The sequence below is a fragment of the Ranitomeya imitator genome, chromosome 2 (assembly GCF_032444005.1).
Source record: "Ranitomeya imitator isolate aRanImi1 chromosome 2, aRanImi1.pri, whole genome shotgun sequence".
NCBI classification, from domain to species: Eukaryota; Metazoa; Chordata; class Amphibia; order Anura; family Dendrobatidae; genus Ranitomeya; species Ranitomeya imitator.
The window spans coordinates 329,584,518-329,656,606 of record NC_091283.1 but is presented as its reverse complement, the minus strand read 5'-3'; the positions used below and the strand labels follow the sequence as shown (position 1 = coordinate 329,656,606).

The window sequence follows — 72,089 nt, the reverse complement described above, 5'->3', positions numbered from 1 at the left end:
AGGATCTTCAAGAAATTCTGGATAGGATATTCAAGATGCCGACAAATCCGCGCTCCTCCAAAATTAGGCAAGGAAATCAGAGTTCAGAAGAGTTGCATACTTTATTCAGGGCTATAAAACTACGTATTGCGTGGACATCCTGTCCACTTCTTCAGGTACATAGCCAATAATAACCACATGGTATATAAAGGGTAGGCTAGACATAGAAAAAATGGGCGTCAAACAAACCTGGCGCCCTGAACGCTACAGTTATATTTAAAATACAAACATAAATTTGTTGCATAACTATACAACAGTGATTAAAAATGCAATCTGTTAGCATAAAAATTATATATGACATTAAAATATAAGATTTTGCTGAGAATAAAATTGAAAAGAAAGGAAATAAGTCTGCCAAGATTGAAAAACATTTTTAAACTTCAAGAGTCAATTAACATAATAGCTCAGAGGTCTGTGCCCCGGGGTCCTATCACTTCCACGATGTTTCCAAGGTTGGTAGGTTCTAATCCTGGTCTGCATTTAAGACAAGAAAACATTCCGAGAAAAGTTTTTTCAAACTTAGCAGACTTTATATTTCCTTTCTTTTCAATTTAATACGCAGAAAAATATTAGATTTTAATGTCATATATAATTTTTATGCTTCAGTAAGGCTGGAATTGGGCAGGTTAATCTTTGCGAAGGATGTATGAATCAAGCCGCATACAAGGTTGTCCTAAAAAAAACAATTGATTTTTCCTGCTCAGGCAATGTTCCCCAACTCTGAGGACTGTTTTTTTTTCCAGCAGGACAATGCGCCATGCCACACAGCTAGGTCAATCAAGGTGTGGATGTAGGACCACCACATCAAATACCTGTCATGGCCAGCCCAATCTCCACATCTGAACCCCATTGAAAACCTCTGGAATGTAATCAAGAGGAAGATGGATAGTCACAAGCTATCATACAAAGAACTGCTTATATTTTTGTACCAGGAGTGGCATAAGGTCACCCAAAGCAGTGTGAAAGACTGGTGGAAAGCATGAAAGCTGTGATTAAAAATCATAGTTATTCCACAAAATATTGATTTCTGAGCTCTTCCCGAGTTAAAACATTAGTATTGTTGTTTGTAAATGATTATCAACTTGTTTTTTTTTACATTATTTGAGGTCTGCAAGCAATGCTTTTTTTTGTTATTTTGACCATTTCTCATATTCAGAAAATAAATACAAAATGTATTGCTTGGAACTTCAGAGATATGTTGCCAGTAGTTCATCTGTATATATATATATTATATATATATGTATATATATATATATATATATATATATATATATACACACATATATATATATATATATATATATATATATAATCATCTAAGGTCCATTTCCCTGTTTGTCTGTAATGGAAATCCCACGTCGCTGATTGATTGGGGCGGGATTTAAACACCCGTGATATTCTCACCTCCCGGCATCTACGGCAGCTTTTCCCGCTCCTCGTGATGCTCCGGTCCCAGTAATGCTTTGCGGTAATGACCCCAGATGACTTTGCGGTCTCGCAAGACCGCTACATCATCACGGGTTATTGCCGCAAAGCATCACTGGGAACGGACTTGGTGGGAGCATCGCTAAAGGCCTGGGCTGGATCCGGGGGCCGCCAAAAGGTGAGTATATAACTATTTTTTATTTTAATTCTTTTTTTTAAAGGGATATGGTGCCCACACAGCTATATACTACCTGGGCTGTGCTATATACTATATGGGCTGTTATATACTATGTAGCTGTGCTATATACTATGTGGGCTGTGTTATTTGCTTTATGGGCTGTGCAATAATAATAATCTTTATTTTTATATAGCGCTAACATATTACGCAGCGCTTTACAGTTTTGCAAACATTATCATTGCTGTCGCCGTTGGGGCTAACAATCTAAATTCCCTATCAGTATGTCTTTGAAATGTGGGAGGAGTACCCGGAGGAAACCCACACAAACAACATACAAACTCTTTGCAGATGCTGTCCTTGGTGGGGTTTGAACCCAGGACTCCAGCGCTGCAAGGCTGCTGTGCTAACCACTGCGCCACCATGCTGCCAATATACTAAGTGGCTGTTATATCATACTAGATGGTGGCCGGATTCTAACGCATCGGGTATTCTAGAATATGCATGTCCACGTAGTATATTGAACAGACACGTAGTATTTTTCCCAGTCACGTAGCAAAATGCTCCATGCAGTTATGGCCCCATAGAAGCTCCATATAATGCTCCATGCAGTTATGGCCCCATAGATGCCCCATGCAGTTATGGCCCCATAGATGCCCCATATAATGCTCCATGCAGTTATGGCACCATCGATGTCCCATTTAATGATCCATGCAGTTATGGCCCCATAGATGCCCCATTTAATGCTCCATGCAGTTCTTTATGGTCCCATAGACGCTACATACAGCATTGTGCCACATGTAATGCTGCTGCTGCAATAAAAAATAAATAATCACATACTCACCTCTCGTCGCTGCTCCTCAGCGTCCCATCTCTCTGCACTGACTGTTCAGGCAGAGGGCGACGCGCACACTAATACATCATCGCGCCCTCTGACCTGCACAGTCACTGCAAGAGGATGGGAAGACAGAGTAGCGCCCGGCGGATGGAACGCGGACAGGTGAATATGAAATACCTGCTCCTGATGCGGTCCCTGCCTGTCCCATGGTACCGCAGCTTCTTCGCGCCTGCTCCCCTGCAGTCAGTGCCCGCTCCATACTCCCTGCAGTCACCGCTCACACAGGGTTAATGCGCAGGGCCGCCCTTAGTAACCCGATGTTTACCCTGGTTACCAGCATAAACGTAAAAAAAAGCTAAGCACCTTTTATATTTTACATACTGACGTTATTTGGGATACATGGCCAGGGCCAGCCACCACCTTCTTTGACCACTTCACCACCTGGCTACTTCATTTCCTTTCTGCGGACATCCCCACTATCATCATGGGCGACTTCAACATACCCATTGACACTTCCCTCTCAGCTGCCACTAAACTTCTAACTCTCACTTCCTCCTTCGGCCTCACTCAATGGTCTTCTGCAGCCACTCACAAAGACGGTCACACACTGGACCTCATCTTCACCCGCCTCTGCTCTCTATCTAACCTCTCTAACTCACCTCTTCCACTCTCTGACCACAACCTTCTCACATTCTCTTCCCTCTCCACTCCTTGTCTACAATCCCCACCCCACAAACTTTCACACCCTCGCAGAAATCTTAAACATCTTGACCTACATTCATTCTCTGAATCCCTCCTCCCTCTCACAGACATAAGTTCCATACACAATGCGGATGACGCTGCCGCTCTATATAACACCACAATAGCTGTAGTTTTGGAATCTGCTGCCCCACTTACACATACCAAAGCTCGCAAAATCAACAGACAGCCCTGGCACACCAGCCTGACCAAAGAACTGAGGCGAGCTTCCAGGGCTGCTGAGCGCAGATGGAAAAGATCCCACTCTAACGAGCACTTCATCGCATTCAAACAGTCCCTCACTACTTTCAATACCACAATCGCCACAGCAAAACAAACCTACTTCTCATCTCTCATATCCTCTCTGTCTCACAACCCTAAACAGTTATTCAACACCTTCAACTCTCTCCTCCGTCTCCCAGCACCTCCTCCCTCCCCACTTATCTCCGCTGAAGACTTTGCCTCATTTTTCAAGCAGAAGATTGATAGCATCAGAGACAGTTTTGGTCAACAACCCCCTGAGCCCTTCCTCCCGATTTCCCAGCCCTCCACCTCCAAAACCAACTTCTCCACCATTACAGAACATCAACTCTCCACTCTACTCTCAAGATCGCATCTCACCACCTGTGCACTTGACCCGCTCCCATCCCACCTCATCCCAAACCTCACCACAGTCTTCATCCCAACCCTAACCCATCTCTTCAACCTATCACTAACAACTGGTGTTTTCCCCTCAAGCTTTAAACATGCCTCCATCACACCTATCCTCAAAAAGCCTTCTCTTGACCCATCCTCTGTATCTAGCTATCGCCCTATATCACTTCTCCCCTATGCCTCCAAACTACTGGAACAACACGTTTACCTTGAACTGTCCTCCCATCTCTCTTCTTGCTCCCTCTTTGACCGCCTACAATCTGGCTTCCGGTCACACCATTCCACTGAAACTGCCCTAACTAAAGTCACCAATGACCTCTTAACCGCCAAGAGCAAGTGACACTACTCTGTCCTCCTCCTCCTAGACCTGTCGGCTGCCTTTGACACAGTGGACCATTCCCTATTATTACAGACCCTCTCATCCCTTGGCATCGCAGACTTGGCCCTATCCTGGATCTCATCATACCTAACAGACCGGACATTCAGCGTCTCCCACTCACACACCACCTCCTCACCTCGCCCTCTATCCGTCGGAGTCCCACAAGGTTCAGTCCTCGGGCCCCTGCTCTTCTCCATTTAAACCTTTGGCCTGGGACAGCTCATACAATCTCATGGCTTTCAGTATCACCTCTATGCTGACGACACACAGATCTACATCTCTGGACCAGATATCACCTCCCTTCTAACCAGAATCCCTCAATGTCTGTCCACTATTTCATCCTTCTTCTCCGCTAGATTTCTGAAACTTAACATGGACAAAACAGAATTCATCATCTTTCCCCCATCTCACGCGACCCCCCCAACGAACCTATCCATTACAGTAAATGGCTGCCCACTCTCCCCAGTCCCACAAGCTCGCTGCCTCGGGGTAATCTTTGACGCTGATCTCTCCTTCAAACCACATATCCAAGCCCTTTCCACTTCCTGCCGACTTCAACTCAAAAATATTTCACAAATCCGTTCATTCCTCAACCATGAATCTGCAAAAACCCTAGTCCATGCCCTCATCATCTCTCGCCTTGACTACTGCAACCTCCTGCTCTGTGGCCTCCCCTCTAACACTCTCGCACCCCTCCAATCTATTCTAAACTAAACTCTGCTGCCCGACTAATCCACCTGTCCCCTCGCTATTCCCCGGCCTCTCCCCTCTGTCAATCCCTTCACTGGCTCCCCATTGCCCAGAGACTCCACTACAAAAGCCTAACCATGACGTACAAAGCCATCCACAACCTGTCTCCTCCATACATCTGTGACCTCGTCTCCCGGTACTTACCTACACGCAACCTCCGATCCTCACAAGATCTCCTACTCTACTCCCCTCTTATCTCCTCTTCCCACAATCGTATACAAGATTTCTCTCGCGTATCACCCTTACTCTGGAACCCTGTACCACAACACATCAGACTCTCGCCTACCATCGAAACCTTCAAAAAGAACCTGAAGACCCACCTCTTCCGACAAGCCTACAACCTGCAGTAACCACCGATCGACCAAACCGCTGCATGACCAGCTCTGTTATGTAGGCAATCCAGTGACACAGTGTGCCAGCAATCAGAGCACACACAGTGATCTGACAATAACCCAAAAACAATAGAACGAGCTCTGAGACGTGGAATCTCTGTAGACCGCAATACCTGAACCTATCCTAAACACAACTAAAGGCAGCTGTGGATTGCGCCTGTCACTACCTATGCAACTCGGCACAGCCTGAGGAGCTGACTAGCCTGAAGATAGAAAAACAAGCCTGACTTGCCTCAGAGAAATACCCCAAAGGAAAAGGCAGCCCCCCACATACAATGACTGCTAGCAAGATGAAAAGACAAACGTAGGGATGAAATAGACCCAGCAAAGTGAGGCCCGACATTCTAGACAGAGCGAGGACAGCAAAGAGAACTTTGCAGTCTACAAAAAACCCTAAAGCAAAAAACCACGCAAAGGGGGCAAAAAGACCCACCGTGCCGAACTAACGGCACGGCGGTACACCCTTTGCGTCTCAGAGCTTCCAGCAAAACGAATTGACAAGCTGGACAGAAAAAGTAGCAACAAAAGCAAAGAAGCACTTATCTAAGCAGAGCAGCAGGCCACAGGAAAGATCCAGAAGCTCAGATCCAACACTGGAACAATGACAAGGAGCCAGGAAGACAGAATCAGGCGGAGTTAAATAACAAAGCAGCCAACGAGCTCACCAGAACACCTGAGGGAGGAAGCTCAGAAGCTGCAGTACCACTTGTGACCACAGGAGTGAATTCAGCCACAGAATTCACAACAGTACCCCCCCCCTTGAGGAGGGGTCACCGAACCCTCACCAGAGCCCCCAGGCCGACCAGGATGAGCCACATGAAAGGCACGAACAAGATCTGGAGCATGGACATCAGAGGCAAAAACCCAGGAATTATCTTCCTGAGCATAACCCTTCCATTTAACCAGATACTGGAGTTTCCGTCTAGAAACACGAGAATCCAAAATTTTCTCTACAATATACTCCAATTCCCCCTCCACCAAAACCGGGGCAGGAGGCTCAACAGATGGAACCATAGGTGCCACGTATCTCCGCAACAACGACCTATGGAATACATTATGTATGGAAAAGGAGTCTGGGAGGGTCAGACGAAAAGACACAGGATTGAGAATCTCAGAAATCCTATACGGACCAATAAAACGAGGTTTAAATTTAGGAGAGGAAACCTTCATAGGAATATGACGAGAAGATAACCAAACCAGATCCCCAACACGAAGTCGGGGACCCACACGGCGTCTGCGATTAGCGAAAAGTTGAGCCTTCTCCTGGCACAAGGTCAAATTGTCCACTACCTGAGTCCAGATCTGCTGCAACCTGTCCACCACAGAATCCACACCAGGACAGTCCGAAGACTCAACCTGTCCTGAAGAGAAACGAGGATGGAACCCAGAATTGCAGAAAAATGGAGAGACCAAGGTAGCCGAGCTGGCCCGATTATTAAGGGCGAACTCAGCCAACGGCAAAAAGGACACCCAATCATCCTGGTCTGCAGAAACAAAACATCTCAGATGTTTCCAAGGTCTGATTGGTTCGTTCGGTCTGGCCATTAGTCTGAGGATGGAAAGCCGAGGAAAAAGATAGGTCAATAAATAAATAAAATAAATAATCTTTATTTTTATATAGCGCTAACATATTCCGCAGCGCTTTACAGTTTTTTTGCACACATTATCATTACTGTCCCCGATGGGGCTCACAATCTAAATTCCCTATCAGTATGTCTTTGGAATGTGGGAGGAAACCGGAGTACCCGGAGGAAACCCACGCAAACACGGAGAGAACACTCTTTGCAGATGTTGTCCTGAGTGGGATTAGAACCCAGGACTCCAGCGCTGCAAGGCTAGAGTGCTAACCACTGCGCCACCGTGCTGCCCGTCAATGGTCAATGGTCAATGCCCATCCTACCACAAAAGGCTCGCCAAAATCTTGAAACAAACTGGGAACCTCTGTCAGAAACAATATTCTCAGGAATGCCATGCAAACGAACCACATGCTGGAAGAACAAAGGCACCAAATCAGAGGAGGAAGGCAATTTAACCAAGGGCACCAGATGGACCATTTTAGAAAAGCGATCACAGACCACCCAAATGACTGACATCTTTTGAGAAACGGGAAGGTCAGAAATGAAATCCATCGAAATATGTGTCCAAGGCCTCTTTGGGACCGGCAAGGGCAAAAGCAACCCACTGGCACGTGAACAGCAGGGCTTAGCCCTAGCACAAATCCCACAGGACTGCACAAAAGCACGTACATCCCGTGACAGAGATGGCCACCAGAAGGATCTAGCCACTAACTCTCTGGTACCAAAGATTCCAGGATGACCAGCCAACACCGAACAATGAAGTTCAGAGATAACTTTACTAGTCCACCTATCAGGGACGAACAGTTTCTCCGCCGGACAACGATCAGGTTTATTTGCCTGAAATTTTTGCAACACTCACCGCAAATCAGGGGAGATGGCAGACACAATGACTCCTTCCTTGAGGATACTCGCCGGCTCAGATGAACCCGGAGAGTCGGCCACAAAACTCCTAGACAGAGCATCCGCCTTCACATTTTTAGAGCCCGGAAGGTACGAAATCACAAAATCGAAGCGGGCAAAAAATAACGACCAACGGGCCTGTCTAGGATTCAAGCGCTTGGCAGACTCGAGATAAGTAAGGTTCTTATGATCAGTCAATACCACCACGCGATGCTTAGCTCCTTCAAGCCAATGACGCCATTCCTCGAATGCCCACTTCATGGCCAGCAACTCTCGGTTGCCCACATCATAATTACGCTCAGCAGCCGAAAACTTCCTGGAAAAGAAAGCACATGGTTTCAACACTGAGCAACCAGAACCTCTCTGTGACAAAACCGCCCCTGCTCCAATCTCAGAAGCATCAACCTCGACCTGGAACGGAAGAGAAACATCTGGTTGACACAACACAGGGGCAGAACAAAAACGATGCTTCAACTCCTGAAAAGCTTCCACAGCAGCAGAAGACCAATTAACCAAATCAGCACCCTTCTTGGTCAAATCGGTCAATGGTTTGGCAATGCTAGAAAAATTACAGATGAAGCGACGATAAAAATTAGCAAAGCCCAGGAATTTTTGCAGACTTTTCAGAGATGTCGGCTGAGTCCAATCCTGGATGGCTTGGACCTTAACCGGATCCATCTCGATAGTAGAAGGGGAAAAGATGAACCCCAAAAATGAAACTTTCTGCACACCGAAGAGACACTTTGATCCCTTCACAAACAAAGAATTAGCACGCAGGACCTGGAAAACCATTCTGACCTGCTTCACATGAGAGTCCCAATCATTAGAGAAGATCAAAATGTCATCCAAGTAAACAATCAGGAATTTATCCAGATACTCACGGAAGATGTCATGCATAAAAGACTGAAACACAGATGGAGCATTGGCAAGTCCGAACGGCATTACTAGATACTCTAAATGACCCTCGGGCGTATTAAATGCAGTTTTCCATTCATCTCCTTGCCTGATTCTCACCAGATTATACGCACCACGAAGATCTATCTTAGTGAACCAACTAGCCCCCTTAATCCGAGCAAACAAGTCAGATAACAATGGCAAGGGATACTGAAATTTCACAGTGATCTTATTTAGAAGGCGGTAATCAATACACGGTCTCAGCGAACCATCCTTCTTGGCTACAAAAAAGAACCCTGCTCCCAGTGGTGATGACGATGGGCGAATATGTCCCTTCTCCAGGGATTCCTTCACATAACTGCGCATAGCGGCGGGTTCAGGCACGGATAAATTAAATAATCGACCTTTAGGGAATTTACTACCAGGAATCAAATTGATAGCACAATCACAATCCCTATGCGGAGGTAGGGCATCGGACTTGGGCTCCCCAAATACATCCTGATAATCAGACAAGAACTCTGGGACCTCAGAAGGAGTGGATGACGAAATAGACAAAAATGGAACATCACCATGTACCCTCTGACAACCCCAGCTGGATACCGACATAGAGTTCCAATCCAATACTGGATTATGGGTTTGCAGCCATGGCAACCCCAACACGACCACATCATGCAGATTATGTAGCACCAGAAAGCAAATAACTTCCTGATGTGCAGGAGCCATGCACATGGTCAGCTGGGTCCAGTACTGAGGTTTATTCTTGGCCAAAGGTGTAGCATCAATTCCTCTCAACGGAATAGGACACCGCAAAGGCTCCAAGAAAAACCCACAACGTTTAGCATAATCCAAATCCATCAGATTCAGGGCAGCGCCTGAATCCACAAACGCCATGACAGAATACGATGACAAAGAGCATATCAAGGTAATGGACAGAAGGAATTTGGATTGTACAGTACCAATGACGGCAGACCTAGCGAACCGCTTAGTGCGCTTAGGACAATCAGAAACAGCATGAGTGGAATCACCACAGTAGAAACACAGACCATTCAGACGTCTGTGTTCTTGCCGTTCAACTCTGGTCATAGTCCTATCGCACTGCATAGGCTCAGGTTTAATCTTAGACAATACCGCCAAATGGTGCACAGATTTACGCTCGCGCAAGCGTCGACCGATCTGAATAGCCAAAGACAGACTCATTCAAACCAGCAGGCATAGGAAAACCCACCATGACATCCTTAAGAGCCTCAGAGAGACCCTTTCTGAACAAAGCTGCCAGCGCATATTCATTCCACAGAGTGAGTACTGACCACTTCCTAAATTTCTGACAATATACTTCTATATCATCCTGACCCTGGCACAAAGCCAGCAAATTTTTCTCAGCCTGATCCACTGAATTAGGCTCATCGTAAAGCAATCCGAGCGCCAGGAAAAACGCATTTACATTACTCAATGCAGGGTCTCCTGGCGCAAGAGAAAATGCCCAGTCCTGAGGGTCGCCGCGCAAAAAAGAAATAATAATCAAAACCTGTTGAATAGGATTACCAGAAGAATGAGGTTTCAAGGCCAGAAATAGCTTACAATTATTTTTGAAATTAAGAAACTTAGTTCTATCACCAAAAAACAAATCAGGAATAGGAATTCTTGGTTCTAACATAGATTTCTGATCAATAGTATCTTGAATCCTTTGTACATTTGTAACGAGATTATCCATTGAAGAGCACAGACCCTGAATATCCATGTCCACACCTGTGTCCTGAAACACCCAAATGTCTAGGGGAAAAAAAAGACTGAACACAGAGCTGAGAAAAAAAAAATGATGTCAGAACTTCTTTTTTCCCTCTATTGAGAATCATTAGGTTGGCTCCTTGTACTGTTTGTACAGTTATGTAGGCAATCCAGTGACACAGTGTGCCAGCAATCAGAGCACACACAGTGATCTGACAATAACCCAAAAACAATAGAACGAGCTCTGAGACGTGGAATCTCTGTAGACCGCAATACCTGAACCTATCCTAAACACAACTAAAGGCAGCTGTGGATTGCGCCTGTCACTACCTATGCAACTCGGCACAGCCTGAGGAGCTGACTAGCCTGAAGATAGAAAAACAAGCCTGACTTGCCTCAGAGAAATACCCCAAAGGAAAAGGCAGCCCCCCACATACAATGACTGCTAGCAAGATGAAAAGACAAACGTAGGGATGAAATAGACCCAGCAAAGTGAGGCCCGACATTCTAGACAGAGCGAGGACAGCAAAGAGAACTTTGCAGTCTACAAAAAACCCTAAAGCAAAAAACCACGCAAAGGGGGCAAAAAGACCCACCGTGCCGAACTAACGGCACGGCGGTACACCCTTTGCGTCTCAGAGCTTCCAGCAAAACGAATTGACAAGCTGGACAGAAAAAGTAGCAACAAAAGCAAAGAAGCACTTATCTAAGCAGAGCAGCAGGCCACAGGAAAGATCCAGAAGCTCAGATCCAACACCGGAACAATGACAAGGAGCCAGGAAGACAGAATCAGGCGGAGTTAAATAACAAAGCAGCCAACGAGCTCACCAGAACACCTGAGGGAGGAAGCTCAGAAGCTGCAGTACCACTTGTGACCACAGGAGTGAATTCAGCCACAGAATTCACAACACAGCTCTATCCTCACCTACTGTATTCTCACCCATCCCTTGTAGATTGTGAGCCTTCGCGGGCAGGGTCCTCACTCCTCCTGTACCAGTTATGACTTGTATTGTTTAAGATTATTGTACTTGCTTTTATTATGTATACCCCTCCTTACATGTAAAGCGCCATGGAATAAATGGCGCTATAACAATAAATAATAATAATAATAATACATGCTTAACACTGCAGGCAGTTGTGCTCTGGCACTTTCTTTCTTTCTTCACTGTGTGAAGAGACAATTATCAAGTCCCATTATGTATTTGATATAAATAATGCCATTTTGACGCCATACCCGCCGATCTTTTCCTGTACTTGATTCTTTTTAATTTGTCTGTGTTTTTATTATACGGTCATCTAAATTAGAAATTATTAACAAATCCCTTCCCGTGTGGTACAGTGATAGCCGACATCGGATATTACGAGATAGTTGTTTGTTCTTGGCCACAAACCCCCGACCTTTCCACAACTCCTGTCTCCTAGTTTAGTTTTGGTATGCTTTATGGCCAATGTGAACATGCGTTTATGTGCTGCATGCATACCAAGTTCAATTTTTGTATTTCTTCTTTGTATTTTTTGCATTCTGTGCAAGCCGGGGTGTGGCTTCACTCTCCTTGAAAATTACATATAAAGACTTCCCCAGACTGGTGTCCAAAGGTCGGGAACCAGTCCTTTTGTCTGCTCTTATTCACGCACTGAAGTCCACTTTGACACATGGTAAGGTTTTTAATATTAGACAGCGCAGGACCGTCCCGATCAGGGTCACCTTGTTGACGTTGGGATGGCTTTTATGCTATTTTTGATCGAAAACAGTATTACTAGGAACTCTGTGTTATTTAAATGCACACTTGCTTTTTACTTATTTAGTTACAGCAGGGTTTTTGCTCATTTTGTTTCTTGTAGGTTTTATATCTCCTAGTTTACTAGTAAGAGAAACACATAAAAGAAACCGGCTCACCCCTATGGGTTCTCACAAATGCGGCAGTGATAAATGTTCACCTTGGAAATATGAGAAACAAAAAAAAATATTTAATCACATTAATAAAAACATTTCATTACACAATTTATCACCTGTAGTAAATTTGTAGTATATTGTATTCAGTGTGTGGGAGATTGTTTTGTAATGGATTCACAGATTGTGATGAATAAATAAATGTTCACACGAGAATTGAGTAAACAAAATTTTAATTTACTTAATAATAGGATTAAACAATAAAGTACATTATTCATACATTACATTATTATGGTAGAAGTCATCAGGCTCTCTCTCTGTCTCTAGATGTCACATATCTCCGCTGTATCAGTGTGTCCCCTCTAAAAAGTTCAGTTCTCTTTTATATCCTAATGCATCCAATGTATTTCAGTTACAAGGGTTGATCTTCATTGGAGTGCCAGGGAGAAACCTCCTTAAGGGTATGTACACATGTTGCAGATTTGGCTGTGGATTTTTCCACACAGAATCCGCATCTCTTGGCAGAAAACACAGGCCAAAATGGTTGCGGATTTAATGCGGATTTGTTGCGGATTGTCTTGCATTTTTTGATGTGCGGATTTGCCTTACTCATTGTATAGTCAATGGGTTCAGAAACGCTGCTTTTCCGCTCAAAGAATTGATATGCTGTGAAAAATAAACCGCTGCGTTTCTGCACGGAATTTTCCGTAGCATGTACACAGTGGTTTGTTTTCTATAGATTTACATGGTACTATACACCGAATGGAAAACTGCTACGGATCCACAGGGTCAAATCCACTGCGGATCCGCAGCCAAATCCGCAACGTGTGCACATATCCTAAAGAACAAATACAGGTCAGTTACTGCCAACAAATACAAAATTTACTAATGACTAAATGACCGGTTATTTGCATTCCTTGTTCAGTTGACCATCTGGTTGAACATTTAACCTTCAATGACCTTTTGCTAACCTCTCTGAAAGTATAATATATATATTATAACTGATTGAAACCATATCATTATATCAGTAGCTAGTATTAATTAATTGGAGTGTTTAAACCATTTAAAAATAACTTACTACACAGAGATAATGTCAGATCTGTTGGCTGCACCCCCGGTAAATTACAGCAGAGAATTGATGAGCACATAGGAGACCCCACTAATCCCGAGGCCATTAACCCCTTCAATGTGTCTAAACATTTCCTAAGAGAACACAATGGTGACTTAAAGGACTTTCAGTTTTGTGGCATTGAAAGGGTAAATTGTTCAGTAATGCCGGTCTGCGATCTCCCCTTCTGGATGAACTGTGAAGCTTACTGGATCCTCAGGCTGAATGCATCGTACTGCAGGGTTTACACAGAGGACGGATCTACAATGCCAATACTGTTGAAGGCAATAATGAAGTAGAATGCGTCACATGACACCCCCTCTCCCATCATCTCCTCTGCATCTGATGCAGCCATGGAGCTGCTAAGGTGAGGAGCCACACTGCAGCGGGGAATGAGGAGAGAATTGCAGTTATTTATTTTTCAAATCAGTGAATACGTGGTAGCCATAATACTGGAGGACTATAGGGGCTGCATTATACTCCCATGGGGGGATGCATTATACTCCCATGGAGTACTCCTCCACTACTCCTATGGGGGGATGCATCATATTCCTCTGGGGGGGCTGCATTATACTCCTATGAGGGATGCATTGTACTATATCAAGAACTACGGGGTGCATTATACTATATATCTCTAGAATCTGCCCTTTTCTCACCATAGAAACAACAAAAACCCTCACTGTCACCCTGATCCACTCCCACCTGGTCTACTGCAACGCTCTATTAATTGGCCTCCCCCTCACTCGACTTTCCCCCCTCCAGTCTATCCTTAATGCAGCAGCCAGGGTCGTCTATCTAGCTAATCGTTACTCAAACACGTCTGCTCTTCGCCAGTCATTACACTGGCGGCCCATTCATTACAGGATACAATTCAAAGTACTTTTTCTCACCCACAAAGCTCTCCACTGTTCAGCACCCCCTTACATCTCCTCCCTCATTTCTGTCTATCGGCCTAACCGACCTCTGTGCTCTGCAAAGGACTTTCGACTAACCTCTGCACTAATCCGTACCTCCCACTCCCGACTACAAGACTTATCCCGTGCTGCGCCAATCCTCTGGAATGCTCTACCCCAAGAAATTAGGATCATCCACAATTTGCATAGTTTTAGGCGCTCCCTCAAAACACATTTGTTCAGAGCGGCCTATCATGTTCCCTAATCAGTTATTTTGTTTGTGTGTAGCCCATTCACTACTTCCATTTATCCTCCACTCCCTGAAGGTGGCTGGACCATCATTGTAAATACACATCTGTATTTTGTATTTCCCCACCTCATTGTAGATTGTAAGCTCTCACGAGCAGGGTCGTCTTATTTCACTTTAATTATTGTATTGTTAACGTTGTTACCGATGACTTGTGTTTGAAACTGTTAAACTGTAAAGCGCTGCGGAATATGTTGGCGCTATATAAATAAAGATTATTATTATTATATGGAGGGCTATGTTGTGTATTATACTAAACAAGCAAAATACTGGCTATTCATTGAGTGATTAGATTGTTTATGCCGGAACAGGAACCTTGTTCTCAGCAGCACATCGCCGGTGTAAACTGCAGATATGCTACTGATAGCATGATACTGTATGGGGACAGATTGATCTATTAGTGGTTGTTCTGTCCTCATCATTATTCCTCAGCGGGTGTAAAGAGGTAGGGAAGCAAGAGATGAACAACAGGGGCGCCTGCTCTCACCTCTCCTATTTGCATTAGCAACAAGCCGCAGGCAGGTAAAATGAGAGATTCCAAGGACTTCATTGGTTTTACGTGTAGTAACATCATAGAGAAGGTGAGTGTGCTGATGACGCTACTATATGTGGGCGATATAGAGTCATCTGTGGGCCAATAATGACAGATATAAAAGGAGTTTACGAGATCAGGACTAAACATCCATTGGGATAAGTCATCTATATAACCACTGACCCGCTCCCACATATGGAAACAATTGCACCAGCTCGGACACAAGTGGTGGAACAGATTAAATATATCGGTGTGGTAGTCAGGTCTAATATGAAAGACTATTTAGTGTTAAACATTAACCCCTTACTAGAGAGATTTGGATCTAAAATAAATGTGTGGTGCAAATTTTCTCTGTCTGTAATAGGTTGGGGGAATCTCATTAAACTGATTTTGATGTCACAATTGATGAATTTTCTTCACAATTCCCTATGGTGGATCCCTATTCCCGTATTCCAAAAGGTGCAGTCATTGCTCAAAGAACTGATATGGTGCAAGCGAAATGCAAGGATAAAACTGGTGTCACTTCAAAGGGACAAAACTGAGGGAGGTTTGAAGAATCCAGATCCATGGATCTATTTCATGGCTTTGCAGATACAACATTTTCATGGGTGGGAAAAAGAGTCTACGCAAGAATGGTTGTCATGTCCTTCAAGACAAAAAATGTGTGCGTCACCCATATACTTGCAGGAGGTGGGCACTAAGTACAGATGGAGAGACCGACCTTAGCAATGATGTACAAGGTGTGGGACAGAGAAAGAGACTGTTCGGGATTAGGGAATACTTTAATGTTACCCCATTATTGCAAAATCAGCGACTGGTGGAGTTTGATAAATTTACTGGTTTCAGAAGTTGGGAATAAAGGAGAATTCAGACTTTAGATCAGTTAACAGAAAATTTAAAAGCTTTAACAAACTATAACAAGAGTTTGGATTGCCTCACGGCCTCTTCTTTCGATACCTACAACTTAGGCATGTATATCTGACTCAACTTAGCGCTGCGGCCCGGATTTACAAAAAAAAATATTTACTAGACTCAGTTACGGCAGCAAAATACATGACTGGTTTAACTCTCATAGTCTCGCATGGGAAACCATCCCCTGACAGCTATATTAAAATAGGAAGCAGATGTGAGGCTTATTATGGAAGCTTTGAATCCCTGATGGCTATATCTCTTTCACGAACATTGTATCAAGCTCGCAAACTTATTGCACAAGATTGGCTAGATGCTCAACCACCAACAGTTACATAGTTACATAGTTATTAAGGTTGAAAGAAGACTTTAAGTCCATCTCGTTCAACCCATAGCCTAACCTAACATGCCCTAACATGTTGATCCAGAGGAAGGCAAAAAAAACCCATGTGGCAAAGAGTAAGCTCCACATTGCGGGAAAAAATTCCTTCCCGACTCCACATACGACAATCAGACTAGTTCCCTGGATCAACGCCCTATCAAGGAATCTAGTGTATATACCCTGTAACATTATACTTTTCCAGAAATGTATCCAGTCCCCTCTTAAATTTAAGTAATGAATCACTCATTACAACATCATACGGCAGAGAGTTCCATAGTCTCACTGCTCTTACAGTAAAGAATCTGCATCTGTTATTGTGCTTAAACCTTTTTTCCTCCAAACGTAGAGGATGCCCCCTTGTCCCTGTTTCAGGTCTATGATTAAAAAGATCATCAGAAAGGTCTTTGTACTGTCCCCTCATATATTTATACATTAACATAAGATCACCCCTTAGTCTTCTTTTTTTCCAAACTAAATAGCCCCAAGTGTAATAACCTATCTTGGTATTGCAGACCCGCCAGTCCTCTAATAACCTTGGTCGCTCTTCTCTGCACCCGCTCCAGTTCAGCTATGTCTTTCTTATACACCGGAGACCAGAACTGTGCACAGTATTCTAAGTGTGGTCGAACAAGTGACTTGTATAGAGGTAAAATTATGTTCTCCTCATGAGCATCTATGCCTCTTTTAATGCATCCCATTATTTTATTTGCCTTTGTAGCAGCTGCCTGACACTGGCCACTGAATATGAGTTTGTCATCCACCCAGGTCTTTTTCATTGACGGTTTTGCCCAGAGTTTTAGAATTAAGCACATAATTATACATCTTATTACTTCTACCCAAGTGCATGACCTTACATTTATCCCCATTAAAGCTCATTTGCCATTTATCAGCCCAAGCTTCTAGTTTACATAAATCATCCTGTAATATAAAATTGTCCTCCTCTGTATTGATTACCCTGCAGAGTTTAGTGTCATCTGCAAATATTGAAATTCTACTCTGAATGCCCCCTACAAGGTCATTAATAAATATGTTAAAAAGAAGAGGGCCCAATACTGACCCCTGTGGTACCCCACTGCTAACCGCTACCCAGTCCGAGTGTGTTCCATTAATAACCACCCTTTGTTTCCTATCCCTGAGCCAGCTCTCAACCCACTTACACATATTTTCCCCTATCCCCATTATTCTCATTTTATGTATCAACCTTTTGTGTGGCACCATATCAAAAGCTTTTGAAAAGTCCATATACACTACATCTACTGGGTTCCTTTGGTCCAGTCCGGAACTTACCTCTTCATAGAAACTGATCAAATTAGTCTGACATGAACGGTCCCTACTAAACCCGTGCTGATACTGGGTCATGAGGTTATTCTTCTTCAGATACTCCAGTATAGCATCCCTTAGAATGCCCTCCAGGATTTTACCCACAGTAGAGGTTAAGCTTACTGGCCTATAATTTCCGAGTTCAGTTTTTGTCCCCCTTTTGAATATTGGCACCACATTTGCTATACGCCAGTCCTGTGGTACAGACCCTGTTATTATGGAGTCTTTAAAGATTAAAAATAATGGTCCATCAATGACTGTACTTAATTCCTGCAGTACTCGAGGGTGTATCCCATCCGGGCCCGGAGATTTGTCAATTTTAGTGATTTTTAGATGCCGCCGCACTTCCTGCTGGGTTAAGCAGGTGACATTTAATGGGGAATTTTTATCACTAGTCATTTTGTCTGCCATGGGATTTTCTTGTGTAAATACTGATGAAAAAAAGTCATTTAGCATATTGGCTCTTTTCTCATCCTGATCCTCATCCACCATTTCACCCAGACTATTTTTAAGGGGGCCAACACTATCATTTTTTAGTTTCTTACTATTTATGTAGTTGTGTTTTATTTTTTTGCTGTTTTGGCATGTCAGGGGCTCTTCAAATGTGACATGGCATACGCAATTTATTCCAGCCAAAATTGTGCGCTAGATTTCAATTGGCACTCCTTTCCTTCCGAGCCCTGTTGTGGGCCCAACCAGTAGTTTTCCACCACATATGTGATATCAGCGTACTCATCAGAAATAGCACAGATTTTGGGGTCCATTTTCTCCGGTCACCCTAGTCAAAAAGAAAAATGTGGGGCTAAAGCAACATTTTTGTAGGAAAAAAATGATTTTTTTCATTTTCATGACTCAGCGTTACAAAGTTCTGTGAAACACCTGACGGTTCAAGGTGCTCACCACACATCTAGATAAATTCCTTTTCCAAAATGGGGTCACTTGTGAGGGATTTCCACTCTTTAGGCACACCAGAGGCTCTGCAAGTGCAACATGACGTCCGCTATCTATTTTAGCCAATTTTGCACTTTAAAAGTCAATTGGTGTTCATTCCCTTCCCAGCCTTGCCATGCACCCAAACAGTAGCTGTCCACCACATATGGGGTATCGGTGTATTCAGGAGATATCGCACAACAAATTGTATGGTCATTTTCTCCTGTTACCCATGTGGAAATTAAATATTTGGGGCTGAAACAACATTTTTTCAGGAAAAATTTAGTTTTTAATTTTCACAGCTAAGTGATATAAAATTCTTTGAAGCACCCGTTTGTTCAAGGTGCTCACCACACCTCTAGCTAAGAGCTTTGAGGAGTGAAGTTTCCAAAATGGGGTCATTTGTGGGAATGTTTCTACTATTTGGGCACATTAAGGCTCTGCAAACGTGACATGGAGTCGGCTATCTATTCCAGCCAATTTTGCGCTCCAAAAGTCAAATGGCGCTCCTTCCCTTTCAAGCACAGTGGTGCACCCAATCAGTATCAGTGTACTCAGTAGAAAGTGCACAACAAATGGTACTGTCCATTTTATCCTGCTACCCTTGTGGAAATGAAATATTTGGGGCTGAAGCAACATTTTTCTATGAAAATTTTATTTTTTCATTTTCACAGCTCAACGTTATAAAATTCTGTGAAGCACCTGTGGGTTCAAGGTGCTCACCAGACATCTAGATAAGTGCCTTGAGGTGTGTAGTTTCCAAAATGCGGTCACTTGTGCAGAGTTTCCACTGTTTAGGCACATTAGGGGCTCTGCAAAAGCGAAATGGTGTCTGCTATCTATGCCAGACAATTTTGCGCGCCAAAAGTCAAATAGCGCTCCTTCCCTTTCGAGCCTTGCTATGCGCTCAAACAGTAATTTTGTACCACATGTGGGGTATTGGTGTACTTAGGAGAAATTGTACAGCAATTTGTATGGTCCATTTTCTCCTGTAACCATTTTGAAAATGCAAAATGTGGGGCAAAAGCAATATTTTTGTGGGGAAAAGTAAAATTTTAATTTTTTCCTTCCATATTGCTTTAATTCTGGTGAACCCCATAAAAGGGATAATAAACTTCTTGAAAATGTTTTTGAGCACTTTGTAATGTGTACTGTTTAAAATGTTATCACTTTTTGGTATTTTCTGTCACAGAGACCCTTTAAAGTCACTTCAAATGTGATGTCCCTAAAAATATTGGTTTTGGAAATATTACTATCTGGTTTAAAGATGTAAAAATTTCAACATTTTCAAATTTTTTGTCAAATATTCAATATTTTCATAAGTAACTGTAAATCATATCGACCATAATTTACCAATAACATGAAGTGCAACATGTCTAGAAAAAACAAACTCAGAATCACTGGGATATGCTGAGCTTTCTAGAGTTATAACCTAATAAAGTGTCAGAATTGAAACATTTGGCCTGGTCAGGAAGGTGAAAATAGGCTTGAGGTGAAGGGGTTAAAGGGAATCTGTCACCACATTTCCACCACCTCATCGGAGAGAAGCATAATGAAGAGGCAGATATCCTTATTGCAGTGATGTGTCACCTACTGGGCTGCTTGATGCAGTTTTTACAAAATCACTGCTCTGTCAGCAGGAGATTATCACTAGAGAACTAGTAAACCTGCTACTATGTAGTCCTCCATAGTCATGTGCTCTGCTACACCCCACTCCCACCACTGATGCCTATGCACAGCAGCGCAGGAGAGTTATTCATATATCCCAGATAGTAGAAATAGTATTGATTCCAATGGCATGACACGTATTGTTATGTGTGCTGCTGTTTCAATTAAATAAGTGTTTTCTCAGCAGGAGATTATCACTGCAGAACTAGGTGTCTCGTGCCTGCTAGTCAACTGCTCTGTGTAATCCTTTGTCAACCACTAATTGGCAACTCTCTGTTAATATACAGTGTACACAGAAAGCTGCCAATCAGCAGTGTGGGCAGGGTCACACAGAGCTCAGCATTCAGAGCACAGACAGATCTGCATCAGATGGAAAAAGTCATTTTATTACATCCGCAGCAATCAGCCCAGAAAGTGACACATCACTGCAATCATCCTGTACTCAGACAAAGTAATGAAAAGCTGGTGACAGATCCCCTTTAAGGGTTAATGGTCTTGTATCTTTCCTCTATAATGTACTGATATGTAGTCAGCAAATGAGAGCAGGTGTTTGACAAGGCGGCATGAATACATGGACCTCTTAAATAGCACTTCCATTGTCTCGTCTACATCAGAAGCGCAGAGCGGGCCACACCGCTGCATGATGGAATGGAATAATAAGGCATCGAAAGGTCAGGATGAGTCACTTTCCATCTGCACGTAAGTATGCCTAGATAATTACAAAATATTCCAAAGATTTAGGACGTCATGCAGGGCTGGAGACAATGATATTTAGTTGGCTTGGATTTCTGGGAGTTCCTGACATCATTGCGCTGAGGCCAAAAACTATTTTCAATGAACAAACACAATTTCGATGACAGCACATGATGGCATTTTGTAAGTATTTTATAACAAATCCGGGAGCCGCAGGGAGGGGTGGACTGGTGTGGCTGGAGAAGAGCAGCACCAGAGTCTAGGAATAAGAAAAGTACTGATAAAAATGTAAACTTTGATCAGATCAGCGGCAGCACTTTTTGCTGATCTCTTATATTTTCGACTGTTAGGCACTAGCGATGAGCGAATGTGCTCGGACAAGGTGCCATCCGAGCACGCTCCCGCGCCAACAGAGCGCCCTCAACGTGCTCAAAAAATATGTTCGAGAGCAGGGATTGCCTAACAAACAAGCAATCCCTGCATGTGTTGTGGCTGTCGAACAGCCGCGAGACATGCAGCCGCGGGGACTCAAACATACTTTTCGAGCACGACGAAGACACTGGGCCAGCGCACGAGCACGCCCAGACAACACCCCATCAGACCACGCCCGCTCATCACTACTAGACACCCCCACTGAGCTGAGCCATAGTTCTCAGCAACAGCCACTACACAGTGATGGGAGCAGGGTTATACCGCCTCTGTTCACTGCTTACATCCAGCTGCCAGCAGAATGAAAACAGCTGGTCGGTAAGGACGCCGGTTTTGGACATCCACCAATCTGCTGTTAATGACCCTATCTTACAGATAGAGTGTCTGGATCCAGCAGTGGATAGTGCCATTCTTACCAGGTACCCTCTTATAAAGGTACAGTGCATCTTATTGGATGTAACATCTGTAACACGCCATTTGCATGTCATGGCGACTAATAAACTGCACTTCTGGGTGTACCAAGAATGCTCTTTATATTGAACAAAGATGGGACGTTTGTCTTAAGGTACCGTCACATTTAGCGACGCTGCAGCGATGTAGACAACGATGCCGATCGCTGCAGCGTCGCTGTGTGGTCGCTAGAGAGCTGTCACACAGACAGCTCTCCAGCAACCAACGATGCCGAAGTCCCCGGGCAACCAGAGTAAACATCGGGCCACCAAGCGCAGGGCCACGCTTAGCAACCCGACGCCTACCCTGGTTACCAGTGTAAATGTAAAAAAAACCAAACACCACACACCCACACTCCGGCTTCCGCCGCGTCCCCCGATGCCCCGCCCCCAGTTAATGAGTTAATAAGTAAGCTAAACAATATTATTTGGTTGGAAATTTGACAACATCAGGGGATCCTGGTTGAATGTTCCTGGCCTACCATCTGGAGTACTCCAGGGAAATAACATAATGCAATTTCTGGCTTCAGGAACACTTATGGTATGATAAATCCAGGTTAAATGATATAAGCAGGGCCAGTACACATGTAAACTAATTATTCTAACTGAATGGCAGATATTGTAAAGTATACACATCATAAAAAATAATAATATGAATACAGATTTCTTTGGAGTGTTATCGGGGAAGGGGGGTTATATTAGATTAAATGAAAAAAAAATAAATAAATAAATAAATAAAAAATTTGAATCCTTGGAAGAAGGTGACAACTTTATACATTATTGTTATACATAAAATACAATAATGATGCCATGTAACATTGAAAAGATCTTTGTTCTACTGATGTCTCTTTGTAAAAACTTTGTGCAATTTTAATAAAAATTATCTAATTAAAAAAAAAGGGAATTCGACCAACTGGTAATTCGGTTTCCAGAAGTCCCTCAGGACAGCACCATGGAGGTAGTCCTTCCTTGACCTATAGCGGGACAGGATCACAGAGAGGTTGAAAGGACCCTCCCTTCTCCATCCTCCAGTGTTTTTTCAAAGTAGAATAGAAGGAAGGATGGAAAAAGTCTAAACGTAGAATATAAGTCTACAAGGACAGGGTCCTCTCCCCTCTGTACTAGTCTGTCATCATAAATTTGTTTACTGTAAATGATATATATAACTTTGTACGTAACCCCTTCTCATGTACAGCACCATGGAACTAATGGTGCTATATAAATAAATAATATGCCCTTACAAATGCATATGTAAGAAACCCTTTAACGGCTCCATCTCAATCTTGAGCCAAGGCGACTTGATGGATGAACAATCTACCGGAAGATTGATCTTGTTTAAGTCTAAAGACAAACATAAAGGAGGGAAATATTGGTGCTGTCCTAAGAGACTTCTGGAAACAGGATTACCGGTAGGTCTAATGCCTTTTTTCCATTACGTCCCTACTAACAGCACCATGGAGAATACCAAAGAAAAGTTCCCAGGACCAAAGTCCAAGGCAAGAACCAGGCTAGATATAGAAATGATCTGAAAGATCAAAAGAAATACAGGTATCTAAAGAAATTCAAAAAGATAAATCACCGTAGTGAGTGTCATATACAGCTCTGGCAAAAATTAAGAAACCACTGCACAGTTTTCTAAAAAATCACCATCTCTACATGTCTGACAGCCATTCCATTCCCAGCGTCAGTTGAATTCCAACCAGAGTACACCTCATTCAACTTTAGGTGATCACCTGAACCAAATATTATTTAATGAAAAGAAAAAAACACTGCTGTGGTCTTCACAATCCTCTTGCAATAGAACAAGCTGGATGGCCAAACAAGTGCTAGGTATAGCCCAAAATTATTTGAATGAAAAATAACTTTTAACCATTTCATAGGAGTTGAAAAGAAAAGCCTTGAGTGAGGAAAAGAAGGGCTCAATTCTGGCTTTACTAGCAGAGGGATACTGTGAGCCTCATGTTGCCTTCATCCTTAACATTTCTAAAATGGCAGTCGATTACAATAAGGTCAAGCAGCAGACATTGGGGACAACAAAGCTACAGACCGGCAGAGGGCGAAAGCGACTCTCCAGTGACTGGGCTGACTTATCTTATTTGAAGGTCACTCAGCAACCGCAGAATGACATCAAGTGACCTACAAAAGGAATGGCAAATGGCAGCTGGGGTGAAGTGCACGGCAAGAACAGTTCATAACAGGCTCCTAGAGGCAGGCCTCAAGTCATGTACATCTAGAAAAATAGCCTTTCATCAATGAGAAGCAAAAGGAGAGCCAGGCTGAAGTTTGCGAAAGACCATAAGGATTGGACCATAGAGGACTGGAGGAAGGTAATCTTCTCTGATGAGTCTAATTTTCAGCTTTGCCCAACACCTAGTCATCAAGTGGTTAGACGGAGACCTGGAGAGGGGTACAAGCCACGGTGTCTTGCACCCACTGTGAAATTTGGTGGTGGATCAGTGATGTTCTGGGGATGCTTCAGCAAGGCTGGAATTGGGCAGGCTAATCTTTGCAAAGGATGTATGAATCAAGCCGCATACAAGGTTATTGTTGAAAAACACTTGCTTCCTTCTGCTCAGGCAATGTTCCCCATCTCTGAGGACTGTTTTTTTCCAGCAGGATAATGCACCATGCCACACAGCTAGGTCAGTCAATGTGTGGATGAAGGAGCACCACATCAAGACCCTGTCATGGCCAGCCCAATCTCCAACCCTGAACCCCATTGAAAACCTCTGGAATGTAAATCAAGAGGAAGATGGATAGTCACAAGCTATCATACAAAGAAGAACTGCTTACATTTTTGTACCAGGAGTGGCATAAGGTCACCCAAAAGCAGTGTGAAAGAATGGTGGAAAGAATACCAAGATGCATGAAAGCTGTGATTAACCCCTTACCGGCATCGGACGTACTATACCGTCCGATGCCGGCTCCCCTGCTTTGATGCAGGGCTCCGCGGTGAGCCCGCACCAAAGCCGGGACATGTCAGCTGTTTTGAACAGCTGACATGTGCCCGTAATAGGCGCGGGCAGAATCGCGATCTGCCCACACCTATTAACTAGTTAAATGCCGCTGTCAAACGCAGACAGCGGCATTTAACTACCGCTTCCGGCCGGGCGGCCGGAAATGACGTCATCGCCGACCCCCGTCACATGTCCGGGGGTCGGCGATGCGTCTCCATTGTAGCCATAGAGGTCCTTGAGACCTCTATGGTTACTGATTGCCCGTCGCTGTGAGCGCCACCCTGTGGTCGGCGCTCACAGCACACGTGCAATTCTGCTACATAGCAGCGATCAGCAGATCGCTGCTATGTAGCAGAGCCGATCGGCTTGTGCCTGCTTCTAGCCTCTCATGGAGGCTATTGAAGCATGGCAAAAGTTAAAAAAAAAAGTTTAAAAAAATGTGAAAAAAATAAAAAAAACATAAAAGTTTAAATCACCCCCCTTTCGCCCCAATCAAAATAAATCAATAAAAAAATATCAAATCTACGCATATTTGGTATCGCCGCGCTCAGAATTGCCCGATCTATCAAATAAAAAAAAGTATTAACCTGATCGCTAAACAGCGTAGCGGGAAAAAAACTCGAAACGCCAGAATTACGTTTTTTTGGTCGCCGCGACATTGCATTAAAATGCAATAACGGGCGATCAAAAGAACGTATCTGCACCGAAATGCTATCATTAAAAACGTCATCTCGGCACGCAAAAAATAAGCCCTCAACCGACCCCAGATCACGAAAAATGGAGACGCTACGAGTATCGGAAAATGGCGCAATTTTTTTTTTTTTAGCAAAGTTTGGAATTTTTTTTCACCACTTAGATAAAAAATAACCTAGTCATGTTTGGTGTCTATGAACTCGTAATGACCTGGAGAATCATAATGGCAGGTCATTTTTAGCATTTAGTGAACCTAGCAAAAAAGCCAAACAAAAAACCAATGTGGGATTGCACTTTTTTTGCAATTTCACCGCACTTGGAATTTTTTTCCCGTTTTCTAGTACACGACATGTTAAAACCAATGATGTCGTTCAAAAGTACAACTCGTCCCGCAAAAAATAAGCCCTCACATGGCCAAATTGACGGAAAAATAAAAAAGTTATGGCTCTGGGAAGGAGGGGAGCGAAAAACGAACACGGAAAAACGAAAAATCCCCTGGTCATGAAGGGGTTAAAATCATGGCTATTCAACCAAATATTGATTTCTGAACTCTTCCCGAGTTAAAACATTAGTATTGTTTCTACATGAATAAGAACTTGTTTTCTTTGCAATATTTGAGGTCGGAAAGCACGGTTTCTTTATTATTTTGTCGATTTCTCATTTGCTGCAAATACAACATTTTTAGCTTTAAAGTTCAGAAACATGTCAGTAGTTTATAGAATAAAACAACAATATACATTTTACTATAAAAAAAAAGCCGATTACTTACTGGTAATTCCCTTTTATTGAGTCCACGACAGCACCAGATAAGAGGGATCCGCCCATAGGAACAAGAAACTTACAGAAATAAAAGGGGGCGGTCTGCCTCTCCTCAGTTGGATTTCAGAGTACCAGACCAACCGCCCAAGTATTAGGACAAAATACAAGTTGTTTTTTTAAATACCCTACTATAAATACCTATATACAACCACCATTAAGTGCTCTACTTATATCTAACTTAGGGAGGGTAGTGAGTGGGTGCTGTCATGGAATCAATAAAAGAGCATTACCGGTAAGTAATCCAACTTTTTACTCTTCGCCACGACAGCACCCACATGAGAGATTATCAGAGACCCATCACCTGGGAGGGACCACCATGCTGGGGACAGCTCTCCCAAAGGCTAGCTCTGAAGATGAAAGATCCAGTCTGTAGCGGTTATAAAAAGGTAGATTGAGATGACCACGTTGCGGCCTTACATATAAGCTCAATTGCGATGTCCGCCCTCTCAGCCCAAGAGGATGCCACCACTCATGCTGATGCCGCCTTTATACTCTCTGGAGAATGTTCCCCTTTCGGAGTTTGCCGGGTAGATTGCATCCCTGATCTAACGAGATAAGGTGTCCTTCGTGACCCCGTACCCCTTTCTGTGGTCCTGGAAGGATACAAACAGAGCCATACTCTCTCTCCAGGCCCTAGATCTATCTATATATTTCAGGACAGCCCTCCTCACATCTAGGCTGTGAAACTTCGCTGCCTCTGGAGTGGAAGGATTACTAAAGAAGGAGGGAAGAATGATGTCCTGTGACCTGTGAAACTGCTGCCACCTTAGTTAGGTATAATAGATCTGGTTTCAGTATAATCTTGGTCTTGAGATATTAACAGGAAGAGAGGATCTATGGAAAGAGCCTGTATATCGCTAACACTTCTGGCTGAAGTCAATGCTACCAAAAGGGCTGTTTTTAATGATATGTATTTCAGGGGAACGGACTCTAATGACACAAATGGGGAACCTGTCAGGGTCTCCAGAACTAAATTTAGATTCCAGGGAGGAACTCTAGAAATGTGAACCGGGTCACTTCGTTCACAAGCTCCGATGAATCGAGAGACCCACCTATCTCCTGCCACATTATAACCGTAAAGGGCTCCTAAGGCAGATACCTGGACCTTTAGAGTACTAATGGACAGTCCCAGTTCTCTACCTCGCTGCAGGAATTCTAAAATAGGTGTGACTGGAACCTCCCTAGAGAGGGTACTGTACCTCTATGGAATTCTAGGAATTTCCTCCATACTTTACTATAAATTATTGTTGTAGATTATTTCCTACTCTGCAGGAGTGTGTTAATTAAGCCCTCCAAAAATCCCCTTAATTTTAAGAACTGCCTCACCTTCCATGTCGTCAGGTGGAGACCCTCCACTTGAGGATGAAGGCATGGACCCTGAGAGAGTGGATCCGGGATTGATGGGAGGACCCATGGGTCGGTCATGGACATGGCCCGCAGCTAGGAGAATCAAGGACTCTTGGGCCAGAACGGTGCGATGAGGATTATCCTTGCTTTCTGTTCCCTGATCTTTCTGATGACAAGAGGTAGCAGCATTATTGGCGGAAAGGCATATGCTAGTTTGAACTGCCAAGGAGCTTGAAGGGCATCCATTTTCTCCGGATGATCTGCTGTATTCAGGGAGGTGAATCTCTGCACCTACTTGTTCTCCTCAGTGGCAAAAAGGTTTATGTGAGGAATACCCCATAATTCTATGATCTTTCTGAATATCTGGCGGTTGAGACACCATTCTCCTTGACGTAGCACATGATAGCTCAGGAAGTCTGCTTTTGAGTTGTCCTTCCCCTTGATATGGATAGCTGAGAGAGAAAGTAGATGGGTCTTGGCTAAAATGAAAATTTTTACAGCGGAAGACATCAGCTTCTTTGATCGTGTTCTGCCTTGTCGGTTCACATATGCAACCGCCGTGGTGTTGTCTGAAAGGACTCTTACATGCGAACCTTGAAGCTGTGGAAGAAAATGTGCAATACATGACTGATCGCGTTCAGCTCTTTCAAGTTTGATGTGTCCTGCATCTCCTCTGTGTTCCACAGTCCCTAGGCTAGGCTGTTCCCTGTATGGGCGCCCAATCCTTCAGGACTAGCATCATTGGTGATTATAATGGATGGTTTTATTACCCATAGGACATCTCTAGAAAGATGGGTATCATCCAACCTCCATGCCAGTGAGGTTATTACTTATGTAGACAAGGTTATTGCTCCCCCCAGATGACTCCGCAAACTTTCTTCCTTGTGGAGGACCGCCGGAATGCAGGAGGTAAGGGATCCTAGAAGGGACATAGCCTCTCTTAAGAATATCTGAGGTTTGTCCATTGCTGTCCTAACTGTCGCCTTTATGACTGACTTCTTTACCTCTGGAAGCAGATATTTTTGACTTGTGGAATCCAGATGAAGACCCAGGAAAGTCTGAAGGGTCTGTGGTGCCAGGCTGGACTTCTCGAAATTGATAATCCATGCCAACGCCTGAAGAGACAAAATTGTGTCAGCAAGGCGGTTACTACAGTGGAAGGTCGAGTTTCCTACTACCAGAAAATCATCTAAATAGGGTATAATCAACATATTTTGCTGACGTAAAAAGGACATCACCTCCAACATTAGTTTCGTGAATACTCAAGGTGCCATAGAGAGACTGAAGGGCATCGCTGCGAACTGGAAATGGCAGACTCTCCCTGCCAAGATCACTGCCACTCCGAGATCCCGCTGGTATTTGACATGTATAGGAAGATGATAATATGCATCTTTTAGATCCAATCCGGCCATCATACATCTAGGAAATAAAAGTTTGATAGTGGATCTAATTAACCCCATCTTGAATTTAAGATGGTAAAGAAAGGTATTTAACTTCTTTAAATTTATAATGGTCCTAAATGACCCGTCCGGTTTAGAGACCAGGAAAAAAAAGGGAATAAAATCCCCTTCCTTCCTGACCCACCGGAACTTCTACTAGGACTTTTTAGGACACTAAATTCAGAATTTCTGATTCAAGAGCTATTTGTGGTCCTGGTGACTTAAGTGATGTCAAAATAAACGAATCATGAAACTTCACTAGGTTCAGGAACCAGGTACTTGCTGTTATCTCCTTCCATCTTTGGTGGAAACATTTTAGTCTGCCTCCTACTGGAGGATCTGGGCTATTGGAACCTACTACCTTTCTGGGAAGAAGGCCCTTTAAACTTAGCCCCTTTGTTTGACGTTCTTCGTAGCCCAACAGTCTCAGCCTTCCGACATCTTCCTTTTGTTGAATGGACGTCTTTTAAATGCTCTCCTATATAATGAAAGAGCTTGATTAGGGAAACCCTTTTTCCTTTCTCCCGCTTTGGTATCTCATCCAGTAGACTTCCGAAGAAAAACTCACCCTGGCAGGGGATGGCTGTTGTGAATTCCGTTCTTGGGCTCCCTCCTGTGGTTTTGAGTGGTATGGCTGCTTCTTGGATTTAGCTTCAGCAGCTGTTTTCACTGATCGTCTTTCTGGCTCGGCTATATTAGTCTGGCCTTTGCCCTCATTCAATGCCAGTTGTCATTGTTCCTGCCTGGAGTCTTTGCTCTTAGGATTTTCCTGACACTCTGACCAATTCAGCAAAAGGTAAGTCCTTGCTTGTTCTTTTGCAGTTCTCTTGTTGTTGTCTTGTGGTTCTCCACTTTCTATGTTTTGTTCATTTGTCCAGCTTATCAGTATGGATCTATTCAGCTAGGCTGGAAGCTCTGGGCTGCAGAGTTTGCCCTCCACACCTTTAGTCAGGTGTGGAGATTTTTGCATTTCTCTGCGGTGGACTTTTTCTAGTTTTTATTACTGACCGCACAGCGCTCTGTCCTGTACTTTTTTCTATCTAGCTAGAAGTGGCCTCCTGTGCTTGATCTTGTTTCATACTACGTATGTCATTTCCTTCTCCTCTCACAGTCATTATTTGTGGGGGGCTTATCTATCCTTTGGGAATTTTCTCTGAGGCAAGATAGTTTTCCTGCTTCTATCTTTAGGGTTAGTTAGTTCTCCGGCTGTGACGAGATGCATAGGCAGTGTTAGGAGCATTCCACGGCTGCTTCTAGTGTTGTGTTGAGCTTAGGGACTGCAGTCAGTATAGTTGCCACCTGATCAGAGCTAGACGCATGTCGCTCCTTAATCACCAGACCATAACAGTACAACTGGCCAAAAATGAGCTGATTGCCTCTCAAAAGAAGGAAGAGAAAAAGTTCTGAGCCATTTTTTTTTTCTCTTTAGTTTGTTTGGTCATTTTTCTTCCTCTTGATCTCTGGGTGATTCGGGATTTGGATGCAGGCATGGATGTTCAGAGTTTATGTTCTCGTGTGGAGCACCTTGCTGCACGAGTACAGAGTATTCAAGATTATGTGGTTCAGACTCCGGCCTTAGAGCCTAGAATTCCTACTCCGGATTTGTTTTACGGGGATAGATCTAAGTTTTTGAACTTTAAAAATAACTGCAAATTGTTTTTGCTCTTAAACCCCGTTCCTCTGGTGACCCCATTCAGCAAGTAAAGATAGTTATTTCTCTACTGCGTGGCGACCCTCAAGACTGGGCATTCTCACTTGAGTCAGGGAATCCGGCATTGCTTAATGTAGATGCATTTTTTCAATCGCTTGGATTATTGTATGACGAACCTAACTCTGTAGAGCATGCTGAGAAAACACTGTTGGCCTTGTGTCAGGGTCAGGAAGCGGCAGAATTATACTGCCAGAAATTTAGAAAATGGTCTGTGCTCATTAAATGGAATGAGGACGCTCTGGCAGCAATTTTCAGAAAGGGTCTTTCTGAAGCCCTTAAAGATGTTATGGTGGGGTTTCCCACGCCTGTTGGTTTGAGCGAATCTATGTCTCTGGCCATTCAGATTGATCGGCGCCTGCGCGAACGCAAAGTGGTGCACCATATGGCAGTATCCTCTGAGCAGAGTCCTGAGGCCATGCAATGTGATAGGATTTTGACTAGAGCGGAACAGAGGGGATTCAGACGTCAGAATGGTCTGTGTTTTTACTGTGGTGATTCTACTCATGCTATTTCTGATTGCCCTAAGTGTATTAAGAGGGTCGCTAGATCTGTTACCATTAGTACTGTGCAGCCTAAGTTTCTCCTGTCTGTGACCCTGATTTGCTCATTGTCATCTTTTTCCGTCATGGCATTTGTGGATTCGGGCGCTGCTCTGAACTTAATGGACTTGGAGTTCGCTAGGCGCTGTGGTTTTTCTTTGCAGCCTTTGCAGAGTCCCATACCCTTGAGGGGTATTGATGCTACACCATTGGCCAAGAATAAACCTCAGTATTGGACTCAGCTGACTATGTGCATGACTCCTGCACATCAGGAAGATTGCCGTTTTCTGGTGTTGCATAATTTACATGATGTTGTTGTGCTAGGTTTCCCATGGTTACAAGTGCACAATCCAGTGCTGGATTGGAAATCGATGTCTGTGACTAGTTGGGGTTGTCAAGGGGTACATAGTGACGTTCCTTTAATGTCAATTTCCTCTTCCCCCTCTTCTGATTTTCCTGAATTTTTGTCAGATTTCCAGGATGTATTCGATGAGCCCAAGTCCAGTTCCCTTCCTCCACATAGGGACTGTGATTGCGCTATTGACTTGATTCCTGGCTGTAAGTTCCCTAAGGGCCGACTTTTCAATCTGTCTGTGCCAGAGCATGCCGCTACGCGGAGCTATGTTAAGGAGTCTTTGGAGAAGGGGCATATTCGGCCGTCTTCGTCACCATTGGGAGCGGGATTCTTTTTTGTTGCCAAGCAGGATGGCTCCTTAAGACCCTGTATTGATTATCGCCTTCTTAATAAGATCACGGTCAAGTTCCAATACCCTTTACCTCTGCTCTCTGATTTGTTTGCTAGGATTAAGGGGGCTTGTTGGTTTACCAAGATTGACCTTCGAGGGGCATATAATCTTATTCGTATCAAGCAGGGTGACGAATGGAAAACTGCATTTAATACGCCCGAAGGCCATTTTGAATACCTGGTGATGCCTTTCGGGCTTTCTAATGCTCCTTCTGTATTTCAGTCCTTTATGCATGATATTTTCCGCAATTATCTTGACAAATTCTTGATTGTGTATTTGGATGATATTTTGATTTTTCCAATGATTGGGAGACTCATGTGAAGCAGGTCAGGATGGTATTCCAGATCCTTCGTGATAATGCTCTATTTGTGAAGGGGTCTAAGTGCCTATTTGGAGTTCAGAAGGTCTCTTTTTTGGGGTTTATTTTTTCCCCCTCGTCTATAGAAATGGATCCTGTTAAGGTCCAAGCCATTCATGACTGGATTCAACCCACATCTGTGAAGTGCCTACAGAAGTTTTTGGGCTTTGCTAATTTTTATCGCCATTTCATTTGCAACTTCTCTAGTGTGGTTAAACCCCTGACCGATTTGACGAAGAAAGGCGCTGATGTCACTAATTGGTCCTCGGAGGCTGTTGAGGCCTTTCAGGAGCTTAAACGCCGATTTACTTCTGCCCCTGTCTTGCGTCAGCTGGATGTTTCTCTTCCCTTTCAGGTTGAGGTTGACGCTTCTGAGATTGGGGCAGGGGCCGTTTTGTCGCAGAGGAATTCTGATGGTTCCTTGATGAAGCTATGTGCCTTCTTTTCCCGAAAGTTTTCGCCTGCGGAACGCAATTATGATGTTGGCAATCGGGAGTTGTTGGCTATGAAGTGGGCATTTGAGGAGTGGCGACATTGGCTTGAGGGAGCCAAGCACCGCATTGTGGTCTTGACCGATCATAAGAATCTGATTTACCTTGAGTCGGCCAAGCGGCTGAACCCTAGACAGGCTCGGTGGTCCCTGTTTTTCTCCCGTTTTGATTTTGTGGTCTCATATCTTCCAGGATCTAAGAATGTTAAAGCGGATGCCCTCTCTAGGAGTTTTTTGCCGGATTCTCCTGGAGTCCTTTAGCCGGTTGGCATTCTTAGGGAAGGGGTGATTCTGTCTGCCATCTCCCCTGATTTGCGGCGGGCGCTTCGGGAGTTTCAGGCTGATAAACCTGAGCGCTGTCCTGTGGGGAAGTTGTTTGTTCCTGATAGATGGACAAGTGAGGTAATTTCTGAGGTCCATTGTTCTGTGTTGGCCGGTCATCCTGGGATTTTTGGTACCAGAGATTTGGTTGCTAGGTCCTTTTGGTGGCCTTCCTTGTCGCGGGATGTACGTTCTTTTGTGCAGTCCTGTGGGACTTGTGCCCGGGCTAAGCCTTGCTGTTCCCGCGCTAGTGGGTTGCTTTTGCCTTTGCCCGTCCCGGAGAGGCCTTGGACGCATATTTCCATTGATTTTATTTCGGAGCTTCCTGTGTCCCAGAGGATGTCTGTTATTTGGGTGGTTTGTGACCGGTTCTCTAAAATGGTCCATTTGGTACCTTTGCCTAAATTGCCTTCCTCCTCTGATTTGGTTCCATTGTTTTTTCAACATGTGGTTCATTTGCATGGCATTCCAGAGAATATTGTGTCTGACAGAGGTTCCCAGTTTGTTTCCAGGTTTTGGCGGGCCTTTTGTGCTAGGATGGGTATTGATTTGTCTTTTTCTTCGGCGTTCCATCCTCAGACAAATGGTCAAACTGAGCGAACTAATCAAACCTTGGAGACCTATTTGAGATGCTTTGTGTCTGCTGATCAGGATGATTGGGTGACCTTCTTGCCGTTGGCCGAGTTTGCCCTTAATAATCGGGCCAGTTCGGCTACTTTGGTTTCACCTTTCTTTTGTAATTTTGGTTTCCATCCTCGTTTTTCTTCAGGGCAGGTTGAGCCTTCTGATTGTCCTGGTGTAGATTCTGTGATGGACAGGTTACAGCAGATTTGGACTCATGTGGTGGACAATTTGACGTTGTCCCAGGAAAAGGCTCAGCGTTTTGCTAACCACCGTGGGTGTGTTGGTCCTCGGCTTCGGGTGGGGGATTTGGTCTGGTTGTCCTCTCGTCATGTTTCTATGAAGGTTTCTTCCCCTAAGTTCAAGCCTTGGTTTATTGGTCCTTATAAGATTTCTGAGATTATCAATCCTGTGTCTTTTCGTTTGGCCCTTCCAGCCTCTTTTGCCATCCACAATGTTTTCCATAGATCTTTGTTGCGGAGATATGTGGTGCCCGTTGTTCCATCTGTTGATCCTCCTGCTCCGGTGTTGGTTGAGGGGGAGTTGGAATATGTGGTTGAGAAAATTTTGGATTCTCGTTTTTCGAGGCAGAAGCTTCAGTATCTTGTCAAGTGGAAGGGTTATGGCCAGGAAGATAATTCTTGGGTTGTTGCCTCCGATGTTCATGTCGCCGATTTGATTCGTGCTTTTCATTTGGCTCGTCCTGATCGGCCTGGGGGCTCTGGTGAGGGTTCGGTGAACCCTCCTCAAGGGGGGGTACTGTTGTGAATTCCGTTCTTGGGCTCCCTCCTGTGGTTTTGAGTGGTATGGCTGCTTCTTGGATTTAGCTTCAGCAGCTGTTTTCACTGATCGTCTTTCTGGCTCGGCTATATTAGTCTGGCCTTTTCCCTCATTCAATGCCAGTTGTCATTGTTCCTGCCTGGAGTCTTTGCTCTTAGGATTTTCCTGACACTCTGACCAATTCAGCAAAAGCTAAGTCCTTGCTTGTTCTTTTGCAGTTCTCTTGTTGTCTTGTGGTTCTCCACTTTCTATATAGAAAAACTGACTGAACAGCAATCTAATCTGAACTGGTGCATAGCCAAAAAAGTCATATAGCAAATAGATTAATGGTTGCACTCAAAATTAATCTGTGCTAGAGCAAGGAAATGTGTGATACATGAAATGGGAATAGCATAATGGCTTGTGAAATATATGAAAAAACACATGAGATTCTTAGCACAAGATTTGGCCAAAAATTGTGAGCCCATCCACCAATCGTCAAGGTAATCTCAGAACGGATGGGTAACTGAGCTGACTGCCTAGTGTGAACACTTACCTATGGCTAATAACGTGGTAAAGCCTGCTTATATAGGAAGCTCAGAACCAACTGTGTTAGGATGTAATTAAAATCACAGCATGGTGAAGGGCGGAGCGTTCAAGTCAGAAAAAATGTACATAGTAGATATAGAAAAACTGACTGAACAGCAATCTAATCTGCTGTGATTTTAATTACATCCTAACACAGTTGGTTCTGAGCTTCCTATATAAGCAGGCTTTACCACGTTATTAGCCATAGGTAAGTGTTCACACTAGGCAGTCAGCTCAGTTACCCATCCGTTCTGAGATTACCTTGACGATTGGTGGATGGGCTCACAATTTTTGGCCAAATCTTGTGCTAAGAATCTCATGTGTTTTTTCATATATTTCACAAGCCATTATGCTATTCCCATTTCATGTATCACACATTTCCTTGCTCTAGCACAGATTAATTTTGAGTGCAGCCATTAATCTATTTGCTATATGACTTTTTTGGTTATGCACCAGTTCAGATTAGATTGCTGTTCAGTCAGTTTTTCTATATCTACTATGTACATTTTTTCTGACTTGAACGCTCCGCCCTTCACCATGCTGTGATTTTAATTACATCCTAACACAGTTGGTTCTGAGCTTCCTATATAAGCAGGCTTTACCACGTTATTAGCCATAGGTAAGTGTTCACACTAGGCAGTCAGCTCAGTTACCCATCCGTTCTGAGATTACCTTGACGATTGGTGGATGGGCTCACAAATTTTGGCCAAATCTTGTGCTAAGAATCTCATGCGTTTTTTCATATATTTCACAAGCCATTATGCTATTCCCATTTCATGTATCACACATTTCCTTGCTCTAGCACAGATTAATTTTGAGTGCAGCCATTAATCTATTTGCTCTCCACTTTCTATGTTTTGTTCATTTGTCCAGCTTATCAGTATGGATCTATTCAGCTAGGCTGGAAGCTCTGGGCTGCAGAGTTTGCCCTCCACACCTTTAGTCAGGTGTGGAGATTTTTGCATTTCTCTGCGGTGGACTTTTTCTAGTTTTTATTACTGACCGCACAGCGCTCTGTCCTGTACTTTTTTCTATCTAGCTAGAAGTGGCCTCCTGTGCTTAATCTTGTTTCATACTACGTATGTCATTTCCTTCTCCTCTCACAGTCATTATTTGTGGGGGGCTTATCTATCCTTTGGGAATTTTCTCTGAGGCAAGATAGTTTTCCTGCTTCTATCTTTAGGGTTAGTTAGTTCTCCGGCTGTGACGAGATGCATAGGCAGTGTTAGGAGCATTCCACGGCTGCTTCTAGTGTTGTGTTGAGCTTAGGGACTGCGGTCAGTATAGTTGCCACCTGCTCAGAGCTAGACGCATGTCGCTCCTTAATCACCAGACCATAACAGATGACGCAGAGTTTTGTTATTGACTGCGTATCTCCCTTCCAACTCTTAAGCCACAGAGCGCGTGGAGTGGCATTAACTAGACCAGCTGATCTAGCTGCTAATCTTAACAAATCCGCCGATACATCCGCCAGGAATGCCGCCGCTCCCGATTAATGGAATGGCTGCCAGGAGCTCTGCTAATGCAGCTGTGCTCGTGGCTGTAAAACCCCGGGGAATGAAGGTAAAGTAGGTCAACGACCTATATTTACCTTCATTCGCGGTGAGGCGCCCTCTGCTGGATGTTCTTCGAGCGTGGGAAAAAAATCAGAAAAGTTCCCAGGCTCCAGTTCATATGAGGACATCCAGCAGAGGGGGCATCACCGCGAATGAAGGTAACTACAGGTCATTGACCTACTTTACCTTCATTCCCCGGAGTTTCACAGCCACGAGCACAGCTGCATTATCAGAGCTCCTGGCTGTAAAATATTTTAACCCCTTCAGATGGATTTACATCGTGGGACGTTACAGATCTTCGGAAGGTATGTATATTGTTGGTTTATTATTTTTTCTTTGTTACAGAGCGAGGGTCTTCAGGTGGATTTAGAGTACAATAAAATATTACAACAACCTTTGTGTTTATTTCCTTAAAATACTTTTTAATAATGTGTGTTTTTTTTAACCCTTTACTACTATTGGATTAATAATGGATAGGTGTCATAATTGACGCCTCTCCATTATTAATCTGGCTTAATGTCACCTTACAATAGCAAGGTGACATTAACCCTTCATTACCCCATATACCACCGCTACACAGGAATGGGAAGAGAGTGGCCAAGTGCCAGAATAGGCGCATCTTCCAGATGTGCCTTTTCTGGGGTGGCTGGGGGCAGGTGTTTTTAGCCAGGGGGGGCCAATAACCATGGACCCTCTCCAGGCTATTAATATCTGCCCTCAGTCACTGGCTTTACTACTCTGGCGGAGAAAATTGCGCGGCAGCCCACGCCAATTTTTTCCGCCATTTAACCCTTAAATTTAATAGCTAGAGCGCACAAACTTCGCACATACACACTACTAACATTAGTAGTGTGGAATATGCAAAAAAATGGGGATATGAGATGGTTTACTGTATGTAAACCATGTCTCACATCATGTCGGGTTTGTGAAGGAGAAAGAAAAAGCCGGCAATTGAATTACCGGCTTTTCACATATCTCGCGCTGAATGAAATATAAATACAGTATATATATGTGTGTCTCAATGACATATATATATATATATATATATATATATATGTATATATATATATATATATACACACTGTATATATGTTTTAACGAACATTTGAGCCCATAAATCCATTAGATGTCGGTTTTGCAAGCCTGCGAGAAAATGTCGCAGTACGGATGCCATACGGATTAAATACGGAGGATGCCATGCGCAAAATACGCTGCCACACCCTGCCTACGGAGGAGATACGGATCACTATTTTGGGAACATTTCTGCGTATTACGGCCGTAAAATACGGACCGTATTGTCTTACGCCGAGTGTGACGCCGGCCTAAGAGTCCTGGATACAGATTCTTTATCTTAGGAGCCCTGACTGCTGTTAAGAGCAGCGAGTATGGGATCCTCTGCCACATGACGCAGTGCTGCTGAATCGCGACAAGGTACAAAAGAAGGCCATGATGCCATCCATGGTCAACATAATACAAAAGACTTATGGGAAAAGAATTTGTCAACCGGATGCTGCTCAAGGAAACTAGTCAGATTGCTGTATGTGGAGTCGGGAAGCATTCTTTCTTTCTTTCTACTTCGTGGGATTTCCTGCTCCCAGAACAGTAGTATGTCCTTTTATAGGATGAACCCAAAAGACATGTCTACCTTCAAAGCTAACTATGAGAGAGACTTGCCCTTAGCACTCAAGGGCAGTGGCTCAATTGAGATTTCTGTTAAAAACAGAAGAAATACTAAATTACTAGGCCAATCCGAGCATAGCTGTTCCCTCGTCCAAACCCAGTTGCAAAACATGAAGCAACCGAAGCTGGATCTGGGTCCAGAAACACGGGGACTCTATAACCAGAGTTGAGGCCAGAGACAAAATGTGAAGTGGGAGGCCAACAATATAAGGTGTGGCCACGCTGCCAAAGTAACGAGACACAAGGCAGAAGGTCTAAGCCAGAGGCAAAAAGTTCTCAGTTACATTCTAGAGAGCAATCTATCAGAACTCAGGATAATCCTCCAATAATGAGCTGCAGCTAAAGGGCAGTCATCATGGAGACAATGTGCTGCATTAACACCATGTGTTCTGCTATGGCTGGAGTAGTTGTGTTTCAAAGAACAGTGAAGCATTTGTTTATTAAGCCAAAAATGGGAAACATGCTTTACAAAAGTCACTCTAAAGCCCCATCATAAGGCCCTGTGCAGATATAACATGCAACTAACTGAAGTCAAATCATGAGATGTAGCCCGGACATATGGTCTTATGATAGCCTAGAGGTCCAAGGTTTAGCTGCATATATGTGAAATCAAACCTCAGCACATGAGGCTCAAGGCCCAGCTTTGGCACAAAGGCATGAGACCAGCATTAGCCCAGAGGCTTAGGCCGTCAACACAACATTCCACAGTGCCGTGGAGCCAGCACAGGTAAGTGCACTGTGGAATGTTGTGTTGATGGCCTAAGCCTCTGGGCTAATGCTGTCAACACAACATTCCACAGTGCACTTACCTGTGCTGGCTCCACAACCGCTAGAAAAACAGGGGAAGCAGGTAATGCTGAGAGCCCACCATGGAGGGAAGCTGTGTCACATCAGGAATGCTGCATTACTGCCAATGATGCACAGGCTGTCTGTTGGACTTCTCTCAGAGATGTGTCAACCACGGACCGCTTGACTGATGGCTGAGGGACCTCATATACAGAGAGGTGTCAGCCACTGCTTGAGGAAAGGAAGGCCGAGATCCCCTTTAGCCTGTGGACATTGTACGGACTATCTTCACTGTAGGAGCAACCTCTCATAAAAACATCCCCTGTAGGGACAGGAAAAAACACTGGCGGGTGGAGAAGGGAGGGGCCTTTTAACCTCTCTGCAATCCTGTCCCGCTACAGGTCAAGGAAGGACTACATCTGTGGTGCTGTCTGGAGGGACGTAATGGAAAAGTGTGTCTTATAGTCCAAGTAATATGACAAGTTCTAAAGTAATTTCCCGTTCTCAATCAATAATACGTCTGGCTGTTCTAAGTTTTTGTACAATTTTTCAATAACGTATATTGTTTCTCAGAGTTATTTCTGATGGTCAACAAAATACGATTTTCCAGTAATTCCTATTTCACACTCTAGGTATAGTAACATATACATAGTAACATACATAGTAACATAGTTAGTAAGGCCGAAAAAAGACATTTGTCCATCCAGTTCAGCCTATATTCCATCATAATAAATCCCCAGATCTACGTCCTTCTACAGAACCTAATTGTATGATACAATATTGAACCCCTCGACTGAGTTCGCCATCACCACCTCCTCAGGCAAGCAATTCCAGATTCTCACTGCCCTAACAGTAAAGAATCCTCTTCTATGTTGGTGGAAAAACCTTCTCTCCTCCAGACGCAAAGAATGCCCCCTTGTGCCCGTCACCTTCCTTGGTATAAACAGATCCTCAGTGAGATATTTGTATTGTCCCCTTATATACTTATACATGGTTATTAGATCGCCCCTCAGTCGTCTTTTTTCTAGACTAAATAATCCTAATTTCGCTAATCTATCTGGGTATTGTAGTTCTCCCATCCCCTTTATTAATTTTGTTGCCCTCCTTTGTACTCTCTCTAGTTCCATTATATCCTTCCTGAGCACCGGTGCCCAAAACTGGACACAGTACTCCATGTGCGGTCTAACTAGGGATTTGTACAGAGGCAGTATAATGCTCTCATCATGTGTATCCAGACCTCTTTTAATGCACCCCATGATCCTGTTTGCCTTGGCAGCTGCTGCCTGGCACTGGCTGCTCCAGGTAAGTTTATCATTAACTAGGATCCCCAAGTCCTTCTCCCTGTCAGATTTACCCAGTGGTTTCCCATTCAGTGTGTAATGGTGATATTGATTCCTTCTTCCCATGTGTATAACCTTACATTTATCATTTATGATAATGTTTACTCCTCTGTGTGTGATTTTGACTTCTAATTCCTCATCTTTAGTCCTGTTAAAATAAAAAAAACCTTGTATAAACCTCCCATGCTGGCACGGATCCAGCAGTGTCAGCACTTGCATTTTGGGGGCTCAGGTTATTATGTCAAACGAGCCCTGTGTCCAATTGGCGCTGGTTTCACTGTTCTCACCTTCAGACAAAAATCGAACAATAAGAGGAAGTCAAAGAGAAGTCGCAGCCCTGGCTTCCAATTGATGTTCAATACGTCTCAGGGCAGGGACAGTGAAGCTCGGGCTGATTGGGCACAGGGCTCGTGCTATGTAGCAACCTAATAGAGCCCCAGGAACATGATTGCTGATACCGCTGGAACAGCACTAACATGGAAGGTGAATATGATTTTTTTGATATTTTAGCAAGGCCAAACATGATAACAACCCATTTAAGAAAATACCTTTTCAGTTTAAAATATTTCCCACATTAAGAACATGAAGAAAGCTTCTCCCCAGAGTGAATTCTCTGGCATTTAAGCAAATCTGATTTCTGGTTAAAACATTTCCCACATTCGGAACAGGAAAAAGGCTTCTCCCCTGTGTGGGTTCTCTGGTGGTAATCAAGATGAGCTTTCTGGTTAAAACATTTCCCACATTCTGAACAGGAAAAAGGCTTCTCCCCTGTGTGAGTTCTCTGGTGCTTACGCAAATCTGATTTCTGGTTAAAACATTTCCCACATTCGGAACAGGAAAAAGGCTTCTCCCCTGTGTGAATTCTCTGGTGGCAATCAAGATGACCTTTCAGGTTAAAACATTTCCCACAATCTGAACAGGAAAAAGGCTTCTCCCCTGTGTGGGTTCTCTGGTGGTAATCAAGATGACCTTTCAGGTTAAAACATTTCCCACATTCGGAACAGGAAAAAGGCATCTCCCCTGTGTGAATTCTCTGATGCTTACGCAAATCTGATTTCTGGTTAAAACATTTCCCACATTCGGAACAGGAAAAAGGCTTCTCCCCTGTGTGAATTCTCTGGTGCTTACGCAAATCTGATTTCTGGTTAAAACATTTCCCACATTCGGAACAGGAAAAAGGCTTCTCCCCTGTGTGAGTTCTGTGGTGTATAATAAAACCTGATTTCTGGTTAAAACATTTCCCACATTCGGAACAGGAAAAAGGCATCTCCCCTGTGTGAATTCTCTGGTGCTTATGCAAATCTGATTTCTGGTTAAAACATTTCCCACATTCTAAACAGGAAAAAGGCTTCTCCCCTGTGTGAGTCCTGTGGTGTATAACAAAACCTGATTTCTGGTTAAAACATTTCCCACATTCGGAACAGGAAAAAGGCATCTCCCCTGTGTGAATTCTCTGGTGCTTACGCAAATCTGATTTCTGGTTAAAACATTTCCCACATTCGGAACAGGAAAAAGGCTTCTGCCCTGTGTGGGTTCTCTGGTGCTTACGCAAATCTGATTTATGGCTATAACATTTACCACATTCTGAACAGGAAAAAGGCTTCTCCCCTGTGTGAGTTCTGTGGTGTATAACAAAATCTGATTTCTGGTTAAAACATTTCCCACACTTGGAACAAGTAAATCTGTTCTCAGCTGTGTGAATTGTTTGATGTTTAAGAAAAGTCTTTTCAAGGGGAAAGCCATTTCCATATTCTGAAGGTGAAAATGGCTTCTTTGATTTAGGAGCAGTTCCTTCTTTAATGCTTATTTTAGTAATTTGATTTTCCTTAGTAGTCGGTAATGAATCAGAAGACAGGACCTGTTTCAAAGGATCAGATGACAGACAGATGCTGTGAAGGGATGATGGTATATCTGGAGTAATTGCATTCACTTCAATTGCATCGTGTGGGATCTCAAGATTATCTGATTTAAAAATTGAAGAAGATGTCAGCTGTCCCTCTGATCTCTTGGTACAGTCATCTGCAAAAAATAAAACCAATTATTTTTCAGTTAAATATCCTCAAACTTAATATTTTTGAATATTTGTATTTAAACTGTCAATAAAAATGGCAAGTTATGTAAAAACAATCGTAGTTACATACCGATAACTGTATTTCTCTGATCCCATGACTACACCACGGAGAGAGAGGGATCCGCCCTCAGTGACAGGAAGCCTACAGGTAAAAAAGGCGGTACCTTTCTCTCACATCATTTGGTTTACAAAGCATTAAACAGAACTTCAGCTGAACTTAAATGGTTAAGCCAAACAAATATTTTAATTCAGACTTAGAGGCACCGCGTGACTAAACATTAATAAATAATCCTAGTGTGCGCACCCACACGTGAAGGGAGGGAATGTACGGGTGCCATCATAGGATCAGAGAAATACCGTTATCGGTAAGTAACTAAGATTTTCTCTTTCCCCCAATGACGGTACCACGGAGAGAATTTCATAGAATGTACATTGGGGGGGGTGTGGGGGGGGAACCACGGCCTCCAGAACCCTTGTGCAAAAGGTGAGGTCTGAAGAAGAGGTCAGATCTAGTCGGTAATGATTAAAGAGAGTAGAGGGAGAAGACCAAGTAGCTGCTCTACATATCTGCTCAATTGAGGCTCCGGCTCTCTCTGCCCATGAGGTCGCCACCGATCTGGTCGAATAAGCTCTAACCCCCTCTGGAATGGCTTCATTACACAAGGAATACAAAAGGATGATAGTGTCTCATATCCATCTCGCCAGTGTGGCCTTTGATGCTTTATGTCCTTTATTTGGACCCTAAAAGCAAACAAAAAGAGACCTATCCCCCCCTACAGTCCCTCCTGGCTGACAGATAATGGATCAGGCACTTCTTAACAACTAATGTGTGTGAAACCCCAAAGCTCTACTATGTAGTTGAATACATCCTGGTTTAGTTCCCACTCCCCCTGCCGCAGCTGTGTTCGACTTAAAAAAATCTGCATGTCTTTATTGTCTCTGTTTTGAATTGTTCAGTCACTAGATATTTGTTTAGTTTTTTCAAATTTATTATTGTCCTGTAAGTTCCATCCAGTTTTATCTGAAAAAATAGAGGGGAGTAAAATCCCATGCCTTTCTCCCAGTCTGGGAATTCTTGCAGGACTTTTTTTGCTAATAGATACTGCATTTCTTTTTGGAGTCATAGTTGCTCGGCTTCTACCTTCCTTTGAGGGGTTATGACAAAGTGACGGGATGCGATAGTATGGAACTTCAGCTTTAGACCTGTTCTTATTATATTTAAGATCCCTGATATTTTTTCCCAGGCTGGAACAAAGTAGGCCAATCTCCCTCCCACCTGGGGCCCACCTTCATTGGGGTGGTTTTTTGTTTTCGGGTTTGTTGAACATGAACCCTTTCCCTCAAAATCTTTTATCCTCCCATCCCTCCTTTTGACCATTAGGGGGCTTTCTACGTATGAATCTCCTACTCCGAAAGGGCCGTCTATAGAACTGGTTGGGAAACCCCAGGAAAGCTTTTTTCTTATCCCCTGCTTTATCAAGAATGTCGTCTAGGGTTGGCCCAAATAAGAGTTCTCCTTCGCAGGGAATGGAGCATAGTTTGGTTTTTGTTTGTAGGTCAGGCCAGCATTTGAGCCATAAAGCCCTTCTCGCCGTGTTTGAAATGGAAGCGACCCTTGCCGCTAACCTAACTGAGTCTATAGAGGCGTCTGATAGGAACCCAGCTGCTCCTTTCATTATTGAGACCGAGTCCAAAACTGATTCTCTCTGGGATTTATCTTTTAGTTGTGACAAAGTGGTCTAACCACACCATTAGGGTTCTGGCGGTGCATGTGGCAGCTATGATTGGTTTTAATCCCCTCCCCAGCAGTCTCCCAAGCGCCTTTCAAGAATATTTCAGCCTTTTTGTCCAGGGGGTCTTTCAGGGTCCCCATGTCCTCAAAAGGCAAGGCAAATTTTTTGGAGCCTTATCCCCAGAAAGAACAAACTGGGTCGTCAAAGGGGTATTTTCTCTTTGGGGTCAGGAGGACTTTGTCTGATCTTTTCCATTCCTTTTTTATTAGGGATTGTATTTTCTCATTTAATAAGAACGCTCTTCATTTCCTCTGCTCTAGTCCGCTAAACATAAAGTCCTGCGCCGTTCTTTTGGGCCGGGACTCTACCAGCCCCATTGTTGTTCTAACAGCTTTTACTAAGGCATCAGTTTCTTCAATAGGGAAGTAATTGCAACCCCCCCACCGAGGACGAAGAAGATGAGGGTGAAGAGAGTGAGCTACTGCAACAGTCGCTATCTTCCTCACTGGTAGTCGATTCCGGGGATCTATGTCTGGATTTGCGCTTCTTTTTGAACTTTTAATACCTTTAATCGCATCTTCCACCTGGTTTTTGATCAGTTCTTTTAAGTCAGATGCGAATGTCGGGGACTCTTCACATATGGTATGTTCTATACATGTAGTACAGAGCATTTTCACCCACGTAGTGGGCAGCTCTATAGAGCAGATTGCGCATACTCCGTGCTTGGATTTTGCTGCACATTTCTTTCCCTAAGAAGACACAACAAACCCTATTTAGAAGATGAACTTTCATGAAGGTGACGACACAACTCGAACCGCTGATGGCCTTTCGGATCCACCGAGGCCTCTGCTGCGCTGGGATCCCGAACTGCGACGCTGAGAAGAGACATCTCCTTGTTTCTGTCACCGCTGCAGGTGGTGGCGCTGTTGCTGCCGGTGCTTATTTGGAGGGACTGCAGGGTTTGCTCTACCGGTTGCTCCTGGTCACTCATAGTGAAACCAAGCACCGGATGCGCACTCTGGATTTCCCAGAGATGCCCTGCGGCCAACGCATGCGCCTCACTTCTGCAGCGTGTGGCCTCCAGGAGGGAGCGTCAGAAGCAGCCGCCGATGCCCCAACTAGTAGCGGCGCTTCCCTGCAGGCAGCCGCCACCTCCATCCTCCTCTCCTGGGCCACAGGTGGACCAGCGATGTAACACCAGGTGACCGCCGCCACCTACTAACGGCTGTAGGAATCCACAGGGAGAGGCAGACGGGATCCTGCTTCACTGCCTCTCCCCCTCGCACACGGCCCTCCGACCCTGGAACCGTGGCACTTCGGGGAGAGAAGAAGACCATCATGCCTGAGGCAGGGCTCCCCGCTGCCTAGATCGGTCAGATGGAGCCCCCGGCATCCCACGACAACTAGTCAATAAGGTATGCTGTACGTTCCCCATCAGGGACAGGAAACTGAACTGATGTGGGAGAGAGGTACCGTCTTTTCCACCTGTAGGTTTCCTGTCCCTGAGGGCGGATCCCTCTCTCTTCATGGTGCCATCATGGGGGAAAGAGAAATTTGAATTATTCACCAAGAAAATGACAGTTCTCAGTCTAATAGAAAACCTCATAGGATGAACCAGTAGAGCGTGGTGTTCAACTGTTTATTCATTCATTCTGCCTCCCAAATATGGAATAAAAAATAAATAAATAAATACCACCAATAAAAAGTTCTACTCATCTTACAAAAACAAGTCCCCACTCAGGTCCATCATCTGTCAAAGGAAAAACAGAGGTTTCTACATTGTTAGTGGCTCAAAGGCTCTTGAAAACAACATGGCTTCCATAAACCAATCCAGCAAAATACGCTCTCCCAAAGTCAAATTTCCCCCTCGCTTCTGAGTCTTACAGTGTGCTCAAACCACATTTAGAATCAATGTATTTGGCATTTACAGTCAAGAAACGGGGTGCTCACTGTTGAATGGGTGCTCTGGAGTAAAAAGTCAATAGATCAAAATGGTAGAAATTTATCTAACGTTTTGTTGTGCTGAAACAAGAAAATCCACAATTTTGGATAATAGACCCATATGAATACAGATGTGTTTAAATCATCAACATTTCGGCGCAAAAAAAGCAGAAAGAAGCAGGAGGCGAAACGTACGTCGGGGTGAGGAGACACCATAAGCACAAGGTAACATACCCTTTCACTACATTGTATGATATTTGGCTTCCACACTGGTCTACTCTAGCGGGTTGTTTCGAGTTGCATACCTTCATCAGCATTTTTTGCCTATGTAAACAGAGGCCATTGTGCCGATTAGGATTACCTTTTTATAGGTTAGTAATGTATTGTTTGGGCTGCATATGCTGACTACATTATACAGTATGACTACGTGATGAATAACTGCCTTTTTGAGGACATTACCGTTTGGAATTGTGTCCAGATTGATTTGTTTCTCAGTGGAGTTATTTGCTAATATTTACTATATATCACATTGTATGTATAGGTATAGATATCTGTGTATGGTGGTGTCCCCTACGGTATTGTTTGCTTTTTCATCATGTTATTTTTAATATTTATTAATAAACATTGGTTTTAATAATGATTTGGGATCTCTTCTTCTCTCACATAATTATGTGGGATTAGTTGGTAGGTACAAAATGAGGGAAGGACAACCTCTTGTAACCTATGAAATTTTGAGGCTATCTTTGGAAGATAAAGAGGATCAGGTCTCACAATAACTATCTTCCCTAAACTGCATGTACGGAGGCTGTCTGGACAAAGCTTGTATATCACTAATCCTTCTTGCGGAGGTAAGCGCAACTAAGAGAGCTGTTTTCAGGGATAGAATTTTAATCGGGGCATCATCAATAGGCTCAAATAGAGCTTGCGTTAAAGCTGAGAGAACAAGATTTAGGTCCCATGGAACTACTTTTTGTTTAATGATAGGTCTAGATCTCGTAACTGCCTTGAAGAATCTGACTATCCAATGATTGCTGGCCAAATATCTATTGTATAGTGCACCTAGAGCCGATACTTGAACCCTAAAGGTACCTTCACACATAACGATATTGTTAACGATATCGTTGCTATTTGTGACGTAGCAACGATATCGTTAATGAAATCGTTATGTGTGACAGCGACCAACGATCAGGCCCCTGCTGGGAGATCGTTGGTCGCTGAATAAAGTCCAGAACTTTATTTCGTCGCTGGACTCCCTGCTGACATCGCTGGATCGGCGTGTGTGACACCGATCCAGCGATGTCTTCACTGGTAACCAGGGTAAACATCGGGTAACTAAGCGCGGGGCCGCGCTTAGTAACCCGATGTTTACCCTGGTTACCATGCTAAAAGTAAAAAAAACCAAACACTAGATACTTACCTACAGCTGTCTGTCCTCCAGCGCTGCGCTCTGCACTCCTCCTGTACTGGCTGTGAGCCGGAAAGCATAGCGGTGACGTCACCGCTCTGCTTTCCGGCTCCCAGACAGTACAGGAGGAGAGCAGAGAAGCAGAGCGCAGCGCTGGAGGACAGACGGCTGTAGGTAAGTATGTACTGTTTGGTTTTTTTTACTTTTAGCATGGTAACCAGGGTAAACATCGGGTTACTAAGCGCGGCCCTGCGCTTAGTTACCCGATGTTTACCCTGGTTACCGGCATCGTTGGTCGCTGGAGAGCGGTCTGTGTGACAGCTCTCCAGCGACCAAACAGCGACGCTGCAGCGATTCGGATCGTTGTCGGTATCGCTGCAGCGTCGCTAAATGTGAAGGGGCCTTAAGCGTACTTGTGGCTAGGCCCATATCTAATCCATTTTGCAGGAATTCTAAAATTTGGTTAATACAGGGTTCCTGATCAATCCGCGTTTCTGAAACTGATAAGAATTTTCTCTAAATCCTCAGGTAAATGTTTGTTGTAGAGATTTTCCTACTTTTGACTAATGTATTTACCAGGTCCCGCAAAAAACCCCTCCCCCTTAGTAACGACCTTTCAAATTCCACGCCGCTAGATGTAAATTGGCCACTCGTGGATGGAGGATTGGGCCCTGGGAGAGATTTGATATTTCTGGAAGAATCCATGGCTGAGAAATGGACCTTCTGGGCCAGAACGGGGCTATCAGGATTATTCGGACTCCGTCTTCCCATATTTTCCTCACAACTATTGGGATTAAGTTCAGAGGGGGAAACGCAGAGGCGAGATTGAAGTGCCATGGGATTAGAAGAGCATCTACTGCATACGGATTGTCTCTGGGGTTTAAGGAGCAGAATCAATGTAGCTTTCTGTTTCCTCGGTTGGAAAAGAGATCTATGTCTGGACAACCCCACAATTATATGATCTGATTGAAGATGGATGAGTCTAGTGTCCAATCTCCCTGTCTGACTTGGTTGTGGCTTAGATACCCAACTACTTTCCATATGTGCCTCCCCCCATCCCCTGGGGCTAGCATCTGTAGTTATTATCCGAGTTATATGATTTGTCCAGGGAACCCCCCTACGTAAATTTGGTACGTGTGTCCACCAATGTAGTATTTGAATAGATTCAACGGACAATGAAAATTTACTGATAAGATGAGCTTTCAGGCGAAGGGAATTTTGTAAAAGTTCCCACTGTAGTGTTCTGGTATGATATTGAGCCCAGAGAACCGCCGGAATACATGATGTGAGTGAACCCAATAGTGACATCACCCCTCTTACAGAGACTGATGGATTATTAATCATTCTGGTCGCTAGTCGCTGGATACCATCCACTTTTGAATCCGGCAGACGACACTCCTGCCGACTGGAGTCTATGGTAAGACCCAGAAACTCCTGAACTTTTAAAGGTTATAGACGAGATTTTTTGAAATTAACAATCCATCCCAATTTGTGTAACACAGATTCTCCAATTGGTTTTTGCAATGTGACTCTGAATGTCCCACAATCAATAAGTCATCTAGGTAGGGAACTATTAATATGTCCTGTTCTTGAAGGTGTGCCATAACTTCTACCATGACTTTAGTAAAAACCCGGGGTGCAACCGTGACTCTGAAGGGTAGTGCACGATATTGTAAGTGCTGTCCTGAGCAGTTTAGTGAAACTGCCACCCTAAGAAACTGTTGGTGATCTACGTGTATCGGGACGTGATAATAGATCTAGGACAACCATAAAGCAATTGTTAAAGAGAAGTTTTATTGCAGTCTTTACAGATTCCATTTTAAAAGATGGGACCAGCAAAAATTTATTCAGGCCTTTCAAATTAATGATGGTACGAAAAGATCCGTCAGGTTTTTTGACAAGAAAGAGAGGGGAGTAGAACCCTTTACCTCTTTCTACCGCGGGCACTTTGATCAGAACCCCTTTTTTGTGAAGTTCCTGAACTTCCGACTCTAGTGCCATTTGTTCTGCAGAAGAACGGATGGGTGTTAAAGTAAATGTATCATGAGGAATCCTTTGGAACTCAAACTTTAGGCCAGTTTCAATAACACTGAGAATCCATGGACTGTTGGAAGTTTGTAACCAGGCAGGATAGAAGGCTGAAAGCCTACCCCCTACCTGGTCCGGCAGTCATTGAGGTTTTTTATAATCCCGAGAGGTATTAAACATATATCCTCTACCTTTCCTTCTATTATTATCATATCTGGGTCTCTTTCTCTATTCGACCTTCTGCGGCTAAACCATCCTTTATTTTAATCCCGTCAATAAGAGGGTCTTCCGAGGTAAGGGAACCGTTTCTTATTATCGCCCGCCTTTTCTAATAGTTCATCAAGAACTGGTCCAAATAAATGTGCCCCTTCACATGGAATGCTACACAGTTTTGATCTGGCTTGCAAATCTCCTGGCCAACATTTAATCCATAGAGCTCTACGGGCTGAGTTACAAAGGGATGAAGATCTGGCAGCTAATTTAACAGAATCTGCTGACGCATCTGACAGAAAAGCTGCTGCCTCCTGAATTATAGGTAGGGAGGATAGGATCTCATTCCTGGGAGCCTTATTCTTGAGTTGATCCTCTAAGCGGTCAAGCCACACCATCAATGACCGTGCCTTGCAAGTGGCTGCAATTGCTGGTCTTAGGGATCCTGCTGATGTTTCCCAAGGCCCTTTCAGGAAAACGTCAGCTTTCCTATCTAGTGGATCTTTTAGATTTCCTAGATCTTCAAATGGAAGAGAGGTCCTTTTACACGCCTTGGCCACTGCTGCGTCTAGTTTTGGAGCCTTGTCCCATGAGGATGAAGCTTCTTCCTCGAATGGATATCTCCTCTTAAATGCCAGTGGAAGTGAACCTTTCCTTTCGGGTTTTTCCCACTCCTTTGTAATCAATGTATTTATCTTATCCACCACCGGAAAAGACCTTCGGGATTTTCGATCTAGGCCTTTAAACATAATGTCCTGCATGGAGCATTCTGTCTGGGTCTCCTCAATCCCCATTGTGTTTACTGCTTTAACAAGATGGTTTACTCTGTCTAGCGGCAAGCAGGAGTGACCGGACTCGGTCTCTATAGATGAAGAGGATGACTGAAAGGAATCAGAGCTCAGGTCACCCGAGTCCGACCCCAAATCCGAAATTGGGGACCTAATATGTTTGCTTCTCCTGACATCCGTTTTCTTGGACATGGATTTAATAGAACCTTTAACTTCCTGTCTAACCATATCCCTTAGAGTGGAAGTAAGGTCAGGGGCTTCTTCCTCAATTAAGCGTTGCATGCAGGGTTTACATAGCTTTCTGTCATGGCCTTCTGGGAGTGGTTCCCCACATTCGGCGCACTCCCTATGTTAGGGGAAAAAATGTTCCGCCAAAGCCTAACAAGGAGAGAGGGAATATAAGGAGTAACAGGAAATCACTAAGTGAACTTTCACACAGATCATTTACCCAAACGTGCAGTGATTGGTACCGTAATCAGTGTGGGGGGGTCCGTCCTAGCTGGCGATGTTTTACGGCTTGAGGACTTGCTCTGCCTTGATTTTTGGATATCCTTGCCTCCACCAGCGAGACTACTGCCACTAGATCGCCGCTGGGATATAATTCGAGGCTCCTCACTGGGCTGAATCTGCTGCTGCTGCTTGTCAGGCAGTGGTGCTCCCTGCTCCAGCGACTCCATCATTACAATGAATCAGAAGCACTCAGCAGTCGTCAGACTCCTTATTAAATACCTCCAAGGTACCGAACCCTGATGGGGGTCAGCAGGCTCCAGGTGATCTGCTCGGTACCATAATTAAATGTTGGAGTGCCTCTCCCAGGGCCGCGCCCCGGACCGACCGTAAACAGACCTCCGCCCCCCCGAAGGCCCATCCGCAAACTTACCCCCCACCGCATAATCGCCGGGTACCAGGATCCGGCGAGGATGAGATAGGGACGTCATCGGTTGGTGTGGTCCCACTGCGCATGCCCCGCTGCGTCATCAGGCCGTGCCACCAGCCGGACACGCCCCTTCCGGTCGCGACAGCAGTGAGCGTGCCGACGCGCGGTCGAGGAAGCCAGCGCCGCCCGGCCGACTCACACATCACCACCAGGCCGCGGACAGACCCCGGGAGGACCCCCGGGCACGGCCACGGCAGAAGACACCATATACTCACCTGGTACCTGACGGCGACGGATCACTTAAGAGGCAAGCATTTAGATAAAAGCTGCCCCTCTCTGCTGATACCGACACCAGCAGTTCCCCTGCCGTGTGGTGCTTCCGGCGTCCTGGACAGACCGAGGTAAGGGACCCCCGCTACCTGAATCGGCCCGCCAGGACTGGGTTATCTTCGTTTCGTCGACCTTCCTCATAAGGCATGTCTGAAGAGGTTCCCCTGTCAGGGACAGGTAACCAACTGATGTGGGAGAGAGGTGCTGCCCTTTTATGTTAGTAGGTTTCCTGTCCCTGAAGGACGGATCCCCTCTCTCTCGTGGTGCTGTCATGGCGACTGAATAAATGGTGATCACATGATTGTGATATGGCCAGACTACACCACCGATAAAGCAGCCATAGCTGGTGACTGAGAAGAATCGTGACTTCTCTGCATTTAGTGGTTACTACTCACCTGGGTAGTCATATGTAGGAGTCTCCTCTTTACAACGCTCATCACCCCTCACATATGTCTCTGTAGTATTAATATGGGTCAGATCTTCACCCTGAAACAAATATTGTAAAAGTCACAGACAGATGGAGAAGTCACATCTATGATCAGCTCTAATCCTACCATCTCCACCGTTCTCATTACACAAATATAAAACATAATACTGGTGGATAAAACAAGACAGAGCACAAGACCTTCACAGCCATGTACACATCATAGGGGAGATGTCACTCATAACACCTTCTCTCCATCTACCTGATGATCCTGAGCAACATTGGGATCTTCTTGTTTACAGTCCTGTGGAAGAAGAGGACGGGGACATCTCTCTGGTGTTGTCCTCTTACCGGATAGATCTGAAGGAAACACATACAGGGACTAAATTCATTCTTTACATACAGATAATTATAGGTCGTGTGTATTTAGTCCTATTACCTGGTGATGTGACGGGCTGGGGAACCTCGGTCATGATGTCCTTGTACTGACCTTTTTGTCCTTCTAAATACTCCCACTCCTCCATGGAGAAATAGATGGAGACATCCTGACACCTTATAGGAACCTGACACATACAATGATACAGTCATGCCCCGAAGCCTTCATATTGTTACTGTATAATGTTCCAGCAGTGTCACCTCTCCAGTCAGCAGCTCAATCATCTTGTAGGCGAGTTCTAGGATCTTCTGGTCATTGATGTTCTCATGTATCAGGGGGTGAGATGGAGGCCCTGTGATTGGGCTCAGGGTTCTTACCCATTCCTCAGACACAGGGTCCTGACAGCACTCAATAGAGGTCTTCTTCACTACTGTGTAATCCTGGTAATGGAGAGACACATTAATAAATCTCACTACAGACATTTCCAGAGTCCTCACCCCTCCAGTTCTGTCCATCTGTTATTCCCATAGATAAGAATGATGTAATGTGACATCATTGGAATCTCTCACCTCTCCAGTAAGCCGGTAGAGGATCTCTAGGGTGAGGTGTAATATCCTCTCAGCCATTTTGTCTCTGTCCATATTCATCTTTGATGTGCAATTCAGAAAAATTATCTTATATACACAAGATCATCACAGAGGATCCGATATTGTAGAGACCTGAATGAGAAGATGAGCCGATGTAACATCATAAAAATCCTGTGTAATACAATTACTAGAGATAATAAGGGAAACATAAGAAGAAATTATTTTACAGTATTTAGTTTTCTTCTTTACATCTACTAATAAAACTAAATAAAATATTTTAGGCCACAGACAACAGGCAGTTTCTTCCTCGGAGTCGGCAGCTGAATAAGTTTCTCATAGACTCATCTTCCAGAATGCTAATTCTCGTCTCATTTACCGACATTGGAATCGGCCATTAGCAATACTGCAGGAGATATTCATTACAAGTTACAGGAGAAATAACTACTTCATGATGAGGACGACATCTTCATCTTCTACTATGGCTCTAAAAACATTTGGCCAGAGTCCGTCACTGACCCCATCACCACCGGCCGTCTATATGAATGTTTCCCGTCTTCCCCGCTCTGTAATCTTCTACCATGTTTGATCTCAGGTCATATTCACACACAGAAGTTTGAGGCTTTTATAAAAGACTAGATGGTGGCCTGATTCTAATGCATCGGGTATTCTAGAATACGTACGTACGTACGTACATATAGCAGCCACGCAGTATATAACACAGCCCACGCAGTATATAACACAGCCCACGCAGTATATAGCAGTGTGCGCACCATATCCATGTTAAAAAAAATAATTAAAATAAAAAAATAGTTATATACTCACCCTCCGGCGTCCAGTGAAGCGATGCATAGGCAGCATCCATAGTAAAAAGTTGGACACACAGGGTTAATAGCAGCGTTAACGGAGGGCGTTACCCGCGGCATAACGCGGTCCATTAACGCTGCCATTAACCCTGTGTGAGCGCTGAATGGAGGGGAGTATGGAGCGGGCGCCGGGCACTGACTGGCCGGACTGTGCCTGGCGGCTGCGACCAATCAGCGACGTGGGATTTCCCTTACAGACAGACAGACGGAAGTACCCCTTAGACAATCTACTATATAATTGTCTAAGGGTCACTTCCGTCTGTCCTTCTGTCACGGATATTCATTCGCTGATTGGTCTCGCCAGCGGCCTGTCATGGCTGCCGCGACCAATGAGTGACGGGCACAGTCCGGAAGAAAATGGCTGCTCCTTACTCCCCGCAGTCAGTGCCTGTCGCCCGCATACTCCCCTCCGGTTACCTCTAACACAGGGTTAATGCCGGCGGTAACGGACTGCGTTATGCCGCGGGTAACGCACTCCGTTACCGCCGCTATTAACCCTGTGTGTCCCCAACTTTTTACTATTGACGCTGCCTATGCGGCATCAATAGTAAAAAATGTAATGTTAAAAATAAAAAAACCTGCTATACTCACCCTCCGTAGTCGCTCGCGCCACGCGCCATCTTCCGTTGCAGGTTCCGGTGGCAAAGATGGTATGGGAGAAGGACCTGCCATGACGTCACGGTCATGTGACCGCGATGTCATCACAGGCCCTGCGCGAGAAGCACCTGCCATGACGTCACGGTCATGTGACCGCAACGTCATCACAGGCCCTGCGCGAGAAGTACCACAGGCCCTGCGCGCCTGCGCTAGAAAGACCTGCCATGAAGTCACGGTCATGTGACTGCGACGTCATCACAGGTCCTGCGCTCTTACCAACCCTGGGACTGGAAGCTGCCATGGACTACAAGGGGCCCTTGGAAAGGTGAGTATATGTTTATTTTTTAAACTGTGACAAACCTGGCTGGGCAATATACTACGTAGCTGGGCAATATACTACGTGGCTCTGTGCTGTATACTACATCACTGGGCAATACACTACGTGGCTCTGTGCTGTATACTACATCACTGGGCAATACACTACGTGGGCTGGGCAATACACTACGTGGGCTGGGCAATACACTACGTGGGCTGGGCAATACACTACGTGGGCTGGGCAATACACTGCGTGGGCTGGGCAATACACTGCGTGGGCTGGGCAATATACTGCGTGGCTGGGCAATATACTACGTGGCTGGGCAATATACTGCGTGGCTGGGAAATATACTACGTGGACATGCATATTCTAGAATACCCGATGCGTTAGAATTGGGCTACCATCTAGTTATATATATGTGTAAATCAAGTTTATTAAATGAAGTCACTTTTACAAAAACCATTGGAGTAAGATAATAGCAAATTGATACAACTTGAAATGACATTTGGATTATTAACACTGTAACCAAAAGAAAATGCAATAAACATTACCCTATAATCCCATACTATGACTCCGTTGTCTTCTTATGGAAAAAGGGTTATTCTAGTAGCACTTTAAAGAGAACCATAAATCAGTGTGTTAATTCTAGAGTGGGTACCCAAGGACACCCACCCCTCAACCATGTATTAGGTTGTTACCAATGGCGATGAAATATGTTTATAGTCATAGTCATAGTGTGGATCTATATCTCCGGAACCCAGATTAACAGCCAGGCTCAGATATATTGACGGAGTAGGTTATCCAAATTAATTCCTAATCATAGCCATAACACCTTTATAACCAATACAACAATTAACAGACAAAGAGAAGAAAGGGGGAGAGACAGAGAGAAAAGAAGAGACAAGAGGGGGTCCGGTCTCCGCTGTCCCATCCAACTCAACCTGGAGTCAATATTAATTCACAACCCAAGGGGTCATGTCCGAAAAAATTAATGATTTGAGTCAGAGACTCCACTGAGCCATACGGTCAGACCTGCGGTCTCCCTAAACATTATCCAAGGGGCCCATATGTTTAGGACCTTGTCCAAAGTCCCGGTGTCCTGACCAACCATTCTAAAGAGGTGGTTCAGTTCTGCCACAAGCTCGGATCTTGAGGGGGTATTCGTCTGCTTCCAGTAGCGAGGTATTAAATTACGTGCAGCTGTCAAGAAATGTCTAAGGAGGCCTTTCTTAAATTTAGCTATGGAAAGCTCACAAATAGATAGCAGGGCCACCTCTATTGTGGGTCGGGCTTTGTGCATAGATAGCTTATTGTGAAGGTCAAAAACATCCTCCCAGAAATCTTTAGGCTATGTGCACACTTTGCAGATTCCACTGCGGATTTTTCCGCAGTGGAATTCCAAAATCCGCAGTGAAAACCCGTTGCGGTTTTTAATGCGGATTTATCGCGGTTTTTACTGCGGTTTCTTCTGCAGATTTTCATCTGCAGTTTCCTATTGGAGCAGGTGAAAATCTGCAGAAAAGAAGTGACATGCTGCGGAATGTAAACCGCAGCGTTTCCACGCGGTTTTTTTCCGCAGCATGTGCACTGCGTTTTTTGTTTCCCATAGGTTTATATTGTACTGTAAACTCATGGGAAACTGCTGCAGATCTGCAGCGGTCAAATCCGCTGCGGATCCGCAGCAAAATCCGCAAAGTGTGAATATAGCCTTAATGGATGGGCAAGACCACCAGATGTGTGTGTACGATCCCTTCTCCTTCCAACATCTCCAGCACGTGTCTGGGGTATTTGGAAACATAGAATGGATGTTGTCTGGGCATCTATACCACCGAGCCAAAAGTCTATAACCTCTCTCTTGATAGTCCGCACATAGTGAGGATCTAAGTGTATAGAGAAGACTCTTATTCCTGTCATCTGGTATTAACGATTTATTCAAGTCGATTTCCCATTTCTGAAAGAAAGCAGGAGGATCTAAAGTAGATATCTGGGGTCCCTGGAACATTTTATACAAGAGTGATACTGTGTGCGATGGAGGGTCCCCACCCAGACACGCTGACTCGAAAGAAGTAAGCGGTCGGAATAGGTCGACCTGTTTGGATACCCTGAGAACATAGCTTTTGATTTGTTCATAAAGTAGCCATACCCCAGGTGGGATTTCTGATCCCTCGAAGAGGGAGTGCAAAGGTTTTACCGATGAAGGGGTTTATCCAGGCCCGCAGGGAAATCCGGATTGTCAGAGATCGGGGTCAAGGGATCTGGTATAGATGACATATTAAGCTTTAGATTATTGCGTTTGACAAAAAGGATCAGGTTTCTAGTAAGAAAGGGAAGGCTCCCCCCAGTGAACCCCTGCACCCCCCCCCCCATGCCAGATGTTAACTCTGGGATTGACCACTGATATAGTTGTCTCTAAGTCCACCCACATGGTTTTTTTTTAAGTTTAGTATGATAATAAATCTAGTAAGCAGGTTCCGATGGAGGCATGGTTATAGAGCAAGAAGTCAGGCAGACTCAGGCCTCCCTCTTGTTTAGGTGTGCTTAATAGTTGGTATGATAGGCGAGGGCGCTTGCCCGACCAAATATCTTGTAATTGCTGATTTGAGTCTGGAGAAGAAGGAAGCAGGCAGAACAATAGGGATGGTCTGAAAGAAATAGAGAAGATGTGGCAATAGATCCATTTTTATTGTATTGATCCTACCAAGCCAGGACAAGTGCAATTTATTCCATCTCTCCAGATCAAGCTCAGCTTTACAGAGGGCCATTTTATGGTTAGTTTCGTACAGCTGTGACGTCTTGGCAGTCAGAGCTATACCCAAGTATCTGAGGGAATTAGGGCGCCATTTAAAAGGGAAGGATCATAATTGAGAGACTAATGCAGGGGATAAAGAGATATTTAGCATTTCCGATTTGTGGGAGTTAATTTTAAAATTGCTCAATTGGCCAAAGCGATGCAGCTCCAATAAAACATTGGGTATAGTGATTAAAGGCGAGGTGATATACATGAGTACATCATCAGCAAATAGAGCCAACTTGTGTTCTTCTGAAGAGATCTGCACCCCTTTAATTGATATATTATTGCGAATTGCATTGGCCAAGTGTTCCATGGTTAGTATATACAACAGGGGTGATAGAGGGCACCCCTGTCTTGTACCGTTTCGAATGTGGAGAGGGTCCGATAGGGAGCCATTAACTTTGATTTGTGCAGATGGGGACTCGTAGAGAGCCATAATGCTTCTCAGCATTTTCCGCTTTAATCCAATACCCTCTAGTGTTTGATACATAAAATCCCAGCCCACCCTATCGAAAGCCTTTTCGGCATCAATTGATAGTAAACACATAGGGTCCCCTGTCCTGTTTGCTCTGTCTATCAACTAAATGAATCTAATAGTGTTGTCCCTAGCCTCTCTTCCCGGGACGAATCCTACCTGATCTTGATTAATCAAATGAGGCAAAAGACCACTTAATCTTTTAGCGATCATTTTTGCATAGATTTTGACATCTATATTAATGAGTGAAATGGGACGATAACTGTTACACAGGGTGGGATCCTTATCTGATTTTGGAATAATTGTTATATGGGCGGCTAAAGCCTGTGGGGGAAACGACCCCACCGAGGCGACAAAATTACATGCGGCCAGAAATGGAGGGCCCAAAAGGTCCGAAAATTGCTTATAAAACCCCGCTGAATAACCGTCAGGGCCAGACTTTTACCTGACTTCAGGTCTCCAATTACTGAGGTGACCTCCTCTAATGAGAAGTCTTCCTCCAGACCCACCAGGCACTCCTCCGAGACCGCGGGCAACCTATTTGATTGAATGTAAGATTTGATTTTATCATGGAGCAAGTGAGTCGGGATATCCCTAAAGTGACCTTTTATATTATATAGGGAGTTATTGTAGTCATGAAAGCTGGATAATATATCCCGTGTACTATGTGCTACCTTACCCTTAGCGGTTTTTATGAATGGGATGAAAGTCTGCGGACCTCTTGGGCGTAGGGCCCTTGCTAAGAACTTGCTGCTCTTGTTTCCTAAGTGATAGAAACAGCTCCTAATTTTCTCTCTAAGACACCGGGACTTCTGGTCCAGGATTGTGAGTAATTTTTGTCTGGCCGTGGATAAATCTGACAGGGTAACTGGGGAAAGGTCTTGTTTATGTTGTGACTCAAGTTTAGAGATTTTAGAAGAGAGATCAGCTATTTCTGCTATGCGGATCCTCTTGAGGCGGGCACCGTGTGATATAAGGACACCCCTCAAAACACTCTTCAGAGCCTCCCATTTTATCGCAGGAGACGTGGAGTCCAATGCATGATCCGCCACAAAACCTTCTATAGATCGTTTCACCTCTGAGGCACATAACGGATCTCGCAATAAGTTCTCATTTAGGCGCCAAGAGAATCCAGGCCTCACTGAGGTGTCCAATTTTATTGAAAAATAAATAGGTGCGTGGTCGGACCTCAACATCGACCCCCACCTCCGCCCCCACCCCCGAATCCAGCAGGGAGTGGGATACAAAAAAATAAATCGATTCTGCTGTAGATGGAATGTGCCTGTGAATAGAAGCTATAGTCTCTTGTATCTGGATGGAGAGCCCTCCACACATCAACCAGACGTAGATCACTCACCTGCTTTCTTATCTTTTTGATAGTAGACAGAGGATAAGAGGACTTACCCGATAACACGTCAATTGAGGGGTTCATTGGAAGATTGAGGTCACCTCCCAAGACAATCGGCGAGTCGCCTGCAAAATTCTCCAGGAGCTTTTTGCACGAGTAGCTGAATTTCTGCTGGTCCTGGTTAGGAAAATAGACATTTGCCAAAGTGAGCTCACGAGATCCCCAAATCAGTTTTAAGAAAATAAATCTCCCCTCTGGACCAATCATCGAGTCAAGGACTTCCGGGAGGAAGGACTTGTGAAAGCCTATAGATACTCCCTTGGACTTAGCATGGGGGTTCGTACTATGAAACCATTTCGGAAAGTAAAGGGATGTAGAGTCAGGAGTCACCCCAGTCTTAAAGTCAGTCTCCTGAAGTAATAAAATTGAGACACGTTGCTTATGGCTGGAGTGTAGAATCTGTTTTCTTTTTTCTGGAACGTTGAGCCCCTTAACATTATATGAACAAAATTTGATCTCAGCCATAGTTAAGGTATTTTTTAAGGAATTGGTAATATGGGCGCGGAAACCGGGTCCCCTGGGCACTCATAAGTGAATCCAGAGTTGGGAATAGGCTGGGGGGTTGAGAGTTGAGCAACAGAGAGGAGGAAGAAGGAATAGACAAACAGATAGAGAGAAAGAAAGAAGAGTTCAATGTGAGGTGTATGCACACCTACAGGAAGAAGTCGTGACGTGGTGGTGTGTCCCATGTCCACCAAGCACGTCTATTTGAGCGAGGAAAAGCCGATGGTCAGAACCGTTCTCCACCCGCCACCCCCACGGCCCTGACACCCCAAAAACAGGTAATAAACAGTTTTAGGTCAACAAAAAGGAAAAAAGGCATAACGCCCAACATCTAGTTCCTCTTAATCCAAGTTTTAAGCTCTAACTACTTAATGTTAACCGTTTGGAGGAAAGTTAGACATTTATAGCCTCACATGTAAGAAACCGGAGTGTCTACATAGATGACAACCAATGGTACAATTAAGCACGGGCAAACCAAGTACACATCGGACCAAAAGTCCGGATGTCCTGTTGGAACACAAATATGTCGGACAAAAAACTTCGAATAAGATGAGGAACATGGGTGTCCCCTCAGGTTTGATAGGGAGCTGAACCATTCTTTTTAGGTTGCTTGGAGTGAGGAGATTTCAGCCATCTGGGTGGGATATCTGGAAGCTGGAGGGGCCTTGGCCAGTCAGGAAGCTCAGTCAGCGGTAGTTCAAAAGTTACCAGGATGATGGCCAGGTCTCCCAAATTGCGAAAAATTGCTGATTTCCCGCCTTTAAAAGCTATCAGTTGAAACGGAAATCCCCATTTGTAAAGAATGTCTTTTTCTTTAAGGAGAGATAAAAGTGGACGCAGAGCTCTTCTTAAGGTACCGTCTCACAGTGGCACTTTGGTCGCTACGACAGCACGATCCGTGACGCTCCAGCATCGCTCCAATATCGCTCCAGCGTCGTAGACTGCGGTCACACTTCGCAATGCACGACGATGGAGCGATAACTTCACGACGTATTTGCGATGTAGAAGCTGTTGGTTACTATGCGCACATCGTATACAATATCGTGCACACCTTTGTTACACCATGTGATCATGCCGCCACAGCGGGACACTAGACGACGACAGAAAGTTTCAAACGATCTGCTACGACGTACGATTCTCAGCGGGGTCCCTGATCGCAGGAGCGTGTCAGACACAGCGAGATCGTAAGTATATCGCTGGAACGTCACGAATCGTGCCGTCGTAGCGATCAAAATGCCATTGTGTGACGGTACCCTTAGTTGTAGAGTCCGCCTAGACAAATCTGATAATATTAAGATCTGTGCTCCACAAAAGGTAATGGAGCCTTTCTGTCTAGCAGCTAACATGATGGTTTCTTTGACTTTGTAATAGTGTATTTTGCATATGACGTCTCTGGGTCTTGAGTCTGATTGCGGTTTGGGTCCAAGGGACCTATGGATCCGGTCAAATTCTATGGAACTTGCACCTTTGTCGTTTAAGATCTCAAGGAACAATTTTTGAACTGTACTGTCCAGCTCAGTTGGGCTGATAGACTCAGGGAGGACAAGTATTCTAATGTTATTGCGTCTGCTGCGGTTCTCTAAGTCCTCTAACCCTGTAGCCATGTCCTCCAATCTCATAGTATAATTTACTAGAACCTCTCTGTGGGTTTGAAGTTCTTGTAAGATAATTTCCTGAGATTTCTCAGCATCTTCCACTCTAGATGTAAATTCTGATTTTAAGACCTACAGTTCCTTCTTATAAGAGTTTTCAATTCTACAGGCAAATGTCTCCAAGTCATTTTTGGTGGGAAGAGTTCTGATAAATTTACTGAGGTCCTGGATTGTCAGATCATCTGGGAATTCAGAGTTATCGTCCCCCTCATATGTAGCTCTATCAGGGGAGCTGTGAGAGGCTAGGGAGTCCTGTGAAGAGGAACAATCCCCAGGGATATTGGAAGAGGACTGGGATCTGGTATTCCTCTGCTGATTTTTTGTGGTTATGAAGCGATCCATGTCTTCTGAGTGAGCTAAAGGATCTAGAGGTTGTCCAACACGTTTTTTGGTTCTGCCCATAGATATCAGCAGGTTATGGCTGGTCACATCTGGCCACGGGGGGGCACACGGAGCCAGGGCAGCTACATCATGCAGCCTGAACCCCCATCAGCATACTCCCCTCCTCCAGTATGACCTCCACCTTATATGAAGAGATGGCCTAGGGATCTTCAATTGCCCAGCAAATCTCGTGCTGCAGCGTTGTACCAAGGGGTGCGCTGGGCCTCAGGCTTTGCCTTTGCCTCCCAGCAAGATGGCGGCTTTTGGCACCAAAGGAGGGACCAGGGAGAGGGAGAACGTGTATGGCGACTCCAAAGACGTGCTGGTGCCGTAACTGGTCGCCCCACCTCGAGTAGTGGACTAACAGGTGAGTGGCCACTGAGGGAATGATGCGGGGCCCCACCGCAGGTGAACGGAGCCGCGGGCCGCCTGCCCTGCAGTGCAGTGCTCCAGAGTTAAAATGGCCGCCGCGTCTTCTGAGGGCTACTTTCCTCCCGCGCCACCAGCTCCCTCACTCACCGGGTCTTTTCGGAACTGCGCCGCGATCCCGGGCGTGCTCCTTCGCGCTGGCACTCTCATGGCAGCTCCTCTGCCACCGGAACAGCGCACCTCCACCTCCGGTCTCGAGCCGACAAGCGGTGATGGCGGCTCGCAGTGGGAGCGTTCCGGCTCCCGTCGGTATCGGGCACCGGCAGGTATGTCCTGGATGTGTGTGGGATACTGTGGGCCTCTTAGTCCGGGGTCCGCGGGGTGAAAAGGCAGATTTCCACCCTTTATTCTGTGAGGGACCGAGGAGCTCGTCCCAGGCACGTCTGCCCGGCTCCTGGTCCAGGCCACGCCCCATCTAGTTATATATATAGATGGTTTGTAAGAACAAGACAGGAGTTATCTAATGCTAATGTCTCCATGTACAGGTTTTTTTTTCTGGATAGGTTATTTTTTAGCATTTTTGCTTTGGATTCCATATAACATATATACTTGAGTATAAGCTGAGGCACCTACTTTTGACACAAAAAACTGGGTAAGTTTATTGACTCGAGTATAAGCCAGGTATACATTGTCCCCTCATCCCGATCCTGGTATGCATGGCTCCTTATCCCTATGCATGACTTTTTAATAAAAAGAAAAAAAAAAAAAAAGAGCAAACACATCCCTCTCACCTACCTGCGCACACTGCATCGTTCTGGCCACCGGAGCACTTCCAGTACTGAGCGATCACGTGGCCCTGCTCATTTGGTAATGAATATGCGCCTACACCTATGGGAGTGGAAAGGCGTGCATATTCATGACCTTAATGAGCTGTCCCACATGATCACTTGCAGAAAGAGCTCCAGGTGTAGGCGGCCAGAACGAGATGAAGTGCCAGCACCAAGGGCATGCCGGTAGGAGAGTACGATGTATGGCTGGAAGCCGGCGGCTGCGGCTGGCACTGTGAGCTATTACAGCAGCGGCACAGGCTTTAGCCACAGCCACCGGCTCCTGCCTCTGTGACCCGATGACCGCCACTCCCCCTCCGGCTTTCTGGGACCATGATTCTTGTATAAGCTGAGGGGACGTTTTCAGCACAAAAAAAAATGTGCTGAAAAACTCGGCTTATACACGAGTACATAAGGTATTACATGAAAGAAACAAGAGATAAAATAAAATTGAGTATGGATGTACTGGGGAACCAAGAAGGTGGCACTGTAAGGCATCAAGAATGGGGATAAGAGAGGATTTATTACCTAGTGGTTTGGGTGGTAGCAGATTGTGTGGGGCTTCTTGTACTATCATATTGAGCGGAGGATATCGATACTGTGGGAACATTATACAGTGTGGAGGCCAATAAAGGGGCCACGTACTATAAGATTAATACATGTTTCATTGGTTCCCGTCTTTCATAGTTGGGTCATTTGTATCTATCAGCGGAAAAGGAACAAAACCATTGTGATTCATATAGGGAGACAACACAAACCCCCCTAAATATAACATTTTATAACAACCCCACAATCTGTGACTCTTCAGGGTAAATCGCTCTCTCCCCATTGGATTAGAGCTGATACTATGAAGCTAAAGTGACTAAACAAACTTTCTGTCACCTCCATAAAGGGGCACTTCTCAGTGTTTGTCAGAACTGAGGATTATTAGAGGTGATAGTTTCCCCCCCAATTAGAAGGGACACCTGTGGATAATGGGGCCTTTACCTGCTGCACTCCACATATAGAATAATTGGGCCTCCACCCAGAGCCGCACTCCACACAGAGAATAATGGAGCCTCCAGCACCGACCTCCACACAGAGAATAATGGAGCCTCTAGCACCAACCCCCATCCGCAAAACCGCACTTCACATAAAGAATAATGGGGCCTCCAGCACCTACCTCCACCCGCAGAGCCGCACTCCACATAGAGAATAATGGAGCCTCCAGCACCGACCTCCACCCGAATTCCACATAGCGAATAATGGAGCCTCCAGCACCGACCTCCACCCGCAGAGCCGCACTCCACATAGAGAATAATGGAGCCTTGCCTTTTTTTCCTGGAAGAGCTGAGCATGTCCCATGAACTGGGACGTATGGAAAACTGCACTAGCCTGGGTGCCTGCCATGCTTTGAACATGTGAGTGTTAGCTTTTCTCCTTTATTCCCTTTATGTTATAATTACCGTGTACATATTTGCAATTGTCTCATTTGTAACATCTTTATAAAATATTTTTGATAAAGCACTGCCTAATTTTTATGGGATATAGTATTTAATATTAGTTCATTCTCCATGCTCTAAACGTACCCTAAGTCTTCTGAAGGGAATTACGCTACTGTGTTGGGTTAGCTTCGGACTCGTTTAATCGAAGCTGGTGGCAGCATACATTCTGTACTGGGTAGTTGAGTGGCGTTGTAGCGACTGCGGGGTTGATAATTATTGATCCTGCCTAAGTGGGAGTAGTTTATCGCGTCGCTGCAGTGTGCCCAATAGCCAGTACATAGCAGGCAGCCTGTCTGGCGACTAATTACCCAGGGTGCAGTACCTAATCTGACCTGAGAGTAAGGGGGGCGCCAGAGAGCTGCAAGTGTTAAGTGGAACTGTAAGCGGGATATACATAAATCCCTGTAGTTCGTAGTATATTGAAAAGCAGTGGGATACCTAAAATAAGCCCCTGCTGTAAACTAAGAGGTCAATAGCCTTGTGTGTGTTGTTTCATCACATTGTGGAGTGGAGGGATAACTAAGATAAGCCCCCCTGCACATGTGATAGCCGTCTGTTGGCCCAAAGTCACCCCGACCCGTGACGTAGGGGTGACGGTCACGGTGTGAATCGTGACAAATTGGTGGCAGCGGTCAAGGGAATCCTGACAAATTGGTGAAGCTGCTCCTCCTATACATAAAACAACTCGGCACAGACGGCAACAACCATGGCACACGCTGCAAACACGTTTCCTGCAGCGGTGCTCCAGGTGCGCAGAACGTCTGTGGAGAAAATCTAATCTACCCGAAGATTTCATCCATTATAAGTTCATGCTAAAGACATACAATTCTGCCCTTCACCTCTCCAAACAAACCTATTTCAACACCCTCATCACCTCGCTGTCCAATAACCCTAAGCGTCTCTTTGACACGTTCCAGTCCCTACTCAACCCAAGAGAGCAGGCCCCAACCACGGATCTCCGTGCTGACGATCTGGCCAATTACTTCAAAGAAAAAATTGACCACATTCGACAGGAAATCATCTCCCAATCTCTTCATACCATGCACTGTCCTCCCTCCCCCACTGCATCTAGTTCACTCTCTGACTTTGAACCAGTTACACAAGAAGAAGTAAGCAGGCTCCTTGCATCTTCTCGCCCGACCACTTGCACCAGTGACCCCATTCCGTCACATCTCCTCCAGTCCCTTTCCCCGGCTGTCACCTCTCACCTAACAAAAATATTCAACCTTTCCCTCACTTCCGGTATTTTTCCCTCCTCATTTAAGCATGCCATCATACATCCATTAATTAAAAAACCATCCCTCGACCAAAACTGTGCCGCTAATTATAGACCTGTCTCTAATCTTCCCTTCATCTCTAAACTCCTCGAACACCTGGTCCACTCCCGTCTTACCCGCTATCTCTCAGATAACTCTCTTCTCGACCCTCTTCAATCTGGCTTCCGCTCTTTACACTCTACTGAAACTGCCCTCACTAAAGTCTCTAATGACCTACTAACAGCTAAATCTAATGGTCACTACTCCATGCTAATTCTCTTGGATCTCTCTGCAGCATTCAATACTGTGGATCATCAGCTCCTCCTCACTATGCTCCGCTCCTTCGGCCTCAAGGACACCGTTCTCTCTTGGTTCTCCTCCTATTTCTCTGACCGATCCTTCACTGTATGTTTTGCTGGTTCCTCCTTCTCTCACCTTCCCCTTAATGTTGGGGTTCCTCAAGGATCAGTCCTAGGCCCCCTCCTCTGCTCGTTGTATACTGCCCCTATTGGACAATCAGTAGATTTGGTTTCCAGTACCATCTCTATGCTGATGACACCGAATTATATACTTCTGCTCCTGATATCTCGCCTGCCTTATTAGAAAACACCAGTGATTGTCTTACCGCTGTCTCTAACATCATGTCCTCCCTCTATCTGAAACTAAACCTGTCAAAAACTGAACTCCTCGTGTTCTCTCCCTCTTCTAACCTACCTTTGCCTGACATTGCCATCTCCGTGTGCGGTTCCACCATTACTCCAAAGCAACATGCCTGCTGCCTTGGGGTCATCCTTGATTCTGACCTTTCATTCACCCCCCACATCCGATCACTGGCTCGCTCTTCTTATCTGCATCTCAAAAACATTTCTAGAATTCGCCCTTTTCTTACTTTCGACTCTGCAAAAACTCTTACTGTTTCACTTATTCATTCTCGTCTGGACTATTGTAACTCTCTACTAATCGGCCTTCCTCTTACCAAACTCTCCCCGCTCCAATCTGTCCTGAATGCTGCTGCCAGGATCATATTCGTCACCAACCGTTACACCGATGCCTCTACCTTGTGCCAGTCATTACACTGGTTACCCATCCACTCCAGAATCCAGTACAAAACTACTACCCTCATCCACAAAGCTCTCCATGGCTCAGCACCACCCTACATCTCCTCTCTGGTCTCAGTCTACCACCCTACCCGTGCCCTCCGCTCCGCTAATGACCTCAGGTTAGCATCCTCAATAATCAGAACCTCCCACTCCCGTCTCCAAGACTTTACATGTGCTGCGCCGATTCTTTGGAATGCACTACCTAGGTTAATATGATTAATCCCCAAACCCCACAGTTTTAAGCGTGCCCTAAAAACTCATTTGTTCAGACTGGCCTACCGCCTCAATGCAGTAACGTAACGATCCCTGTGTGGCCTATTTTAAAAAAAAAAGAAAAAAAAAAAACAACAACAAAAAAAACACAACATAATAAGGTTCCTCGCATTATGTTCTCATTCACTTTATGCAGTTATTAGCCCTCTGTGTCTGTACTGCTACATACTTAGGCAGGTAACTGGTTCATGCAGCTTTACATGAACACCCGAGCCTTACACTATGGCTGGTCCGAATAACTAAAGCAATTGTTACCATCCACCTCTCGTGTCTCCCCTTTTCCTCATAGTTTGTGAGCTTGCGAGCAGGGCCCTCACTCCTCCTGGTATCTGTTTTGAACTGTATTTCTGTTATGCTGTAATGTCTATTGTCTGTGCAAGTCCCCTCTATAATTTGTAAAGCGCTGCGGAATATGTTGGCGCTATATAAATAAAAATTATTATTATTATTATTAGCCTCCAGCACCGACCTCCACCCGCATTCCACATAGAGAATAATGGAGCCTCCAGCACCTACCTACACCCGGAGAGCTGCACTCCACATAGAGAATAATGGAGCCTCCAGCACCGACCTTCACCCGCAGAGCAGCACTCCACTTACATGACTGCTCTCTCTGTGCGAACAGGACCTGTGATGACGTCACACGAGGGGAGGAGTCACATGATCAGGGGCCTCAGTGTATGCAGGACTCTGCTGTGCTTGTTGTAATGGTGCTGGATAAGGGGAAGTTTATGTGTGGGTTTCGAAGGGGTTTACAGTGTGGATGTAGCGGAGCCATGTGAGTACGAGGTGTACGAAGCGGAGCCGTGTGTGAATGAGGTGTATGGAGCGGAGCCGTGTGTATACGAGGTGTACGGAGCAGAGTCTTGTGTGTATGAGGAGTACGGAGCGGAGCCGCGTTTTTGTACGAGGAGTTTGGAGCGGAGCCGCATGTGTACGAGGAGTACAGAGCAGAGCCGCGTGTGTACGAGGAGTACAGAGCAGAGTCGTATGTGTACGAGAAGTACAGAGTGGAGCCGTGTGTGTATGAGGAGTACGGAGCAGAGCTGCATGTGTACGAGGAGTACAGAGCAGAGTTGTGTGTGTACAATGTGTACGGAGTGGAGCCGCGTGTGTATGAGGTGTACAGAGTGGAGCCGTATGTGTACGGAGCGGAGTGTATATAACAGAAGTACTGGTTGTACCCTGCGCACAGAGCGGACCCATGTGTGATGCTTCGGGTATATAGTCCGCAGTGCAGACTATGCTGAGTGGGATCCCAGTGATAAGAGAATCTCCGCTGCTCCCTCCATTGATGCCGTGCACAGTGCTCCTTGGATCTGAACATTGTTATTATTAAACATAAAGGGACCAGGTGAGGGGGAAAGGTAGACTGAAATTGTCACACAATGTACTCTAAAAAATGGAGGCACATTACCCCGGGGGCGTCTGCGCGTCCTTGTGAATCTTAGGCCACAAATAGAGAGTGGGAATGGTAGGTTCTGAAATCATCAGGGCCGTAGCCAATTCCTTAGTAATGGTCCCACTCTCTAGCTCTACCAATGATGGTATGTAATTGGGTGGTATATGTGGACAAGAGGCTGAAGGTGAGCTTCTTATACCACACCTTATTGGTCAGATGGCAGAAGGCCTCTTTCTCGTCCTATCCTGGACGCGGTACATTGATGACATATTGCTGATCTGGCAGGGCTACAGGAGTTCATGTCCTTCTTGAATATCAACGACCGGAACATCTTCATCACATACAAAAGTGGTGGCGATGCCATTGAATTCCTTGATGTAACAATAAATAGAGATACTAATGGCGAGATACAAACCGATATATTCCGCAAACCTACTTCCACAAACATGGCACTGCACGCCTCCTCCTCACACCCTGGGCACATCACTCAATCCGTCCATGATGCTGATTTTAGAATACAGGCGGAGGACCTGAAACGACGGCTAGTAGAACGCGGCTATAGCAACCTCATGATAAAAAAAGCTCATAATAGGGCAAAGCATTCTTCTAGACAGAGCCTTCTATATAAATCTGAGGTAAGGAAGGACCAGGACATTGTTCGGTTGGTCACTCATTTTCACTCCCAATTCCCACTTATGAGGAGCGCACTTGATAGATTACGGCCCATCCTAAAGGCAGAGCCCATTATTTCAGCATTCTTATCTGAGAAGGCTGCCATCACGGCACGACGTTCCAAGAACGTATGTAACCATCTGGTTCGAAGTCGTTACGTGGGCGAATCAGCCACTACGTTCCTTGATTCATTTGCGAGGCAGCGTGGGTGCGCCCCATGTGGCCGCTGCGTGGCATGCTCAGATGTTGACCGCTGTGATACGTTTTCGGATTCCGGTCGGTCTCGACAATACAGAATCAAATGGACAAGCACGAATGTCGTCTATTATGCAGTGTGTCCTTGTACTATGATATATGTCGTATTGACAACACAATATGCATTAGAGAGCATGTACTCGGCATCGCCGCTGCGGTGGCCCATGAGGACGGATCCACGTCAAACACTCCCACGCCATGTTACATTTTACCATAACTGTGATGCCAGCCTTCTCTGGGTCAGGGGTACCGACATGATCCATGTCCGTGGTGGTGGGATCTCTAGGAGGCTTGAATCCAGATCGATTTGGACTCTTGACACACTCCGTCCATCTTGGCTCAATGAGAATATTAGTTATGCCCCATTTCTGTGATCGCCGGCCTATCTGTAAACAAACATGTTAAATGTCACTTTATATGTCTGCTGCTATTATTTTTATGATTGTAACATGGATTTAATTCTAGAAGCTTCCAGTTCATGCACTTTTCTTCTGCTCATTGTCCTTTCATACAGCAGTAACCCTATCTGGTGGTACCAGTACTGTGGATGTGGATCACAGCCGTCACAGCACAAGTTATATTCAATGAGAATTGTACATATCTATATTTATAGGATTTTTCCTTTTTGTCTGGATATGACCTTTGGGTCTGTTATTTGTATTGCTGCAGTGCTGTCTCCCTGCTGTCTCCCTCTTTAAGACTTTTGTGTGTCCTTTAAATCAATACCTCGTTTGATACTGCTGGAGGTATGATATTCTTCTTATTTGTATATTTGCTTCCTTATGGGCCACTAATTATATGCAGATACTCACTATTGTATTTTGTGATGTCCTTGTTATCATTATATAGTATTATGCCATATATTGTGGTCTGGTTGCGGCGCTCCCTGTCTGTATGCGCCCTGTCTGCGCAGCCCTGACAGCTCTCATCATCTCTACGCGGTGGTTGACATCCGCCCCTGTTGCCTCCCACTGTGTGATGCCGATGACGGCTGGCATTGTGGTTGGCATGGTGACGAGCACGTCACACCTGACTGAGGCCGCAGCCTGCAACATGTTACACCGCTTCCAGGTTACAACCGGAGACTGCGGGACTATAAATACTATGCATGAAGATGGGTGTTCCGGCCCCCCTGACGAAGGCAGGACCGAAACGCGCGTTGGGGCGGACGTGCATCTCTCCGTGTTGTGGACTGCTTCCTCTTTAGGTAAAATATCTCCATAAATATCACTTTTAAGATGCTTTGTGATCGGCTACAATGCCTGTATATTTGCATGCTCAATAGAGGTCAGCACCTCTTTTGGCTAAGGGATCTGTAATGTTGGTGATTTGCCCTGTGTCTATACCTTTTGTCAAAAGTGACATTGTACATAGGAGGGTATCGGTTATATATATTCCACTGCCACCTACCCGGGGTAATTTGCCTCCATTTTTTATAGTACATTGATTGACAATTTCAGCCTACCTTTTCCCCCTCACCTGTTCCCTTTATGTTTAATAATAAAGTTAAGGTTTATATCAGCCTTGACCGCTCTATCATCTCTTTCCCCTGTCCCTCACCTAATGTAGTATGATGATCGGTCGGTACCAGTCCTTTACTAATAAGCACATGGTGTTCTCCTACAAATGTCTTAGGTATTCCACTGAGAGGACTTGCACCATGTGTAACTGTCGGATAAGTTGTGTTCACTTTCTATTGTTGTACAACACTTGGACGTGTTTGTTATTTTGATTTTTATCTTAAAATTTATTAAAGGTAAAATTTTATATTTCCTAATTTTTGCTATTACCTAGGTGTCCACCAGGTCTTCACTAGAGCTACTGGTGGAGAGGACAGGCTGGACAGCCGCTGGACTCCAGATACTGCTCCAGGGTAGTCACTAGGACTGGAGCAGCTGATCGGGGGTCAGAGACACGAGTGTGAGGTACAACAGGCAACAATAACTG

The 72,089-nt window shown here is 44.8% G+C and overlaps 1 protein-coding gene across 2 annotated transcripts; it reads right to left on the bottom strand.

Moving 5' to 3' along the window:
• Positions 1–40,644: 40,644 nt before the first annotated feature.
• LOC138663558 (oocyte zinc finger protein XlCOF6-like) lies at positions 40,645–68,418 on the bottom strand. 2 transcript variants are annotated; one of them, XM_069749804.1, is made up of 7 exons: positions 68,330–68,418; positions 53,500–53,649; positions 53,191–53,370; positions 52,994–53,117; positions 52,817–52,914; positions 52,526–52,616; positions 40,645–42,766 (listed from the first exon to the last, which is right to left on the bottom strand). In XM_069749804.1, exons 2-7 carry the CDS (start codon positions 53,575–53,577, stop codon positions 41,322–41,324), a joined length of 2,016 nt encoding a protein of 671 aa, XP_069605905.1. In that variant the 5' UTR covers positions 53,578–53,649; positions 68,330–68,418; the 3' UTR covers positions 40,645–41,321. The 2 variants fall into 2 exon arrangements, with proteins under 2 accessions (XP_069605905.1, XP_069605904.1); XM_069749803.1 differs by lacking the exon at positions 68,330–68,418 and adding an exon at positions 59,964–60,617.
• Positions 68,419–72,089: the final 3,671 nt, after the last annotated feature.

Bases quoted from the DNA above. Each gene is read 5' to 3' on its own strand.
- LOC138663558 (XM_069749804.1), bottom strand. From the start codon at position 53,577: ATGAATATGGACAGAGACAAAATGGCTGAGAGGATATTACACCTCACC. The intron at 53,118-53,190 runs GTGACACTGCTG...TGTATGTGTCAG, and splicing joins TTGAGCTGCTGACTGGAGAG to GTTCCTATAAGGTGTCAGGA. The intron at 42,767-52,525 runs GTGAGTAGTAAC...TATTTTTTGCAG, and splicing joins TCCTACATATGACTACCCAG to ATGACTGTACCAAGAGATCA.